Source organism: Mytilus trossulus, chromosome 9, assembly GCF_036588685.1.
Source record: "Mytilus trossulus isolate FHL-02 chromosome 9, PNRI_Mtr1.1.1.hap1, whole genome shotgun sequence".
Taxonomy (NCBI): domain Eukaryota; kingdom Metazoa; phylum Mollusca; class Bivalvia; order Mytilida; family Mytilidae; genus Mytilus; species Mytilus trossulus.
The window spans coordinates 40457717-40529805 of record NC_086381.1 but is presented as its reverse complement, the minus strand read 5'-3'; the positions used below and the strand labels follow the sequence as shown (position 1 = coordinate 40529805).

The 72089-nt window shown below is 31.3% G+C and overlaps 5 protein-coding genes across 5 annotated transcripts; 2 read left to right on the top strand and 3 right to left on the bottom strand.

Moving 5' to 3' along the window:
• Positions 1 to 2638: 2638 nt before the first annotated feature.
• LOC134683896 (sodium- and chloride-dependent glycine transporter 1-like) lies at positions 2639 to 16755 on the bottom strand. The gene is made up of 13 exons (XM_063543204.1): positions 16594 to 16755; positions 15173 to 15304; positions 13853 to 14114; positions 12558 to 12690; positions 11307 to 11441; positions 10998 to 11101; positions 10234 to 10358; positions 9264 to 9376; positions 8034 to 8162; positions 7182 to 7281; positions 6375 to 6475; positions 5661 to 5831; positions 2639 to 2904 (listed from the first exon to the last, which is right to left on the bottom strand). The coding sequence occupies exons 1-13, from the start codon at positions 16748 to 16750 to the stop codon at positions 2764 to 2766; spliced, it is 1803 nt and encodes a 600-aa protein (XP_063399274.1). The 5' UTR covers positions 16751 to 16755; the 3' UTR covers positions 2639 to 2763.
• Positions 16756 to 29176: 12421 nt separating this feature from the next.
• Positions 29177 to 37402, bottom strand: LOC134683895 (uncharacterized). The gene is made up of 9 exons (XM_063543203.1): positions 37115 to 37402; positions 36424 to 36747; positions 35175 to 35465; positions 33089 to 33181; positions 32398 to 32425; positions 31326 to 31363; positions 30534 to 30707; positions 30032 to 30090; positions 29177 to 29408 (listed from the first exon to the last, which is right to left on the bottom strand). Exons 1-9 carry the CDS (start codon positions 37347 to 37349, stop codon positions 29190 to 29192), a joined length of 1461 nt encoding a protein of 486 aa, XP_063399273.1. The 5' UTR covers positions 37350 to 37402; the 3' UTR covers positions 29177 to 29189.
• On the bottom strand, positions 37397 to 44988 carry LOC134684621 (cell adhesion molecule 4-like). The gene is made up of 6 exons (XM_063543920.1): positions 44983 to 44988; positions 42062 to 42104; positions 41591 to 41923; positions 39781 to 40059; positions 39311 to 39543; positions 37397 to 37408 (listed from the first exon to the last, which is right to left on the bottom strand). The coding sequence occupies exons 1-6, from the start codon at positions 44986 to 44988 to the stop codon at positions 37397 to 37399; spliced, it is 906 nt and encodes a 301-aa protein (XP_063399990.1).
• Positions 44989 to 48206: 3218 nt separating this feature from the next.
• LOC134683894 (uncharacterized) lies at positions 48207 to 54071 on the top strand. Its single transcript, XM_063543202.1, has 6 exons — positions 48207 to 48269; positions 48610 to 48687; positions 49721 to 50032; positions 50816 to 50928; positions 51212 to 51395; positions 51987 to 54071. Exons 2-6 carry the CDS (start codon positions 48633 to 48635, stop codon positions 52106 to 52108), a joined length of 786 nt encoding a protein of 261 aa, XP_063399272.1. The 5' UTR covers positions 48207 to 48269; positions 48610 to 48632; the 3' UTR covers positions 52109 to 54071.
• A 9082-nt stretch (positions 54072 to 63153) lies between these two features.
• Positions 63154 to 70765, top strand: LOC134683893 (uncharacterized). Its single transcript, XM_063543200.1, has 6 exons — positions 63154 to 63257; positions 63680 to 63991; positions 64827 to 64948; positions 66095 to 66272; positions 66933 to 67044; positions 70406 to 70765. Exons 1-6 carry the CDS (start codon positions 63179 to 63181, stop codon positions 70440 to 70442), a joined length of 840 nt encoding a protein of 279 aa, XP_063399270.1. The 5' UTR covers positions 63154 to 63178; the 3' UTR covers positions 70443 to 70765.
• Positions 70766 to 72089: the final 1324 nt, after the last annotated feature.

Below are 72089 nucleotides of genomic sequence, written 5' to 3'. Positions count from 1 at the left end.
GGTGCAAAACATATGTCCCGATTCAAATGCATTGATCGGCCAAAATAAAGGGGGGGTGCGCACCCCCGGAACCCCCCCTCTGGATCCGCCACTGTCAATGCAAAAGACGAAAATAGATCGACACCTCTTATATGGGCATGCTTAAACAGAAGAAAGGATGTTGTTGAAATGTTGATGAAAACCGGTGCTGACATTAATCTAGTCGATTTTACAACTCACCGCTTCAGAATGATTCAGACGGTGGTAATGTGGAAATCGCAGAAATTCTTATTTCAAAAGGTGCCCAATGTGTATTTAAGGGTCATCGTTACATTCTGCATGCAGAAATGGATACCGACATATCGTCGAGCTTATCATTAATAAAGGTGTTGATATCAACAAAAGTGACAATAGGGGAAGAACTCCTCTTTTGATAGCATGTTCGATTTTTGGCTTTGAGCGGTACGTTCCTGATGAAGGTGGGTCCAGAAAGGCGCTTCGGACGCAGAAAATTGATAGCGTGTTGTTTTCAATATTTCACATCAACATGAAGATTGTGTTATTTTTCTATTGGATAATTCTTGTGATATTAATCAAAGTGATAAAATGGGGGATAACACCTCTCTCAGCGGCTTGTCGGAGTGGAAGTAGAGTACTTGTACAGAAGCTTTTAAGTAATGGAGCAAAAGAGAACAAAGCAACTGAAAATGGATGGACCGCGCTTATGTCGGCTTGCAACCTTGGTTATAAAACAATGACTGATTTGCTTATACTGCATGGCGCAAAAAAAATTGTACTACCAACAATGGCTGGACCCCATTAATGTTTGCATGTGGTAGTGGTAATGCTTCGTTAGTACTATCACTCATAAGAAAAGGTGCCGATATATTTAAAGTTACTTCACATGGATGGTCTGCCCCTTTTATGGCTTGTGAGAAGGGGCATTACGACATTGTAACCTTACTTCTCCGCAAGAACTCAAATGCAAATCTGTCCGATAGAAAGGGATAAACACCGTTGATATTAGCATGCCGTACTGGTATTCTTAGACTTTGTTATTACTTGATTGAGAACCGAGCAATTATAAACCTTTCGACAAAGAATGCATCATTTTATCCCATAATTGCTGCCTGTGAGTACGGATATATTGCAATTATGGATGCATTTATAGTTCAAGGAGCCAATATTGAAGTGACAAATAACGAAGGATGAACACCTTTGATGTTTGGTTGCCAATATGGACATATTCACATTGTAAAACAACTTATCAGTGAATCGGTGAAGATTAATACTGCAAATAACCGCGGATAATGTGTACTAAGTTTCAAGTTGATGTAACTTTAACTTCATCAAAAACTACCTTGACCAAAAACTTTAACCTGAACTTCGCACTATAATTTTCTATGTTCAGTGGACCATGAAATTGGGGTCAAAACTATGATTTGGCATTAAAATTAGAAAGATCATATCATTGGGAACATGTGTACGAAGTTTCATGAGATTGGACTTCAACTTCTTCAAAAACTACCTTGACCAACATTTTAACCTGAAGCGAACGGACGCACAGACGGACGCACAGACGGACGAACGAACGGAGGCACAGACCAGAAAACATAATGCCCCTCTACTATCGTAGGTGGGGCATAAAAATGAAAAGGACAAACAGACAAACAATAGCACACATGACACAACATAGAAAATTAAAGAATTAACAGCACGAACCCCACCAACCAAAAACTAGGTGTGATCTCAAGTGCTTCGGAAGGTTAACAGAATCTGCTCCACATGTGGCACACATCGTGTTGCTTATGAGATAACAAATCCGGTAAATAGTCTAATTCGGTAGGTCATATTCATGAAAGGGAAGGGGATTGTAGTTACAACGTAAGGAACGTATTCGATATCATTTGTGAAACGGTTATTCCATAACGGTCAACCAACTCTTGATGGCGTCCGTAAAATTTACGAAGAGATGATTTCAACTTCACCATTTGAAATTTTTGATTTAATAAAGCTTCCTTGTGAGCAACAAGCCTCTATCAAGAAAATCATGATAGGAAATGCAAGAACAGGAATATCGTATCAATTGGGAGATGTATACACTGTATGCAAGTGTTGCTGGAATGTTGCTGCATAAAAATGGAAAGTTCACAATTGGAAAGCTGAAATCATATCTTTTGTCGTAAAGTTTTGTTTTCAATCGAACCTCATTGTCAATTGCTAGACGTCAGTCAAGATATATGATATTTAATGAAAGAACATCCTCTTCATCTTTTCAATAAGCTTTGAATTTTTGACTCGAGAATCACTTTAGAGACATTGATTGTAGAACAGTTACTGCGCATTTGGTGCAGAAAAAATAGTACCGTTTGTGTTAATATTATGAATATGTGAACATGATATATTTTATTCAGTTTTATGTTGAAATGAACCGAAAATCGGTTTTAAGGTTTAATGTCACAAGTCGGAAGTTTTAAATTGTTAAAATGTGAGTACAAGGTGTGCATAGTTTATTTATGGTAATATAGAACTTCTGGTTGCCGTTTTGATAAATTACAATGACATTTGTATATACAATAATGACTACATATAAAAATAAAGGTATACGAAAACAAGTAGATATGGTATAATGGCGAATGAAACAAATCACATACCGTAAAGTGGACTATAAAGGACCACTTAAAATCGTATAAAAAATTCAAACATGAAAACTGACTTATTTTTAACAATACAATTTACGCAAACAGATATGAGCAAATTATAATGTTGATGAAATCATGCAACTTAATGTTTGGATCCAATTAAATTAAGCTTCAGGTTATCTAAAACACTGTTTTTGCTGTCCTCTGTATACAAATATTCCTCCTGATATTCGTGACATACAGGCTTCCATGTAGTACTTGGTCTTAAGGATGATTTGATTTTCTGCAAACGAGATACTAGAACATAAACATAGAATATACATGGGAATTATGTTTGGAATTATTTTTTAATCCATTTAAACTTATAGCTATAAGCATGCATATGGTCAGTCGCAAACGATCCAGACGACTGGTTTTCATAAACTTTAATGATCATGCTGTTCGTGTCTTCTTTTATACAAAAATCACATCAATTGCAGCTTACACTATCAATCATAAAAACATGTTGCAGGTTTTTCAGTATTAACGACCTGACGTCCTAAACCACATTACTGCAACTGTTATAAATCGAAGGGCCAAATGATTACCGGAGACCTAAATTTCATCATTAACACTTCTCTGACAACTATTTTATGTTTTTCGAAAATCTTAAGTATAGTGACTCTAAATCCATCAATTGTTTACACCAGAGGGACGAAAGATACCAGAGGGACAGTCATACTCATGAACTGAAAACACAACCACAAAAGAAAAAGACAAACATACAAACAAAATTACACAAAATAGAAAACTAAAGACTAAGCAACACGAACCCCATCAAAACACTGGGGGTGATTTACGATGCTCTTACAGGGTAAGCAGATCCTGTTCCACAACCATACCATATTTTCTATATTTTATCTTATAAAAGACACTGTGATGTAAGCATATTTTGTTCTAAAGCTATTATTTAAAAAAAGTCTTGATGGAAAACGTGTTTTGTGTAGAGGAATAGTTTTTTTGACAAAAAGTCGGCATTCCCAATGGAATCATCGGTTTCACTTGCTAATTGGTTACTTTATTCAAATGGGAGTATGTTTATCTATCCCTTAACTTCACGGTCCATTAAATTGTTCAAATTGTGGTGACTATGTTGAACGCCACTTACCCGTTATACCTGGAATAAAGTATAACACAGATACGGGGATTGAATCGGTTCTTGACTTACATTCAAAACTTCAAAAATGAGGACGTTGGAGAACAAATTGTAAGGCAAACTAGATTATTTCAGCTATTAAAATATGGACTTTTATCCATCTGTAGCAACAACACTCCAGCAACGCTTGCATATGAAGTATATATTTCACAGTTGAAACGATATTTCAGATCTTGTAATACAAGTTGTACTTTTATCCTTATTTCCTCAAAGGGGGTCACTGTTCAAAATAGAGCTTTAAAAACTAAGTGGTGAAATTGAAATCATTCCTTTGAACTCATGTTTTATGAACGCAATCACAAGTTTGTTGACCTATTTTTTTCTGATATGTAAATATTTGTATAGAATTGGCGAACAACGTCTTAAATTTGTCTTCCAATCAATAGTTCTCCAATGATTTTTTTTACCTATAATGTGATATTAGATATAAAAATAAGAAGATGGTGCATAATTAACAAAGAGGAAACTATCAAAAAGAGACCAAAATGACACAGACACAGATAATTTAAAACAACTTTAGGTCACCGTATGGCCTTAACGACTTTTGGTAATGCGCTTTGGCTATGCACTGTGTATAAACATGCCTTCAAATTGGGGTTTCCTTATTGACATAGTTGTTTGTTTTATAGGGAGCAAGGTTATAACATGTTAATGGAAATATTGACTGCTGTATGCAAATATTTATGATATTTTTACAATGTTTTTATAATGTCTGCTTGTTTTTCTCCCACACATTGTTGTTAATATAATGCAAATAAATGCAAATATCATAAAAGTGATAGGCATAGCTAGCTAAAAAACTGGTTTAATCCACCTTTTTCCTACATTAGGAAACTCATGAACCAAGCCAGGAATGCGACAGTTGTTTATCGGTTCCTTTAATGTGTTTTGTTTTTTTAATTTAAGCCGTTTGATAGGGAATTTCATTTTCTAATTTTTCATTGAGTTCGACTTTCAACCAGTTTGTTACCTATTTGGAACATAAAATACATTCACATTTGTTTAAAACGCCATCATGTTAGTATTATTTTGACGTTTTTTTTTGGTTTATTTTTTTCCACCTAGAAGACCATTTTGAATGATATATACCATAAAATCTTAATCAATGACCCAATTATTATGTTTTTTTTATTTTATAACATCACAAATATCTGAATCAACAACATGAAGTGTCATAAAGAAAATCTATGGAAATTGAATTTATTTGATGATTTAAAAACATACTTAATACTTATGCCAATTATATGTTTGTTCTTTCTATAGGGGAAAATTCAGTTAAAATCTCCCTCTGACTTTAATACTAATCTATGTATGGAATTAATTTATTACCTGATTTACCTTTAGAAATTGGAAACTTTCATATAACATTCTTGAAAGTGCAAATGTAGCCCTATCTTTTGCAACAATAAAAACATAGGGTCATGCGGCATTTTAGGGCATTAACATGGCGTTGTTTACAAACAATGTAGATTCGCATTGAATTCATATTTACTTTGCAACCCTGTATTAAAAACAAATTTAGTACATTCCGCATTTTTTTTTTGTTTTTTTTTTAACTCTAGTCTTGATCCAAATATTATCTAACAATCAGAAGAGCATATGACTTCATAAATGGGCGGTCCCCGATGGCGTATATTTATTTAATGAATTTACCCCTGAAGAAAAGTTCACCCCTTTTGAAAGAATACACTCAGTTATATGTCAGATAATAAAAAGAGATAAATGCTTTGTTTTTTTAGATTGGTAGTTATAATTCATCGAGATAAAACGGTACTCAAAATAAAAAAAAAATGGAACAGATCCAATTTGTTGTAAAACTTAATTGCAGTATTAATAAATATCACCTCTTTTATTGACTGTCCCTCAGCATTCTTTACTGCTATAAAAGCAAATACGAATATAGGTACTATTGGTGTCACAGATATAATAGTTCCAAATGCTACAGCAGATTCTGGGTAAGTATAAGATCCATATGTTGGAGGTCTATAAGCTACGAAACTCGATACAATTAATCCCTGTAAATATATCAGATAGTCTCAATAGAAAGTAAAATTAGTGTTCTGACATGTACCCTCATAATAGCTAGGCAATTTGTGATCCTGACAGAAAATAAGGATCATTAATATTTCGGAACCGAAACTATATATATAAATTCGAAATAAGACACGAGATTAAATGCAATATCAAAATCTATCTTCAAATTCAATATTAGAAACTAAATATCCGGCTTATTATAATGGCGCGATAGCCAATACCATATCTGTTATCAAATTTCCCCACAAAGTTGTTTTAGTTGTCAAGTCATATTTAGAGCGAGATCTTGTTTATCTTATTTCATTGACAAGTAATATTATTAAGTTTGAATGCATTTCGTAGATGGTTTTTTTTCTTTTCTTTTTGGATATCTGATTACCTTATTTTAGTTCAATATATGAACCAACTAATAGCTGCAGTTGAAATTGAAAAAAATGTGTTATGTTTTCCTCATGAAAAGTGAATGATGTTTTAAATACCACTGTTCTTTTTAACAAAAAAAATTAAATAAATTTTAAACTTACAAGTAAAATTATAGGTGTAATAAATCCGATGCATATTCGAAAAAAGGCGGGAACTTTTCTACCAATCATTAGATATACATCGTTTGAAAATCGATCTGCACCTAGGCAAGAGTCAGGTTCAATAAATAAAGAATCATAGCAATAACATAAACCAAAGTACATATTAAACATCTATACGTCTAGTCGGAGTTGATATAATCAAAGGATCCAATGAATGGATTTCAAAGGCAGGAGCCTGTAATTCATTGGTTGTCGTTTGTTGCTGTGTTATAGATTTGTTTATTGTTTCAGTTTTCTAACATTCATTAGGCCTTAGCTTTCTCGTTTCAATTGTGTTACATTTGTGATTTCGGGGACTTTTATAGCTGACTATGCGAGATGGACTTTGCTCATTGTTAAAGGCCATACGATGACCCATAGTTGTTAATCGGCTCATTAGCAACCATACCACGTCTTACTTTTGATTGTGACAATACATAAAAAATAACATAAATCTACCAATAGTAAAAGTATATGCAAGATTTTTCGATTAATTACACACATGGAAAAATTACTTACTAAGAAATATTCACATAGGATTTTGATATCTTCTAACCTATGCTTATACGTATGTCAGCAAAAAGTATAGACTAAGGCAATTCGATAGAAATAATGAACATTTTAGATTACTATACCATTAATCACCGATGTATAGACAACCCGAGTCTGGCGTACCAAATTATAAGCCTGGTACCTTTGAAAACTATTATAGAAAGGCAGTTTGAAATGAGAATAAAACAACATCTAATCTTTCAGATTTCATTTTACCATAAATCCATCCGAAGATGATACACTCTATGAATCCAAATATTGGAAGTGAAAATGCCGCAACATACCAGTCAACAAGTTGAAATATGTATATACCTCCCTAAAATAAAAATACATACGTAAGTATATTTTTGTGTAATTTACCGTAGAAGATAACTGAAACAATGTGATGGGAAACAGACGCAAAGTCTTATTTTCTTGTCAAAATGAAAATGAAATATCTGAACAATTTATCACAAGGTTTTTGATTGTTACAAATGTATTAGTAAGCAGAACAGACAGTTTGTTAGTGGAACAATAACTGAAATATGAAATAAATCTATAATTTGAAGTTGTTATGTACATCTTCGGAAGAAATTACATGGTTGTAAGCTTACACTGATTGTTGTTCTGCTTATATAAAAGTAGCTAAAAGTTTATGTTTGTTGCAGATGTCATTTTTCGGAAAATAGAGTCCATTGGAATGTTAGTGAATTCGTGATTTCCTTTCCCAGAATTTACATTTAATGTATACGTCATACATTATGATATCATTAACAGCCTTATCAGTCTTGACAAAAACAGATTCATTCGCGAGCTATTTTAGCTAATGTTTGATCCGAGATATAGAGCTATTGTAGTTGTTGTAAGGAGTAAAATGTTCATAAATTTTTTTTAAGATAGAATATCAACTACATTGTATGTTCATTACTGAGATTTAAACATTCTCAGGATTTTTGTCAGCTTTTTCTCGCTTTATTCATTTCGTTATGCTGTATACTTTAGAACAGTACTATATGTGTGATATTTTGCTGTTGGGTGTCGTCTCGATGTGTATGCTCTCAATTTTGTGAAGTTTATGTGTACACTTACTTGAGTACAGAAAATAATTCCAAGAAGAAAACTGAACGCACAAAAGGCTATTGTGAATAATATTCGCCGGCGTCGTAATGATTGGAAACTGTCGGTAAATACAACCACAATAGATTCACACACAGCAAACTGCAAAATATGTGTTTGAAAAGTTTGCATCTTAGTCTTGATGTATAGCAATTTTAATGTAAATAACCTTAACAAAATTGCTATAATGTAATACGCAAAGAAATTGTACACTGGGTAAAGAAGATAAATTTTTGAGACAAGAATTTAAAGCGCGACATTACTGACATTTTGTATTTATTTGTTCAGTCTACGTAATAAACATAAAGTGTCTTGACTGACTCACGCAGTGCTGTGTGCTACTTAATTATGCAGTTTATGTTATAATCATGATTTGGTCTCCTGTGGAGATTTATATTATTGGCAATCATACCTCATTTACTTGTTTCATATGAACTTTCTTGTTTAACAGACTGCAAGAGCTGTCAACTCATATTGTTACGCAAGTAATGGCTTTTTTGTTGAAAAAGTTAGTTACTACAAAAAAGGAAAACCACAAAAATATTGAACTCTGATGGAAATTCGAAACAGAAAGTCCCTAATCAAATGGTAAAGTTAAAAGCGCAAACGCATCAAACGAACTTATAACAACTGTCATATTCCTGATTTGGTATATATGTATAAAATTGTGGATTAAACCTTATTTTATATCAAGCTAAAGCATCCGACTTGTATGACAGTTGCACCAAATTCAAATATAGGTAAACATTTCCAAAAATAGGGGTACAGCAGTAACCTTGTGTTTTATTGTTGATTACAAAAATTACAAAACAATTGTGACAAAAGACAATAGTGTTCAAACCGTACATCCTAAGCGTGTCAAAAATTGTTGTATGGGCGTTCTATGTCATTTTATAATGATTCGAAAACGCAAAACTAACTTTTGTACTATAGGTTATACTCCTATAATTTCTACTGTGTAACATATATTTTCATCAAATAATGTTCTTCGATGTTTTCGTTTTCTTCAGCTATATACAATGTATCATTTCAATCATGAATAAACAGTAATGTGTGAATTAGATTTATGTTTAATGCAGCTTAAATTACTGATGTATTGGTAATATTACGTTAATGAATATTTATTTTCTTCTCTTTAGAATGTCACGAAACAAATTAAGCAATTGAAAACAAATATACACACGAGCTTATAAATTTACTCACCTGACTATCAAGACCAACAGTTAACAACATCACAAAGAATAAACACGACCACACATTTTGTCCTGGTAGATTAGCAAGGGCTTCCGGGTAGGCTATAAAACCTAATCCTGGACCTGTGATGCAGAACAAATATAAATGTTCATAATATGTAATAATGATTTCTGAAGGGTACAATCTGTTTGTATTTCTAAAATTAAGAATAGAAATAGAGAATGTGTCAAAGAGACAACAAATCTATTATAAATAACTCTAACAATCTGTTTAATTTCATTCACTTCAATCTCACGTGAAATTCACGTGAATTTCACCTCAAACGTGCTTATACGTGAAACTCACATGAAATCAGTTTATGTGAGTTTCAAATGAATCTCATGCGAAATTCACGTGAATTTCACATGAAAATAACATGATTTTTTTTTACGTGAAATTCACATGAATTTTTAAAATAAAGTAATTCAAACAAAATCTAATTTTTCTAATCTAATTAAAATCACGAAAAATACCAATATAATTTTTGGAAAAGTTCACGTGAAATTCATGAGATTTTTTTTACGTGAGAATCGTGAGAATCTCAATTCAAATGAAAATTTTGACGTGAGTTTCATGTTTAAGTTCGTTTCAGGTGAATCTCACGTGATTTTTTCCCCGTGAATTTTATATGAGATTTATGTGAAATTCACGTAGGCAAATTTTGCCTGTGTACTACTTGGTCAAACGTCTCTTTTGCTTTTCAAAGGTTATTTTTGTCTTTTTCTTCTCTTTTGTCGTATGTGTGAAATTGAATATGTCCATTATTCAATTTACATGATGCAACTATAAGGTATTAAAAATATTACACAAAAAATCTTCTCTCGTTCAATTATATTCCTTATTTGCTTATCACTTCTTTTCTAGTTTATTTTCAAGCTGTTGATTTCAAAACATAATTTGAAACGTACATTGACTTATTCATGCATAACATAGTTATTACCAGATTTAACTATTTGATCTATGGGTAATGACAACTTTGCCGCCATAAATCCAAGAACTGTAAAAATAACCAGTCCAGAATGAATACTGGTACCCTCGCCTATAAATGTTAACATAATTGAATCTCTGAAAATACAACAAAATATATATAATGGAAACTTCAGAAACTGTTTTAATGAAATTTTCAGTGATAAATCATATTTATTACATTCTTAATATTTTGAAGTAAGGGAACTTTGTCAATCGTCTACAGCTCAGATTTTTTATTTTGGAGTTGATGAAAGTTTTTGATTAAAGTTTTTACATCAAGCTGGCGAGCTTCACGCAATTTTGTTTCCTAGAACTATATGTTATTGTCTTCATGAAACACATCTGATATGTTAAATTGAGACGTTGTTTGTTTTCTTTTTTCTGCAAACAAATTGCTGATAATGACAAACCTTTAGTAGACTATAGCTAGTATTTGTTAAATAAATTACACTTATATATCCGAGGATTAGAGATGAATATTCAAAGTTGATATTTTGCTGATGGGTGCCGTCTAGATGTGTACGCTCCATAATTGTCTCCAATTGTGTGATGCTTTATATTTTAATTTGAATAATAATTAAACACTGCGTTCCGTGGGTGCAGTCACTAGCGAATCGTAATAGGAACTGCGCACCTCTCTTGATCACCAGGATTTTAGTTTATATGTTATTCAATACATTAAAATAAATTGATTTGTTTTGGTGCATGTGACACTTACACGTTTTTGCAACATACCGTAATATATTGTTATCAAATTTGTTAAAACTGGCCATTGAGATGAGTGGTCCCCATCCTGGTCCTAGAGAGTAAAATACTTGCAGTGCAGCTTCTAACCACACCTGAAATGAGTTTTTACAATGTGACTAAAAGGAAAAGTGACTTATACTAATCACGCATCAATCTAACAACATAGTCAATCATATAAGTGACATTTGATACATTTGCTAATACATCAAATCGTATTAAAGTTGTTTAAATCCAGGGTTTGTTTGTCGTAGAGAATTATTCTGTAAACTCTTAAAATACAAAATAATAAAAACTTGCTTGTAACTTCAGCAGGTGCGAGAAATCTGGTCGCAGAAACATAATTACTCCGTCAACAGATCCGTCCAGAGTGAGTCCTCTTATAAGAATGATCGTCAAAATAACATATGGTAGAAGTGCCGTCACGTACACCACCTGTTAAGTAAAGTAAAAACTATATATTGCCGTTAGTTTTCTCTTTTGATGTTCAACATTTGTCTTTTTGGGGCAGTTTTAGATGACTGTGCGGTATTGGCTTTACTGGTTGTTGAAGGCTGTACGATAACCTAGTTTTTTAATTTCTGTGCCATTTGGTCTATCTGAATATTTGTCTCATTCGCAATCAACAACATCTCCCTATTATGTATGCAAACGATTCTCTTTCTAGTTTTATGTTGTCTATTCAACATAGCTGAATGCTTTATTGCTAGTCAGCCTAAATAACTATCGAATTAGTGGAAGGTATTTGTAGAAAAGTATATATAGCTGAAATAACCTCATGACAACTCATACTTGTTGTAAAACTGCACTGGTAATAAGAAATGAATGAATGAATAAACTTTCCTGCAGAACTTGCATATGTCTATATCTTCAAGTTGATACGAAACACTCAAGCTTCGATTTTAACTCATGATTTTTATGAAAGATAGTTGCTGCTATCAAACCATGAGTTCCGTAAAGTGAATTATTGATACAGGGTTTCTCTTTATAGAAAGATATTAAACTTAGAGATCAAAGGGGTGAAGTAGAAATCATCATTCGGAATATTAGATACATAAGAGTACACTAGTCGTATCATGCAGAAATATTTAATGTGAAATGGCGCATATCTTCAAAACTGTGATCGCCAGTATAAGCAGGTTATGTCAGAAACAAGCATTACGCACACATAATAGTTATCAGAGGTACCAGGATTATAATTTAGTACGCCAGACGCGTACAACTATCAAACATCTTTGTTTATAACCAGTGAACTTATACCTTGCTGGTGATCAGACAATGCGTTGATACATTTAAAATGATACATCATGTGTAAAAATTCCATTAGACAGAATTTCGAAAATTTTCTTAAGCAAATGATGCAACCCCTTTTTGTACATATTTAGGTTTGAATGTTAAACTTATATTAGTATTGGTCCTTAGCGCTTTTCGTGACATAAATCATAAACACATGAATCAAGTTATACATTGTTTATACATATGTATTGATACAAAGCTAACCTATTGTCATGTTGTATTTGTTTTGTAAATTCTTCAATGAAACAAGCTTACCTTCCCAACAGATTTGACACCCTTTATTATACATAGTCCGACAATCATCCAGGCACCGAACAATGCAAGTAATATGCGCCAGTTGATCTGACCAAGCTCGCCAACTCCAGAAGACATCTGAAGGACATTTTGCCTTCAATGAGGAAATTTTATTTAGTATTTCATCTTCACAATCAATACAAAAAGTAAAATCACAAAAATACTGAACTCGAGGAAAATCCAAATCGGAAAGTCCCTTATCAAACGGAAAAATCAAAAACTAAAACACATCAAACAAATGGATACCAAACAACAATGCCAGTTTTGGTGTATACTTGATATGCTATGAGCATTGATTAATAATACATACGACAGAAGTTTTACCCATTTTCAAAGCTCTCATAAAGCCATATATTAAAAACTTACCAATGACTATAATTTAGTACGCCAGATGCGTACCTCGTCTACATAAGACTCATCAGTGAAGCTCATATCAAAATATTTATAAAGCCCAACAAGTCGTAGTTGAAGAGCATTGAGGAGCCAAAATTCCATAAAGTTGTGCCAAATACGGCTAAGGTAATATATGCCTGGGATAAGAAAATCCTTATTTGTTTTTAAACATCTCTTGACTTGTCAATAGAGTTTTTTTTAAATTCAAAGTTTTGTAAACAGGAAATTTATAAAAATGACCACATTATTGATATTAAAAAAACTCACTACCAACAACATGATTTAGAGTTTACCATTTATTATTTTTAAATATAAGAAAAAATTATCTTATCATGTAAAAAAATATATTGATTTTAAACGGTACTACCTAATTAATAATAATCGGAGCCACCAGCAACCATCTGAACAATTTTGGCAATCTCAATTGTCTTTAAAAACAACGAAATGAAAAATCTACTTTGTAAACTACCATTACTTGTATAATGTTTATCTTCTTTTATGAGACATCCTGTGTCATTTCACCTTAAAAAGAAGTAGCACTCCCAGAGCCATTTGTTACTATGACTTTATCCTTATTGTACAGACATACCAGAACATTTATGTATTCTGTATTCAATTCTGAAGCGTTATTTTAATGTACACGCCATTTAATGCAATCCGAAACATCGCCATTTAAAGAAAAAAATTTTTTTTTTGCAGTCTCTCTACAAAATATTTGGCGACTTGGTTATTTTTGAATGGATTTAAATCTGCCTTGTGGTAATCATGCTTATCAAATTGCCATACTTCTTTATAAATCAATGTATAGTACTATAAATGATCAAACAAAAGTAACATAATCAAACTACTTCAAATATACATACTGCCAAAAATCTTCTTGAGCAGTTATCCAGGAAGAAGTTTCGTTTAAAATTGTTTGATTTGACATTTTAGTCAGCAATTTGGTGTGGTTATTCAACGAACCACTGTCTTTCACGCAATGAAGGCTATTCCAATCATTATCACATACTGTCCATGGCAAAGGGGTGATAAATGAGTTACCGATGTAATATAGTGTCCATGCAATTATCATGTTGTAGTATATATTGATGACAAACAAAGGTATCGCCATTCCATATCCAACCCCTGTAAAATTTAATGATCCTGTGTAGATAATTACTAAAAAAATAATAACTGGTAAAACGACATTCTAAATTAAAAAAAAACTAGAGGCTCTTAATAGCCTGTGTTGTTCACCTTGGTCTATATGCATATCAAACAAAGAAAACAGATCGTCGGAAGGATTCATGATAAAATTGTGTTTTGATGATGGTGATGTGTTTGGAGATCTTGCTATACTGAATATTCTTGCTACTTACAATTTTGTCTACCTATAATGAACTTAGTTCTAGAGGAAAATACTTTGTGAAAACTAATGAAAATTATAAAAAATTGAATATAAAGGGCAAATACTCCTTAAAAGGTCGATTGACTATTTTGGTCATGTTGACTTATTTGTAGATCTTACTTTGCTGAAAATTATTGCAGTTTATAGTTTATATTTATCTATAATAATATTCAAGGTAATAACCAAAAACAGCAAAATATCCTTAAATTACGAATTCAGGGGCAGCAACCCAACATCTGTTTGTCCGATTTACTTGAAAATTTCAGGGCAGATAGATTTTCCCTGATTAACAATTTTATATCACCAGCCCAGTAGTCAACACTTCGGTGTTGACATGAATATCAATAATGTGGTCATTTTTATAAATTTCCTGTTTACAAAACTTTGAATTTTTCGAAAACTAAAGGTTTTCTTATTCCAGGCATATATTACCTTAGCCGTATTTGGCACAACTTTTTGGAATTTTTGATCCTCAAATGCTCTTCAACTTTGTACTTATTTGGCTTTATAAATATTTTGATATGAGCGTCACTGATGAGTCTTATGTAGACGAAACGCGCGTCTGGCGTACTAAATTATAATCCTGGTACCTTTGATAACTAATTATCCCATGTCAGATTTTCTCTAAAGGCTTTGGTTTCAGAGTAATAAGCTAAAATCTATATTTTACCCCTATGTTCTATTTTTAGCCATGGCGGCCATCTTGGTTGGTTGGCCGGGTCACGCTACACAATTTTTAAACTAGAGTTCATTAAAATACATTATGAAATATTTTACCATGCACGTAAAGTATTACCTTTAAAAAGAGGACAGACATCCCACACATGTAATATGCCTTTCCCACTGAATTGTCCTATGGCAGTCTCCAAAAAAAATAATGGCAGTCCACAAAATACCAAGAAAAATACGAATGGTATCAAGAAGGCACCTGTAGAGAAGGAAAGATATAAACTGTGAATCATTATTGTCATATGTGTTACCATTCTATATAAACAATGGTATTACAATTATTTTCATTGAAAATATGAAAAAGATAATGGAATAAAATCTAGATATTTGTGACCGGGAATAGGTAGTTCAGGTAGTTCACAATACGCTTTTTATTATAGCTTTTGTGACGTAGACAAATAAAACACAAAACTCATATGAGACTTTGGAAATCCATTGAACACTCTCCATTCAAATAGAGTACACATTGGATATAATATTTCAAATATAATATGGACAATGCAGTTTCCTTCAAACATTAATTAAACAGTTTTGTTTGTTTAACACTGATCTTTAGGTTTTCTATTCGAATTGCTCTATCTGTCATGGCGACATATTAGTTTTGTTTGAAACATATTTGTCACCAGAATGATTCATTAAATATGAAATGAAAGGATGGGCCACACACATCCAGGAAGAAAATTAACTTTTAACAATACATGACTATAAATCCTAAAGACATAGATATTATATAAAACCCCGAGAATATATCAAGATGCTCTGAAACCATCGAGTAGCAGCTCGTGAAAATAAGGCTCTTCCATTTTGTTTGACATTAATAAAGTAATATTTTTCTATTAATTAATTGTTTTCGTCTTCCAATGGTTCATATGGGTTATCTCTTTTCTATTATTTTCCGTAGTTAACTAGAAAGCCGAGACGAAACGAAGGAGTAACTCAACCTTACATTTTTATAATCAATATTATGAGAAAATTTGAGACAAATGCAGTTGGTTTTATCTAAAATGAAAATTGGATCTTAAATACAGTAATTCTTGTTATCAAAATATCTGTAAAATTCGTCATAAAAAAATACCAAGACTAGACACAGACAATAACAGAAAAGTATAAACATAGATTAACAAATGACCGAATAATTTCATAGCCAGACGAACATTACAAACGCTGATCTAATTTCGGGACTATTACAGTATGATAATTCGACAACGCGAAAAACGTTGATATTTTAACATAAAATTGCAGAACGCTATTTTGCTCTTCATTGTTATAGTTTTGATAGAACAGTTTTTAAAAAATGAATTGAAGATATATAAAAAAAAATTACACTTATAACAATCCAGTGATATTTTTCTTTTTAGTCACTTTGTTATTGTTAACTTGTTTAATTACATGGGTACATTCGAACTTACTATAAGTAACGAATATGTAAAAACAAGTTCTACTATCTCTTTGTAAATAAATATATTATCAAAAAACAGTGTAACCTACCACCTCCATTTCTCATACAGATATAAGGAAAACGCCAGAGATTTCCCAAACCAACCGTATATCCAATCAGTGATAACAAGTATTCGACCTTTCGATTCCATTGTCCCCTTTCATTATTTCTTTCACTTGAAGAAGAACTATTAGTTGTTTTATCCATTGCTACTGAAAAAAAGTCAACAAAATAGTATAAATAAAAACTAGATATGTTTAATATCTAACATGCTTTGTAAATGTAGTTCACTATTTGTTTTCCTCAAATTGTATTGTTTTATCTCATTTGGTTATACTTATACCTGTTATTAGTTGTTCATATTATCTGTTTGGTTCTAATTTTTACAAAGATACTATTCAACTGTTTATATATTTAACTATATTAAGTTTCTTCTACTTTGTCTACTTCTCCCATTATTGTTGTTTATTTTTACGCATTACTTAAAGTCGCAGGTGTTGTAGGTATGAGCTTTGTCTCAATGTTTTTGGGCTGGAATTACCATTATACTTTTGTTATTGTCAAGTGCATTAAACAAGTTTTTTTGTAGTAAATTAATACACTATATCTCCTGATTATGCTTGAACAGAAATAAATCATCAAGCTGTCAAGATTAAAAGATTGAAAGGCACATGCTTGTTTAATCTACAAAAGACGTATCAGTGATGCCAGAATAAAAAAGATAAAATGGCAAACAAAAGTACAATTTCAAAGAGCATTGAAGACCAAAAAAGTCGGGAAGCTCTAAAACCGTTGATGCGCCATACTACAAAAATGTCTTCAAAGTGGCATAAGACTCATCATGGTTCGAGCTTCACTGATGAGTCTTTTGTAGACGAAACGTACATTATTTTATGTTTGGTAACTATGATGAACGTAAACGTGTAGATAAGACTCAACAGGGATTCTGTGTGTCCCATTGATTTCTTATCTGGTTGAGAATAGATTTGAAACACGTTTGAATATAATTAAGTTGGTATATTTGTTCACGTCTGACAAATCTTATATATATATATATATATAGACTATTCGCTCCGATAAAAAGCAACACAGAATATGTCAAAACAGTATATCTTATATAGATATTGTTGTGTACTTTAACCCATTCTTTGGCATCATTGTTTCGTAATGATCGTCAACTTAAAAATATATATATAAATACAACAAATGCCAATCTTTAAGGGAAATCCAAATCGATAAATCCTTCATCAACTGACAAAATTAGAAATTCAAGTCATTAACCAAATGAATTCTAGTTTTAATGTATACTACACTGTTCTTTATTTCAAAAATTAAGGGCTTACATTATAGCATGTGATATGCTATTTTACTATTCAAAGGCCGATAATCTATGTCAATACAGAATTATAGGAGTTTGGAGTTCTAACAAAAAGTTTAAATGCTGAGTCTTTTATAGAAACGAAAAACCTATCACAGTGCAAAAATTGTCATTTTTTACCGATAAAATTAGTTGGATAAAATAAGGTATTGTTAAATTAAAATACATGTCATAGACATTTTTTAGAGTGAATTATCTTGCATGTGTCAGGAAATTATTGCAAACAGATAAAAAATAAGTTGAAGTGATATGTTTTCTTAGTGTGCCAACATTGAGGACAGTAGCAAAACGTCGATACTGCTATAAACATATAGTATTGACCGCTTTGGCTGATAATCAGTATAATAAAAAAAATTTAATTCGAATCTAGCGTCTAGCTGATATAAAAATTGAATTTAACACAAATACTTTTTATGAAAATTGATAATATTGAATGAATGAATGAATGAATATTTTATTTGCAAAAGCATATATGACATGCTATGGCAATACATAGTATATACATACTGTGATAAAAAAAAACTGGTAACAGAGAACAATACTATTATAGTAACATACATGTTGTAGCTAACTAATATTATCAGATCTAGCTTTCCATGTGCAATCTTCAAATAGTTACAGAGCTTTATTGTTAGAGATCTTGAATGAACTTTCAACAAACAAGATAGTTTAAAAATATGAGGCCATGAACAATAATAGCGTGGCAAAAACAACATTATAATTGCCCTATCTGCTTGACATACGAATACAAAATGGAATTCATTCTCAACACATTGCATATTACAACATACACAAAGACGCATTTCTCTTGGTATATCAGAGAAGCGACCAACTTCAACATTAAGTTTCAATGTACCATTTCGTAGTTGTGTAAGAATGTTAATATTATTAATGTAGCTAAAATAATTCTCAAGACAAAAATCAAACTTTATCAAACTTTATACTTCTATACACATTTAATTTCTCACAGTCACATATATCTGCTGACCTTAAATGTAGTAATTGATTAATGTATCCGTTTTGTATCAAAACACCGTCTTCTTGTACTAAAACAGCGTCTTCTTGTACTAAAACACCGTCTTGTACCAAAAGACCATCATCTACGTTGAATGAAAGTTTATGCTATTCGAATATATAAAATATTAACAATATAAACAGAAGTGGTGGTATGATTGCCAATGAGACTACTCGCCACAAGATACCAAATGACACAGAAATTAATAAATTCGTATATAGTCGAATTACAAGTCACACACTGTTAAGTGCTCTACAAAATAATGGAAGTAATATACATTTCTCGCATCGGCACCCTTTTCTGGATTCTTATGAATTCATTTCAATAATTTTGTTTTATAAATTTTTCAAGTTTTTATCGGTCTCTCCGAACAAAAATATTTTTTGTTTAATATCTTCTTTAATATATGTTTACTGCTAATTTATGGAAGTTAAATATACTCTGCTTGATATAAAAAAATATGTCTATTCATTTAAACATATATTAAGATATAGAAATAAGAAGATGTGGTTTGAATACCAATAAATCAACTCTTCACCAGGGACTTAATGAAATAGCAGTCTTGATCCAACCAATTTCAAGTCTAGTTCACTTGTAGAGTCGAAATTGAAAGCATGGTAAATAAATAATTTATTTATTACTGTCATTACAAAATCACATTAAATACCTATTGCGTGACCAGTATAAAAAAAATTGTCAACATAATTTGTCCATTTAAATTGTATGATAGGTATTGTGAGAGCTCATCAACAGGTGGTCATTTAACTACCCTACAACAAAATATTCACTAAAAGTTAAAATTTAAATTACTGATAGCTAGATTGCTTTCCTCATGTATCATTACCAATGTCCTGAATAGACTATTTTATTTAGAGATGGGACATTGTAAGCCATTTCTTTTTGTGTCTCTTTACAGTGAGGATAATAATTCAATCAGTGAATTTAGTTTATGAAAAAGGAGATATATGTTTACTTCATTGTGTTTTAATGTGGGATATATTTTAAGTTTCTGATTCCTGATATGGAATTAAAGTGTTTGTGAAATAAAGTTTTTTGGATAGCCCATCTAATTGTGAATAATTCTACAAGATGAATTATGTGTGGATTGGTGTTTTCTAATGGGATATGATTTCATGTTATATTACGATTCCTGAAATGGAATAGCAGTGATGCTAAGTTTAATTCAATATTCAGGATCTTCTTCAATTGGAATTACTGTAAACAATTTATTTTCAATATATAAAAAAAACGTTCAAATGGCTTATTGAATAGAAATTGCAGTGCTTTATTCTTCATTATGAAAGTGGGATTCACCAGAAAGGATTAATTTGTGATTGTTAGCAAAATGTTTTTACAATAAATATCTTTATTAGAAAGAACAAATTTTGCATTAGGTGTAAAATGTCCCAGACCTAAATAGAATAGTCCGTTCAGGACATTGGACAGGAGGAAAGCAAGCTAGCTATCAGTCATTTAAATTAACCCTGTCAATTTAAACAACCAGGTAAATATACAGGTAGTTAAATGGCCACCTGTTGATAATAGCTCTAATAATACCTATCATACAATTTTAATGGACAAATTGTATTGACAATTTTTTAAACTGGTCAGGCAATAGGTAATTCACTACCACAAAGGTGATTGGGTACCCACAGCAATGTTCCTCAAAGTTGTTATCCGTCGATAAATTCAGATATGTCATAGTTGACTTAAATGCTATTAGCCTATATAGATAATTGTCAGCAAAACGGGCTGGTGCTAGATGACCCGAATCAATTAAAAAGAAACGCATGATACACCGCCCATAAAACGATATATCACGTTGATATATTTATTTAGCTGTCAAACTACGTTCTGATTCTGTACAACAATAAAATATCTCCTCCATTATTTATGAAACAAGGAAGAGTTCATGACTTGTACAAGAAAATACAAGATTAAAAAATTGTTTTTTTTACCGTTTTTTTGACATTCATATGCCCTATTTATGGGCATTATGTTTTTTGCTCTGTTCGTCCTTCCATTAGTTCGTCCGTACGTCCGGCCATTCGTTCATCTGCTCGTCCGTCCGTCCGTTCGTCAATCCGTCCTGCTTTAGATTAACGATTTTGGTCGAGGTAGTTTTTGATGAAATTGATGTCCAATCATTTTGAAACTTAGTACACATGTTCTATATGATATGATCTTTCTCATTTTAATGCCAAAAAAAAAAGAGATTTTTTTTCCATTTTCATGGTCCACTGATCATAGAAATTGATACTGTGGATGGGCATCCGTGTAATTGGAACACATTCTTGTTTATACATGTAAAACAGATGCTAATGTTAAAATTCACTAAGAATTTTCATGAAACTAATAGTGGGAGATATTATGGACATAATTGTGCAAATCGTGATGCAAGCATGAAACTTGGTATGAAGGTTGACTAAATGATACTTATAAAAAATCCGCCGCTGGCCAGAAAAAAAATTCATCGTCTCAATGTTTTTGAGCTGGGAATACCATTATACTTTTGTTATTGTCAAGTGCATTAAACAAGTTTTTTGGTAGTAAATTAATACACTATATCTCCTTATTATGCTTGAACAGAAATAAATCATCAAGCTGTCAAGATTAAAAGATTGAGGGGCACAAGCTTCTTTCGTTTACAAAAGACGCATCAGTGATGCCAGAATAAAAAAGATAAAATGACAAACAAAAGTACAATTGCAAAGAGTAGACCAAAAAACAAGCTCTAATATCGTTGATGCGCCATACTACAAAAATGTCTTCAAAGTGGCAATAAATTCATCAGGGTTCGAGCTTCACTGATGAGTCTGTTGTAGACGAAACGTACATTATTTTCTGTCTGGTAACTATGATGAATGTAAACATGTACAGAAGACTCAGCAGGGGTTCTGTGTGACAAACTGATATCATATCTGGTTGAGAATAGATTTAAAACACGTTTGAATATAATTAAGTTGGTATATTTGTTCACGTCTGACAAATCTTACATCACAATATAGACTATTCGCTCTGATAAAAAGCAACACATATTATATCAAAACTGTATATTTTATGTAGATATTGTTGTGTACATGTACTTTAACCCATTCTCTGTTTCGTAATGATCGTCGACTTGAAAACAAATTATATAAATACAAAAAATACCAATCTTTAAGGGAAATCTAAATCGATGAATCCTTCATCAACTGACAAAATTAGAAGCTCAAGTCATCAACCAAATGAATTCTAGTTTTAATGTATACTACACTGTTCTTTATTTCAAAAATGAAGGGCTTACAATATAGCATGTGATAAGCTATTTTGCTATTCAGAAGGCCGATAATCTATGTCAATACAGAATTATAGGAGTTCGGAGTTCTAACAAAAAGTTTAAATGCTGAGTGTTTTGTAGAAATGAAAAACCTATTGCAGTGAAAAAATTGTCATTTTTTACCTATGAAATTAGTTGCCACCATTGAGGCCAGTAGCAAAACGTCGATACTGCTATAAACATCTAGTATTTACCGCTTTGGCTGATTATCAGTATAATAAATAAAAAAAAATGATATGAATCTAGCGTCTAGCTCATATAAAAATTTCATTTAACTTTGAAAATTAATAATATTGAATGAATGAATGAACGAATATTTTATTTGCAAAGCATACATTATTATATAACATGCTATGGCAAAATAATGTGACAAAAAACTGGTAACAGAGAACAATACAATAATAACCTACATGCATGTTGTAGCTAACCAATAATATCAGATCTAGCTTTCCATGCAATCTTCAAATAGTTACAGAGCTTAATTGTTAGAGATCTAGAATAAGATTTCAACAAACAAGATAGTTTAAAAATTTGAGGCCATGAACAATAATAGCGTGGCAAAAACAATATTATAATAGCCCTATCTGCTCGACATACCAATACAAAATGGAATTAATTCTCAATATATTTCATATAACAACATACACAAATACGCATTTCTTTTGTTATATCAGAGAAGCGAACAATTTCAACATTAAGTTTCAATGAACCACTTCGTAGTTTTGTAAGAATGTTAATATTATTAATGTAGCTAAAATAATTTTCAAGACAAAAATCAAACTTTATACTTCTATACAACCTTAATTTCTCACAGTCACATATATCTGCTGATCTTAAACCATCTTTGTATTCTTAAAATTATCAAAACAACTTACATTAAACTCATTTGAATGATTACTAGCATATGTTGATGTAGTAATTGATTATTGTATCCGTTTTGTATCAAAACACCGTCTTCTTGTACTAAAACACCGTCTTGTACCAAAAGACCATCATCTACGTTGAATGAAAGTTAATTTTATTCGAATATATAAAATATTAACAATAAAAAAGAAGATGTGGTATGATTGCAAATGAGATAACTCTCCAAAAGCTAGAGACCAAATGACACAGACATTAATTTACTAGTATACAGTCGATTTAAAAGTCACACACTGTTAAGTGCTCTTAAAAATAATGGAAGTAATGTTCATTTCACGCATCCGCACCCTTTTTGTGGATTCTTATGAATTCATTTCAATAGTTATGTTTTATTCATTTTTCAAGTTTTTATCGCTCTCTCCGAACAAAAAGATTTTTTGTTTAATCTCTTCCTTAATATATGTTTACTGCTTATTTATGTGAGTTAAATATACTCTGCTTGATATAAAAATATGTCTATTCATTTAAAGATATATTAAGATATGGAAATAAGAAGATGTGGTTTGAATACCAATAAATCAACTCTTCATCAGAGACTTAAGGAAATAGAAATAGCAGTCTTGATCCAACCAATTTCAAGCCTAGTTCACTTGAAGAGTCGGAATTGAAAGCATGGTAAATAAATGATTTATTTATAAATGTTCCTCAAAGTTGTTATCTGTCGATAAATTCAGATATGTAATAGTTGACTTAAATGCTATTAGCCTATATAGATACTTGTCTGCAAAACAGGCTGGTGCTAGATGACCCGAATCAAATAAAAAGAAACGCATGATACACCGCCCATCAAACGATATATCACGTTGAGATATTTATTTAGCTGTCAAACTATGTTCTGTTACAACAATAAAATATCTCCTCTATTATTTATGAAACAAGGGAGAGTTCATGACTTGTACAAGAAAATACAAAATAAAAAAAAAATATTTTACCGTTTTTTTATACATTTGTATGCCCTATTTATGGGCATTATGTTTTCTGCTCTGTTCGTCCGTCCATTCGTTCGTCCGTTCGTCCGTCCATTCGTTCGTCCGTTCGTTTGTCCATTCGTTCGTCTGTTCTTCCGTCCGTCCGTCAATTCGTCAATCTGTCCTGCTTTAGGTAACAGTTTTTGGTCGAGGTAGTTTGTGATGAAATGGATGTCAAATCATTTTGAAACTTAGTACGCATGTTCCATATGATATTATCTTTCTCATTTTATTGCCAAAAAAGTGATTTTTCCACATTTCATGGTCCACTGAATATAGAAATTGATACTGTGGATGGGGCATCCATGTAATGGGAACAAATTATTGTCTCTACATGTAAAACATGTTAAAATGTTAAAATTCACCAAGAATTTTCATGAAACTAATAACACTATATCCAAATTGACGTTAATGAATAATGTATATGTTACAGTAAATAGGTGAAATTAGGAATTACACGTAATTACTAAACATTTCAGTAAATACCTGTAATTACTAGCCAATTTAGTAATTACATGTATTTACTGGTTGTTTCAGTGATTACTGTTATTCACTGATTTTTTTGGTCATTTTTACAGCTATTTACTAACTTGATATATTTGTTATAAAATTAAAGATATAATCCAAGATACCAAATAATAAAGTAAAAGTGTAGGTATTTAAGGGCTTACTTAATTTAGGATTAAGGAATATAAGACACATCAAAAGTGTATACTATTTAGTGTTTGTGAACTGAAACTGGAAAATGGTTGTTTTAACAGTTTTGTAACTCCCTAAAATTCATTTTCAACATGCAAGACAATGATATCAATCCACTGTTAAGAAATGAATTAAATTGTGAGAATTTTATAGGCAACTTTGTCACCTTCATATTCCATAATGCCAAATTTTGTTGAATACTTCAGACAGTTCTTAAATTCTCAGAATTTCTTTAAATCAAAATCTCCATCAGGCATACTTGCCCAATGACACAAGTTAAATTTCTTTACAAAATAGGTTTATTTAAGACTTCTTTTGGCATACTGTTGCGATAAAGCTGACATTCTTCACAAACAAATTTATACACTTTGATGGTGTTAAGAATCACATTTCATATTTCTGTGTTTCTCTTTTTTCATGAGTTTTTCAAGACCTCCAAACTTAAGCTTATAAACCTGCAAAAAAATTTTATCATCGTTTTTACTTGTATAAGAATCATCTTTTTGTGGATTGTATAAATCAACTAATTTGTTCATCCCTTCAGTTTTACTTTCAATGTTGTCATTCTGTTTCTTTTTGTCGAAACTGCGACTATTGTCGCAAAAAAAAGACATAGCAAACCATTCTGTCGTCAGTAGCGTCCACACATATTCACTATGTGGTTAAAGTTCTACTAAAACTGAATAATAGCTTGTTTATGATCAGAAGATAATTTTCAAGAAGTAAATTTTGGAAAAGTAAAATTTATTTTTCCGTATTTTACTTATAAATGGATTAGTTTTTATGTCAGTGAACATAACATTCACACTGTGGTTAAAGCTTTTAAAATTTTAATAATTTCTCAAAATATCCTGATTTCTACTAAGCTTGGACAGAAGCTGTATATGATCATAAGATAATAATCATAAGTAAAAAAAAATCCTTTTTCTTATATTCCTTATAAATGTACTTCGTTTTCCCCCAGTTAATATACACTCTGCAGGTTTTTTTTAAACATTGATAAGATTTCATAAACCATCCTGGATTTTAACCAAATTTGGACAGAAGCTTCTTACAGTACTTGTCAAAAGATAGTTTCTTGAGGAAAATTTTAATATTTTTTTCCCATTTTTGTTGAGCCTGCAACTAACAGCTAAAGTAGGCAAGATATTGGTTCCGCGAAACCTTACAATTTTAAATCTTAATACATCAGTAATATATCTCCAGCTAGTGGTTGAATTGTAGGTCACATGCTTACGTATTCATTTAGATCCACTTATTCACTTGCAAGTGCACCAGTACCAGATTGACTGCTAAAATATTATTTCACTTTATCATTTTCATTAATTATTTAACAAAATAAAAATCATATCTTATTTTTTGTATATATCTCGTAGCTAATGCTCCTATAGCAAAAAGGTACATTTTAGGCTAATCACTTTTTAATAAAAGTACTCACTGATGTTCTATAGTTGGTATTACCATAACTTTTGATCAGCTGACCATATTACAACATTGTTTTAACAGTTAGTAAATAGGTGTAAAAATTCATTTTAAAATTAGTAATTACTGGTAATAACTGGGCCGTTTCAGAAATTGGGGATTACATGTAATTCCTGAATTTTAGTAATTACATGTAATTCCTAATTTCACCTATTTACTGTAACATATATACAGATAGTCATGACTAAATGAAGATTAGGGAAATATGATTCTAAAATTCTAAAATATATTCAAAATATAAAGCAGTTAGTCATATTTTTATCTCTTATATATTTTAATGAATATTTTGTCATTAATCACTGTTCATTAGTAGTAATGAATCATTCGACAATATAACGTTTTTTATTCAAATTATTCAGCTTTAGATAGATTGTATGATTGTATGATTGGTCAATATCACTCTTTGATAGAGAGGCAGAAAAAAGAAACAAAGGATTCATTCCTAGTTATAAAGACATACAGTCCTTCTCGTGACATAAAAGGAAAAACGAAAAAAATAAATAAAAAAAATATGAAACAGTCTTCAAAACACAACACAGGAATAACTGACCACACTAACACTACCAAAAATCCAAGGTCTTAGAATCTTCGAAGCTACCGAAGAGAAAACAATGCCATACTATACGTGTGAAATCAAGTGTGCGCTCATATAAGTACAACATTGAACCTAAGAAGGCCATTTTCCAAGGATAGAGGATGGCATTGTGGCAACTATAATTGAAATATATCCTTCGTAATTTATGAAACACATATCGGTCAATTCACTCGTTATGGCAACTGTTAAATTTTCTAGAGGTAACTTCACTTTTTGAATCCTTTACCTTACTTTACTTTAGTAATGTCCCTGTTCCTTGGGCCTTCTGTAATCATGCTATGGAATGAAAGATCTTGAACATAGGATCAATTGAAAGATATATACTTTATATACATCCGCTGCTGGAATTATGCTACATAGAAATGGACAGTCCCAAATGATTTGCTGAAATCCTCTTTGTTTATGAGTTTGTGAATGTCTTTTTTTGTGTTTTGCTAACTGTTTGTCTTTTGATTGATTTTTTATTTTGTGTCATAGAAGTGCAAGTGTGTTATAAGTTTGTATACTTATTCGTCTCTTACGTTCTAGATTTAAGTCAAAATATTAGACATACTTAACTCTATTTTGTGAATCCTTTTTTCAAGTTCGATATTATAGTTGCGTTTGAAATAATCACTAAACGTTGAATTATTTAGAGAAAGGTAATCATCTTTATAGCAGAACATGGAGTAACAGGATAATGTTTAAGTATACCTACGAAACTTAATAAATGTTTCTTTATGTTAGAATTGGGGACATCAACAATGAGCAAACCATATAGTCAGCTATTACGGACCATAAATGACAAATACAAACCAAATCAAACGTGAAAACTAATAGCATAATTTATGTACAAATTAATGAACAGAAACAAATATGAGGCAGAGAAACAAAGCAACAATGAAAGAACACAAAAGTACAGACTCTTGACATGAGACAGGCACACACATATTGTATGTGGTAGGGTCAAACATGTTATGGAGATTGCATTTCACCCTAACTGACAGTGTTGTAACAGTACAACATAAGAACGAACTATACAAATCAGCTGAAAAGTGCTTAACTCACAAGAAGGATACAAACAAAACTACATCTAACAAAATCACCAGGTACTTGTACAGCCTTTCAACAAAAAAACACTAAGAACACAGCTGAGGGGATTAACCGTAATTGACAGCTAGCTAAAAGTCAATAACAACTCATCATACGAAATCATGCATCTAAGACTATATTATGAAATGTGTACACACCCAACAATCTATGAACTTAGTGTAAAGACCTCATAACCAGTCAAAGAAAAAGATGACAAAACATCGCCAAGATATGGTATCGACAGATTGTAGATCCATAAAAGTGCACATGGGTATACCAATGACATTTAGTTTGCTTTAACTTACTGATAACAAAATCAATATTAATACCAATAGAAACTGTATCCAAAGAACCAGTTATAGTGTTGAATTAGTAGCATTTTAGAATAAGTTTATTAAAAGAATCGATAAGTTTACCAGGTTACGGTAAAAGTAAGGATGTGCTATACCGTTTGAAATAAGTTTTCTTAAAACTACACTTCAAAACCAAATCTTTATATCATGGAAAAATTTAGTAATGTGTGTAATCCCTGTATTAATCATTTACCAGTAATACATACATAACGTGCATTAAATTATATATGAAAAAAATCACTAAAAAGGCTCGAAAGATAACAGAGGGACATTAAAACGTATAGATATAAAATAAACTGACAGAACCATGGCTAAATAACTAGAAAGACAAACAGACAAATGAAAGTAGACAAGACGCAACATAGAAAACTAAAGCGAAACGAATCCCATCAAAAACTTGGGGTGGTCTCTGTTTCACCGACAGGTCAGATCCTGCTCTACATGTGGCATCCTTCGTGCTTATGCTATAACAAAGTCGGTAAATAGTCTAACTCTGTAGGTCACATTCGTAAAAAGGCCTCAGGAATGAAACGGATATTCCGTAACGGTCAATCAAGTCGTGATGGCGTCCGTAAAATTTACGACGGGAATTTGACAATTCACAGTTTCAAGTTGATGGAGTATTATATTTCATGTTGACGACTGTTGTAATATAATTAGAAATGTAACTTCTGCTGGTTTGTTTGTATGTGTACGTGAGTAAGCATGGTTCTGTGTTTTCAAAATAAGGAGGTTAAAAAAATTGAATGATAGATCATTGAATATACTCGTATGAATAGATGGGAAGTGTTAGCAACAACACAAACTGGTATTTATTAATTTATTTGCAGATTGGAAGTATGTCTCTAATCACTTTCAACCTTAGTTTTAACCCATGATGCGACATCATCAAAATCACTAGTGTTGTCTTCACTTGATTCATCGTCTGTGTATGGTAAAGCTACAGCTTTGAGTGACAGGTCAACATCAGCGTACACAGTTTTATTATTGGATCCATGAATCACAAATCTTGGACTTTCGCTTGGACAAAAGACAATCTCAGAATAGTTAAGAACAAGGTCATCCTGAAAATGAATAGAAAACAGATTTCAATAAATACAACCATATTTGTATCTATTTAGTTATTTGTTTAATGTTTTTTTTCTTCACATTTTTACTGTATTTGTAATGTAATACTAAAATTAATAATAAAGCAGAATAGACCGTTTTTGCATGATTATATTTCTGTAAACTTACTCAACAAACCAAACATTATAAAGACTAGCTATATAGAATCATGTATATGTACATATATCAATATCATCGTTACTCTCAGGCAAAATAACAAACAAAAAGAAAAAGTATATGGCTGTTAAATTCGCATCAAAGATTCCGGCACCTTATTAATTCTTCTAAATCAACAGACGCTTCTCCCTTTAAACAAACGTTAACGATTGTGTAATTGAACAGCAGAAAAAGTTCACATTCTTCCAGCGTTTAGGAGAGGTATACAAACAACCAACTTCAAACATGGAAATACAACAACACGTTTTTTTTCCACCGGATTAGTTTCATTTATTAAATTTTCCTCCTGTACGAGAATATCTGATTTTATTGATTTCATTTTGGTTTAATACAATATTAATTAAACATGTCTTATCAATGCCAATAATAGATTGTATAATGTATGCTTATTAAAAACTCATACCTTGATTGAGATAGCATTGTTTCCTTCGTTATTCAGTAACTCCCAACTTTTGCCTGTCACTGAGAAATAAGAACCATAATTACTTATTTTAATCATCATTGATGGCGTAACTAGTTTCCCACACACATGTTATGCAAATTTAACAGTGAATAGAAGTACTTCTGATTTTGAATTTAATGTAATCACGATAGGTTTTATCCACAAAAACAATTATAGCTGGGTTTACTTGTAAACTACCTCGTCTTCAGTTATCTATTTTATGTCGTTGTTATCACGTTCTCTAATGGACTGGGATGGTATACATGGTATAATGCCTTTTAATTTTTACTTTTCTCTCTCTTTATTGTTCTCTCAGTGTTTTCAGCTACCCCTACATGTCCCTTCTTCTTTATCGTTAAAAGCGATCTTGGCTTTTGTGTGTATCATTCATGCAACCCATCGCATCTTATATATTGATCAAAATTAAGGAACAAAGCATGTATAAAAAAAGCAAATTCATTACCGTTTTCATAGTCGTCTTCGTCATCACTGTCTGAGCATTGGGCTGAATACGAAACAACAGCACCGTATGGTGGTATGGCGTCACTACGATCGATCGTGGAATATCCATCTCCGCCTCCCCCTCCTGATAAATTGATTTCCTCTTGTGATTGGTAGAGTACATTATCAACATGATCTAGATATACATTGTAATTTAGATATTAAAAGTTATTTATTTAAAAAAAGTATCCTTTAAATTATAAATATATTAATGATTTGGGAATACTTGTATAACATCTAAAGTTATGATGTCCTGAAAATATATATGTATATAAATTGATATCGTTTGAATCTAAGTATGTAAGTAAAAAACGTTTATAGCTGTTTTTGACAATGATTTCTGATCATTGATGATCAATGAACTTCTGATTTGAAATGAATTTTCGTTAATCATAATATTTATGCAGACAAACCGTGCATCTTGCGTGAAAATCTTAATTCTAATATCTGTAATTATAAGCTACAACCGTGAGCATGCATTATTCAAATTCAAAATGGAAAGTACGTAACCAAATGTCAAAATCAAATGATAAAGCACATCAAACGAATGGACAACAACTGTAATATTCTTGACTTGGTACAGGCATTTCTAAATGATGAAAATGGTTGAATGAACCCGGTTTTATTGCGATAAACCTCTCACTTGTATGACAATCGCATTCTATTCCATGATATTTAAAACGATGTAAAAACAAAACAGACATAATAGGTAAAATAGTCACAATATGGGTACGGCAGTCATCAATGTACTTACATTGATTTTCAAATGGTTGAACTACCATGCCTTCATCTCTGCAAGAAAATGTATGTGAAAACAGGAAATATTTAAGTTTTGTTTATGAAGACGTATTTTATTACTAAGGATTTTTACCCAGAGATATATAACCATAGATGTTTCTCAGTACATTAGACGTTCGGTTTTCAATGCTTTACAACATCATATGTAATTGGATCTTATTTTTTTTTATTTCAACGTCACTGATTTGTCTTTTGTAGACAAAACTGCCGTACAGAATTAGAATCTTAGTATCTTTAAGGACATATTTAACAAAATTTGAACAAATTTTCAAAATATCTTTATTTGGTTATTGTTGTTTTTCCTGCACAATCTTCAGTTTTATTTTAAGAACTGTCACGCCTGTAATTCATTCGTTCCTTGCTTTTTCTTTAATTTATGTACATGGTTGATTGTCTATATGGTCTTTTACCGATATGCGCATTGTTCTTTCAAATAATAGAGTTACGGATTTAATTTCGTTATGGGACATAATTTAAAATTGAGGACTTCCTTAAAAATTTCCTTCTAGTCGAAGCCAACGTAACGCCGTAGCGGTGAAATGACGTAAAATGTATTTGTCTATGTTTTTTTGTACAAGCGGGTGACTACTTTGGATATACAAGACACGGCCAATGACTTTATGATTCGCATGTTTCAGATGATAGGAAAATAATGGCGCAACAATTGTCAGATTTTAATGAATATGTTTGGACGAGTTAATGCATGACGTCTTTATACAAATTCGTTTAAAAATATTTTAGGTACCTAAAAGATATAAAAGCATTGATGGTTTAAATCTACTCCTCAAACTGTATGCAATATACCATCATAACATCGAAAAATTGGTACCAACATAACCGATTATGAGGATCTAAGAATCATAAGAATTGACAGAATTTAACAGTTGAAGAAATATGCCGATTTCTTATTGTTGATTTTGAAATTTCTAATCACGCTTCAACTTAAGAAACTCAAATGTAAGACATGCTCAATGTTAATGTATAATGATCGATCTTGGTGATATTACTTTATACAGACGAATACTTACTCACGATTTGAATGTCGTTTTGCTTTCCCTGAAATATATGTCAAAATATACTGTGAAATATTTAAGAAAACATGTCTGATTATCATGAAAAATCGTTGTAGGTAATTATGTTATATAGGTAAGTATTGGTCGCTGTTAGCTTTGAAAATTACTTTTATCATATTCTATTCAATGTGCCATAAAAGGTTCCTTAGTACCATATTCTTACTCTGAATGAAAATTTCAAATCATCTGTATTATGATGTACGGATTAAAGATTTAACTATTGTTGCAATACTATCTACATTAACAAATACACATCAAAGTTAATGATCTTGTTTAATTTTCTTTATTCGAATTTGGGCACGATATGATATTGGGACTTTTACGTCCTTCTTTGACGGTGTTGGTAAATTCGGTACAAATATGAAGTCTTATAAAATACTTCCTTATTAATCTTAAAATGAAAAGTTATCAATCAGTTTTTAATGTTGTACTCTTATAAAGGTTCAATACTCATGGAATATTTTTGAAATGAAGATTTAGCTTCATCGATATAGCTGCATCGATATGTACACGAATATCGGTGAATGGAGTATGTACAAAATATGTCAACACGCATTCAGTTTATAATAGAATACTAGAAACAAAACCAATAGACCTAGTCATAAAGTTAACGGAAAATAAAACTTGTCTCCATAAAATAACTTACAAATCTTGTACAAAACTCGCACGGCAACAATTACCAGTAAACAAACTGCAGACAAAGAGGTGAAAACATATGCACTGGGGAACATGAAAGTATCTGTAAAAACAAATATTCTATCGTAAAACTGAACCCATTCGAAGAAATTGAATAAATAAAGGTACGTAAAAGACCAGTATGTCGAATCTGATTATTTCCTGTCTATTAACCCCCTTTCCTCATACAAACACCAAAAGTATATTTTGAAACCTAATAGGCTTTTACGTACCATCCAACAAATTGGGATGATATGTTACTTGACGAATAAAGCAATTTTACATCTGAAAGCCTCGCTGTGAATTTTAATGACAGAAGTCAATGGATTGGCATAAAAGTTGGTTTGTGTCATGAATTCAAACCCAATAGTTTTTTTTTACGAGTAAATCGATATGATATATGAAACAATATTTTAAATACTGAGTCTAAATGAATACCGTGTATATACGTATCATCAGTACAGCAGATATAGGTACTAACCATGCGGGCGTGATAAATATTGACCTCACACGGTAACGAAAATCTTTTTTGTTCACATAATATCAATGTGTACCTCAATCTAAACATATTTGTTTTTTTAAGAAATGATTTGGTCGTAGATTGATGAAAAGTGATGTCTCGTTATTTTCCCAAAACAAGAACGACTACTATAACATGTGCAAATATTTGTCAAAGAAATTGGCACTTGTCTCATCCGATATAATTCTATATTCATTGCAACTCTTTTTCTGAAAGAAGGCCACTATGCATGTGCAATAAGTATAGTTTAATTGATAATTGGCAATGAAATCTGTCATGCATATGTTTGTTTTTCGATATTTTATTCCGAAAAGAAGCGTTGTGTACGGTGTAAAGCTGACCACATAATAACTTCTGTACGGCGAATAGTTAAGTTGCTGTACATCGTACACAAACACAAACTTTTCATACTCGTGTATTACCCAAAATGTTTCAAGGAATGAGTAATCACAGGTAGATTTATGATTGGTAACTATTACTTTTGCCCTGTCTTAGCTGTCTTTCAGGTAAAACATGTAAATGTCACGACAATAATTCTATTGTATCGAAATTGAAAGTTGGTGTTGACATTCATAACTATTTGCGCATTTACAAGTTAATTGTTCTTACTAGAATATAAAAGTTGTCTTATAAATAGGAAGGAAAAAATCGTTTGTTTTGGAGCAGGAATTTCAGATATTGATAATATGTACACTGAATGTTGATAAAACAAAACAAAGATTTTCGTAACCGTGTCAGATCAAACTCGATCATGCCTGCGTGGTTATTACCTCTATCTGCAGTACGATGATACACGGTGTGAATGAAAAATCTATCTTTTAAAAATGATATGGTTTAATGTTACGGTAAACAATGATAAACAAGGGTAACTGTGCATTGTGTTCAATGTAACTTTGAGCGTTTCTGATGAAGGTAAATCCAGAAAATCAGCGCAGTAGTGAGTGCTTCGGTACTGACATGGTTTAACAAACTTTACTAAAATGTCCATTATTATGAAACTAAGGTTTCAACTCCCTCAGGCAAAGTTTGATTTAGATGAATTTGGCTATTTATTTCATGTATTTTTTACATATAGCTCTTCAACGATTTTCGGTACTTATCTATCTTCTGATGTCAAATGTTTGGCTTTGAATGTTTCTAATGAAGGTAAATCCGGAACGCGCTTCGAACGCAAGAAACTATTAAACGTGTTGTTATCTATTTTTTAGAACATCTTGTACTTTACTGTTCTGTTTTTGAATTGAGCATCATTTAGGAGTCTTGTGTGTACGAAAGGCACGTATCGATTACTAAAATGTAGTTCTGTTGAGTATACTTTTTTTTATTCCGAAACATAAAGCATCTTATTTTCATTATGAAATCATAAATATTGAAATCTGATTTTTAATGCGATGTTTTTGAATGATTTTCGTCATTTTGGTTTTGATGACAGTTTATCGTTGACATCGCATTTGACAGTTGATTGTATAAGTTTTTTTGCCTGAAAAAATGTATGAAATTATGAGGCAAGAGATACATACAAAAACTAATGTCTTACCCAGTGTCGTTACTTTAAAAACTTCAGTCAAATTACTGGAACCAATTTTATTTGACGAGAACATTCGTACATAATATGTAACACCTGGTTTCATAGAATTAAGTGTAAACGATTGTTGCCTCTGCATTGTATCTGTTAAAGGTCCATAGTTCTTCCATTGAACCAGATCTTTCAATAACAATTGTATAAAGAATTCCTGTTGATAGCCACCATCGAAATTTCTGTTCCATCTGACAAATATCTTTGAAGCTGTTGCTGCTAAAGTCACGTTGAATGGACGCAAAGGTGAAGCTTAAGAAAATGATGTCAATGATTTAGGAGTAACTGACCTTAATATGCTCGTTTAAAAGCTGTATTAACCAATTGAGATATTCCTTGTTATGGTCTAGACGCATTCAAATCGTTTAACTTCGTTGGTATGATACTAAAACCCTAACGGGATGGATTGTTCTTGCTATTCATATGATGGAGACATAATATTTCAATTAGTTTAATTTAAATCAGGAACTGGCATGTCATGATCAGTAACTCCTAGTAGTTGTTTTGTTAATTTATGTATCATTGTCATTGTCATTTTGTTTTGTTTTCTTTTGTTACCTATATATAGCTACTATAGTATTCTGTCGTCGGACTCGGACTTCTTTTATATCGAGTTTTACTGTGAGTATTGCCGTGTGTATAGTGGAAGGTTGAGGGTTGCGACTGTCCCAAATCAGGAGCCTCTGGCCTTTGTTAGTCTTGTATGATTTTTAATTTTAGTTTCTCTTTAATATATTTCGAGGTTTAGTATGACGTCCATAGTCACTGAACATATACATATTTTTTTTAGGAGCAAGTTGAAACCGGCCTCCAGGTGTGAAATTTTGTCGCTGTATTATAGACCAATTGGTGGCCCTTGGCTGTTTTCCCATCATTGATCGGGTTGATTACTCTTTGACACATTCCCCATTTCCATTGTCAATTTTATTCAATTCGACATAGAAAATTATCCGTAATGATTAACGATGTTGGTGACGATTTTCTTTTTAATGTGTTTAGAATTATTGTTATCCAGTGTGTTTTAACTCGAAAGTAACAATTTATCATTGGTCAAATTTGCTTGTGTTTGAAACGTTGTGGGACGTTTTGATATGTTGATTTTTACTTAGTATCATTTCTGATCCATTGATCTATTAACATGATTTTGATCAATATTCAATTAAGTATTAAATTCAACATTCAAAAATGTAAAAAAGCAATACTCTCTTACTTGCTGATTTCAGGATAAAATGATAAATGCTGTTCCCAAAACGACTAAGAGCAGTCACTGTATAATTTCCAAAATCTTCTTTTGTTAAAGGTTGAGTCTTTATTTTGATGTTAAAACCTTCAACGTTAACTACAGTTCCATGTAATACAACAGACATGTTGACGTTTGTCCTTATTTGACTGCCAAAATCTCTCTGTCGATCAAATTCACCTTGTATAGTCAAATTCATTGCCTCTAAGCTGAAAACATCAAAGTTAAGTGTCGTTGCTTGTCCAAACGTTCCAAATTGTTCGGCCCGTTTCTTATTTCCAAAGATTGGATTTCCTTAAATATATATCAGTTTTCAACTTAAACTTGACCTTTTCTTAACATGGTCTAAGAAAAAATCATAACGTTTATTCAAAATAAATGTTTATATATTTGTAACATAAATGTTCAATAGATATAGCAATGCATACATTATGTATAAATGTTGATGGATTATATATGTTTTTTTATATTTGTAACATAAATGTTCAATATTCATAGCACTTAAACCATTGTAAACCGAAAACAGTTTCTTTTGACCATTCGTTATTTTCATATTTGATTTCAATTGATTAAGTGGGTATGTAAAGTCATCTTATACGCAATGAATATGCCGAATATGACGTGTCCATAGCCAACTTTGACATAAGTTAGCGTATCTTACCGTTTCGTTTTACTGTAACATGTCCTGTTTGACTTAATCTGCCTAAACTATCACTGATACCATTTTTGACGGAGCAAATATAGATTCCCGTGTCTTGTAATGTATTTGCGGATTTTGTCTCATTTAAGACCAAAGATCCATTCTGATATCCATTTAAGAATCTGATGTGTTGACCGCCTGTCGTAGTATGTTCCCATGGTTCGAAAGTAAATATACCTGGACGCCCTTGTGGCATGCAATCTAGCTTAACAATATTTGCAATTTGTGTTACTTTAATATTTACTACTGGTGGATCTAGAATATAAAAGTAAATCATATGAATTTTTATGCAATGACCTTTTTATAATGGTAAATTATAAAGGGACCAGTTTAACGAAAAAGATTAACTATAATGTGCTAGTGCATGACTACACAGAAAGGTAAGTCAAATTTACAGCAAGTACATTGTAGGTCAGATTTGTACCGTAGTAGATTACGCCTATACTGAAACCGTGTATCGGCATTTATGTTGTGAGAACTCAAGACTTAGTTCAAGGTATTCAGAAATGTAAGGTATTGTCTGACGACCACATCGAAACGACAAAATCTGATTTTGAATAAAGAAGTTCACGATAAGACTAACATGGTAAATCAGATTTCAAATTGCAAGCTCAAAACTAGACGGACAAGGTTTCTTTAGTTTAGTTTATTCTTATTGTGCTAGTTCATGGCTGTACTAAAATGATATTCGGATTGGCAAATTACTTATTGAAGAAATTTACACGTGCTATTTGAACACTGCACATACATGGTCATTCTTTGTTTTATACTTGATTATGCCAAGACTAATCCGGTTTATAACAGAATAGCTAAAAACTACACCCACATCATAATATAATTTGGAAAGTTCTTCTTGATAGCGACACACTTCAACTGGAACTCGAATTTTGTAGTAATAGCTAACGAGTTGAATGACATGATGGTTATCTGGATCATTAAAAACTCATTTGAAGACAGAAAGAGTTAATTTGATTGCAATTGTAATTTAATGCGACTCTAATACAAGCCACAAGGGAGAAAAGTGTTTTTAATAATTGAGCATACCCTCTTGAAATAAAGATGATAATTATAAGTGAGTGGTTTAGCTAGCTATAAAACCAGATTTAATAAGAAGTACATAAGAAAATGGCTGCACCAAGTCAGAAATTTGACAGTTGTTTTTCATTCGTTTGATACATTTGAGCTTTTGATTTTCCCCTTTAATTAAGGACTTTCCGTTTGAAACTGTCCTCGAAGTTTTGTGATTTTATGCTTGCTCCACTATATTGATTTATTAAATGATTCTTTTCATGCAATAGCTCTTGACTATACCGACACGTGCTAGTTCATTACTAGAGGGTGCACTTTGTAAATAAAGCTGTTTCTCAAACCCCGCCTCTTTTAGGGAGATATACACTATTCATAGATATGTTAATTTGTTAGCGTACTAGTTCCCATTTATGATGCCCGTGTTTCATCTCATAAATACATTACTAGGGAATGTAACCAGTATAGAAAACATAGTTGCGCCAAAATTTTAATTCCTAAGAGGTCCAAATATGAAGGTATGAGTATATAGAATTTTAGGATAAGTTCAGGGCAAATAAATGTTGCAAAGCCCTATTAGATTTTTACCTTTGAAAAAAATAGCAGTGCATATATACTTTCCGTTCTGGGATATTACTTTTCACGCAACTTCATAGTAAAAATATCACAGTTAAAGCCGCAAAAGGGAGTTCCTATGGAAAATTGCATTGTTTATATTTACAGAATCATAGTAGTTCTGGTTTATGTTGTGGGCTAGCTCCGATCGAAATTACTCACGGTATATCGGATTTGCATTGTGATTGGTCATGACTAGGAATACAGTGGTTAGTAAAAAGACCGACACGGTAAATCAGACTTGTGACGAAGGGCTTACAAATAGACTGATAAAAAACTTGTGTTGCTATGTCCTATTCCAAAAAGAGTCATTGATGTAAGGCAAAAATACGAAACCTTTTTTTTGGCATTTTCGATACTTCAAAAATCGTATTTTAACTACAAATTCAAAATCGATATAAGAACTTAAAACTTTTAACTTAAACAAGGTCTGCTTAGATATTTTTTACTAAAAATGACATTAATAATATGCTTACACTGAACTGTTATGTTGATTTTGGCATATCCAGCTCCTACCTCATTTGTTACTTTACAAATAAATGCACCAGAGTGGGTTGTCCTCACTTGGGATATCTCTAACCTTCTTGTACTTCCGTATTTGGTATTCATTTCATCCACTATATAACTCATATGTTTCCATTCTAGGCTGCGTAGATCAGGATAACAAGAAAAATTACATGTCAAAACTAAATTATCTCCTTCTTTAACAATTAGCCGTGAACCCTCTTCGATATGTACAGTTGGTTTATCTACAACGAAATGTTCTGGTTGTTATTGACTTACTGCTATGTGATTTTTGTAGAAAGGTTTTAATCAATACTATAGTTTGTTTTCTATATATCTTTTTAAAAAGACTACATTCCAGAATAAGTAACAAAAACAAGTTTCGTAATCAAGTATGAAGGCAAAAAAGTAACCTAATTAATTTTTACTTGATAGTCAAATACATTTACACATCAAAAATATATATATTTTTTTGTACATACATTTGATAAGTAGTTGAATTTGTGAAACCAGTGGAACAACCAGTTGATCGCTTTTTGCTTCGCAAGTGAAACTGGTACCATTCATTGGCCTATTTAGAACTAACGAATGATTGATGTGTCCATGACTCCCTTCTTTAGCTAATCCGTTGGTTGATTGAAGATATAATGTTTCTGGTGGAACGCCGCTGTCAACTAAGCAGCTTATTGTAACGTTATGTCCTTCCGTTCCAGCAATAAAACCTCTGTTGTTGTTCAAAAATTTTAGATTGGAAGGAGGTCCTGTAAGTTATTGCAATTGTTTAATCACGTGACAAGAATCTCGGTAGCATGCATTTTTTAAAAGGCCTGAAAGCTGAATTCTTTTAAATAATACACAGATTGAATGACGTTAATTTAAGCGTTTGTTTGTGTTGCAGTTCAGTGATTCTTTTATTCCTTTGTTTTCCTCTTATAATTGATGTGTCTTTCTCGGTTTTAGTAACCCGGATTTGTTTTCTCTTAAGTAGTTTATGACTTTTGAACATCGGTATTCTACTTTTGCTTGTTATTCAATTTGAAAATAGGTAACAAATATTTTTTTTAAATTGTACCGTTTTTTCAATTGACGGAAAACAATTGCATGTTTTAAATCTTTAAAATACTTTTCCAACAAAATCAATTTTACGACAGGTATCTATAACGAGTACATTTACTAATTATATGTTATTGGTAAAACAGGAAATCCGTTTAGAATAGTTCGGTATTATTACTGCATGATTATAACAGAGACAAACATTATTATCAAAGAAGCCTTTATAACTATTTTGATCTGAGCGTCACTGATGAGTCTTATGTAGACGAAACGCGCGTCTGGCGTATACAATTATAATCCTGGTACCTAAGATAACTATTTACACCACTGGGTTGATGCCACTGCTAGTGGACGTTTCGTCTCCGATGGTATCATAAGCCCATTAAATAGCAATACGGTGTTGACATGAATATCAATTATATGGTCATTTTCATTAATTCCTGTTACAAAACTTTTTCTAAAAACTAAAGTTTTTCTTATCCCAGGAAAAGATTACCTTAGCCGTATTTTGCACAATTTTTTGGAATTTTGAATCCTAAACGCTCTTCAACCTTGTACTTTTGTGGATTTATTACTATTTTGATCGGAACGCCACTGATGAGTCTTATGTAGACGAAACATGCGTCTGGCGTATTAAATTATAATCCTGGTACCTTTGGTAACTATTTACACCACTGGGTCGATGCCACTGCTGGTGGACGTGTCTTACCCTATACATTAGCCGTATTTTACACAAACTTTTGGAATTTTGGATCTTCAATGCTCTTCAACTTTGAACTTATTTGACTTTATCACTATTTTGATCTGATCGACACTGATCAGTTTTATGTAGACAAAATGCGCATCTGGCGTATTAGATTATAATCCTGGTACCTTTGATAACTATTGTACTTGTAAATGAAATAATTTTTAAAGAAATGTGAATCAACTAATTTCCGTAACTGTACTTTTAGTTCCGTCTTTTTTCTTTTTTTAAAGTTTTAAATTTTTCTGTTATGTAATGATGAAGTTCCACATTTTGTTTGTTCTTCAAACCTATTGCACGAATTATAACCTGATGAAATAACCCATTATGGGATAATAATTATGTCTTTGATAACCGATATTGTTTTGTTCACAACAAATCATTCTGAATATTTATATGAGCTTAACTTTACAAAGTAATGATAAACCATTTAATATGTCTTTCATAGATAATAACCTTTGATTGTAAATTATTAAAACAAAATATAAACGTACTTGTTATTTTCAATGAAACATAATATTCATGAACAACTGTACCAAGTAGATAACTGCAGCTGTATTTTCCTTCGTCAGTTTCTGAAACTTTTAATATTTTTAACTGATATATTCCTCTTCTTTGATCGTAAATGATCCGAATGCGCTCCTTGTTTCTGATATGTGGATTGATAGTAGTTCCATCTGTGTATAATATGTAAGATGTATTATGATCCCGATTTGGCTGTCGCGACCATCTGCTTCCATTCACTGCTACTTTTGAACAATCTAAGGTAACTGCAGCTCCAGTTGTTGCATAAACCTTGTCTATCTGCAGATCTCCCAAACATTTGTCTGTTGAATACAATTCAATGTGTCATTGCATTTTTCATACCAGTATTTGATTCCTCGTGAGCATAGCATTTAACATAAACATAACATTTTTGACGCGAACGTAAATATTTCCTATAAGGAATATAACAACATACTTACAATTAAATAATCCCAAATAGAACAAAACAACTTTATTTGGAATCTAAAAAAAGGAACTTATAAGATTACTATATGTTAGTTTATTACAAGTATCAAATATTCCCATCAGATAATTGTTCTATAACATGATAATTAATAATAAAATAAATAATTAGAAACTGCTTTCCTCGGCAAATAAACAAATGAAGAAAATGTTTCAATTTATAATTATTATCATTAGAACAGATTCAACCTACCATCGTTGTGTTAATTAGAAATGTTTTGATTCATATCAATTTCCATTCGTTTTTCATATGAATTTTTAAATTGTTTCCCTATTCGTCAACACTTCCCGCATATTGAAGAGGTTGGTGACGTTCAGTGCAGCCAACATCACAAACAATACTGTGACCGATGAACTTTCAAGAACATTAATAGGAAATAAAACATTGTTGCAGGAGTTGAATTGACATGAATTAATATATGTTCAAGTATTTCCGGTGCGTTTTGGCAATAGCGGTCACGAACTATTTATGTTAGTTGGTTGTTTTATAGACTTGGACTTAAAACTAGATTGATTCTGTTTTGGTAGAAATTTAACCTTGTTAAATAGACAAAACTGTCTTATCAAAAAAAGTTTTATTTTAAATAAAAATCACAAAAATACTGAGTTTCATGGAAATTTCATAACGGAAAGTGCCTAATCAAATGATAAAACACATCAAACGAATGTACAACAACTGGTCCGAGAACACAATTAATTCGTAGTGCATTTCTTTTAGAACATAAATGAAAATAAAAAAAAACCCACCTGCGCTTTCTCAAAGAAACTTTTACAGTGTGTTGTACTACTTTTAGGACAAATTATATCAAAATTATAGAAAACTTCATCGCCTCTAACTCAAAATATGGACAATTTTATGTTTAGGGCGTCTTGAAATCTTTTGACAGCTTCCGAAGTGCTCATTTTCAACCTTTTTCAGCTGGGCCAAATCACTACTTTCCTTTAAAATTCTGGACCCAATTTTTTTTACAGTGTAATTTTATCCCCCTACTTGCAATTTGAGGCATTAAACATGGATAAATAAATTTGGAAGAGATATAAAAATTAATGGCAAGTAACCCACTGTCAACACTAGGGACTATATTTGTGAACAACGAAAATAAAAGGGACGACAATGGTGGTCTCGGACCTAAAAGGGTATAAAGAGTTGACAAATCTTAAAAAGACTTGGTATGACCAAAGCTTAATGAATTATAACACTGCTTACAAAGTTTCATGAGAATAGGATGTATATTATAGACATTAAGTAAAATTCTATACTCCTCTTTGCGTGTAAAATTTTGACGTTAAAATTGAAAAATTTCAACTATCAACATTTGGGGCTATAAAAATTCAAATATTGCAAAAAAATACTTTTTAAATGACTTAATATATAACTTATCATGTACTTTAAGCAATAGAGTACTCATTTGATTTATAAGACTTGGCATAATTATTCAAAAGTCAAATTTATATGAGCCTGTGCCTAAAAATTGAGTTTTTTCAATGAAGGGGGGCCTTACATGAAGATGTAATATATTCCACCAATTTTAAATTTGTGAAGCTTTTTGGTTATAAATAATCCTTACATATGTATTGAAAGTACTTTAAATGGAAAGAAAAGTTACAAATAACATATCATTATAGTTTAAAAGGTCATGGGCCAACTAAGAGTGTAAAAAATTTAGGGTCAATTTAGGCCGTGCCACATATTTACATTAAAAAATGCATATTGAGACTATAAGAAATAAAAAATTGTGTCTTTTTTATCATTTCGATACTCATGTGACATGATACAACAAATCTGAGCACAAAAAGACTCTTGCAATTAACTTTTCTTACAAGCAGTATGGGCTGATACAAAGATTTTTGCCTTTTTAGGGAAAAACTTGCATGCAATTTATTCTCAACAGGCTTATATTTAAACCACTTGCTATCCTACAGAAGAAAAGAAAGATATTATGTGAAATGGAACAGGTACAATAGACATTGTAAAGTGCATTTGATACAAATTTAGTGAGGTCTTCAATATAGACATCAAATTTTATATACCAAGCTCCCCACTATTGACTTCATCTAAACAAGGCGTTAGACAAGGGTCATTTATATAACACATTTTGCACATTTTGTCTGAGATAAACTTCTTTTCTGTAGATTCAGAGTTCATAAATAAGTAAAAGAAGTAGATAAAGGCATAGAAACACAAATATTGACACATGAAAACCTGCCAGATAGACAGTCAGGATGCCATTATGCATCAATATTGAAAAAGTTATAAAATGCCTATTTTGACCATAAAATGCCAAAATTGGCCATTTTTGCAGAAATTCTATAAAATAAAAGTTTAAATCCTTTAGTTTTATGCTATTTGACAAGTTGACACCATCAAATAATTTAGGGAAGTTGCCAGAGTACAAATTCTATATTTACAGATTTCACCTCTTAGGTCCGAGAACACAATTAATTCGTAGTGCATTTCTTTTAGAACATAAATGAAAATAAAAAAAATCCCACCTGCGCTTTCTCAAAGAAACTTTTACAGTGTGTTGTACTACTTTTGGGACAAATTATATCAAAATTATAGAAAACTTCATCGCCTCTAACTCAAAATATGGACAATTTTATGTTTAGGGCGTCTTGAAATCTTTTGACAGCTTCCGAAGTGCTCATTTTCAACCTTTTTCAGCTGGGCCAAATCACTACTTTCCTTTAAAATTCTGGACCCAAATTTTTTTACAGTGTAATTTTATCCCCCTACTTGCAATTTGAGGCATTAAACATGGATAAATAAATTTGGAAGAGATATAAAAATTAATGGCAAGTAACCCACTGTCAACACTAGGGACTATATTTGTGAACAACGATAATCAAGGGACGACAATGGTGGTCTCGGACAAACTGTCATATTTCTGACTTGGTAAAGACATTTTCAATGCAGAAAATGGTATATTAATTTTCTAGCGCTAAACATCTCATTTGTATGACATCAAATTGCATTATATTTACAACGATGCGTGATTAAATCAGACATAATAGGTAAAATTGTCAAAATAGTGTTAGAGCAGTCATCAACTTGTAACAATCTCAATCAGAACAAATTCAAACAAATATTTAACAAAACTATCATAAACTTTTTAGAGATTGTTCGACCATTTTCGTGGTTAAACAGAATACTAACTATTCTAACTAAATGAGGTATTTCTATTTTGTGGAAATTAGGTATTGCTAACAGTTAGTTTCATTTACCATCCTTAAACTAAAAGATCAGTTTGTACAAGTCTGGAACGCTTAGCTTGAAAACGCATCAAAACCAGTTATTACAAACTTTTAACGTTTTTTGAAGGAGATGATTTTAAAATTCTTGGCCACAAACTATGTATCAGTTTGGAAGAATGAGAACCACAAATCACAAACTTCCTATTGAACATGACTGGTAAAATATGTCTTCTGGAGACAAGCAGTAGGCTAAGCAATTAAGGCATGTCGAGTCATTTGAGCTCGCCGATATTTTTTTGAAATGACGCAAATTAGCAGGTATGCCATCCAGTGGTGAGTGAACTCTTTATAAATAAATTTAAGGGCAAGTCGTTTCAACATTCAGCATACATTGTCAACTTCTTGGTGAAATTAGAAATAATTCGCTTCTAATGCTTCAAATAAGTCGGGGCATAATGTTGCTTCTCAAAAACTAATATAAAGTCTCCATGATGAAGAAAGAAAGAAAGACACATTTTGTTGTCGAACATAGTTTGCCAGTTACATGTGTTTACAGATCTTTCATGTTGCTGTTTACGATCGTTCAAAATTTCAAATTATTTCTATCTTAAGAATTTCAGCCTCACTGGTGCATATTGCTGGTTAGTATATTACAATTATTTCCAAATAGATAAGGATTACAAGAGTACAACAGTTATTGGGCTTTGGCCAATGACAGCTTTAAAACCAGATCATAAACAATAAAAAAATGTATGGTATGATTGCCAGTAAGATAAATCCCCGCAAGAGACCAAATACATTTACAACTATATGTCACCGTATAGCCTATAACAATTAACAAAACCCTTACCGCCTAATCATCAATAAAAGGTCCCGAATTATTAATAAATATAAAACAATTCAAACGAGGAAAACAACGGCCTAACTAATGTACAAAATAATAAGGAAACAACATGAAAATGTCACACAGTAACAATGACAACCACTGCATACCCCGGTAATAGGCTCCTGACTTTGGATAGGCACATACAGAATGTGGCGGGGATAAACATGTAAGCGGGCGTCCAACTCTCCCTTAACGTGGGCAGTGGTTTATATAAAAAAAAGTTTTGACACATGGAATGCTTTGAAGGGACAATAAAGTTTATTCAAATGGTGGTAGAACTAAATTGTTCTTCAAGTCATTGAATGCAGATCAATTAGATTTAGAGATTGTAAGAAACTTATTTGTGCACCTGGAAATAAACAAGAGTTGATAAGATTTTTAGATAACTATCGCACAACAATGGTTTGCAAAAACGTGACAAAATATTTTTTGCAGGAATTTTGAAAAATCTATAGACTGTGAAGCAATTGAAGTGTAGTGTCTGTGAGTGACCTAAGAGGCAGATATAAGACTTAATATGCAGCCTCTGTTTGCCAATGAGCCGATATTGACAAGTACTTATTCCAAAGGTTGCATCATATTTAAATCAAGTCATTTATGTTGTTATAAGGTATTTCTCTCAGATGTCAAATTGTGATTTCAAACTTGAGGCGTTTTTCAATCAAAGCTATAAGACACATCTTACCTTTTCACGGCATATCAACTGGTTTTGTTTAGGTTATTGGACTCCTGATGTCTGATAAACCAATAGCAGCTCGCGCCATTTTCAATTGGTCGGAAAAATATGCATGTATAAAAATTTGCCAATCTAGCTGATTCTCATATTGAAACATCTGTTGCATTGAAAAACTATTTAAAGCGGATCAAAATGACCCCAGAAGCTATGGTCAATCAGTAAATTATGATTTGAATAAACTTATGAGTATTGTGGTCGCCATATAATGGCATCCACTTTTTTTCTAGTATTGAGTAGGTTTTCAAATTAATGTGCATCTTGATGTCGTGTTAGTGTAATATTATTATACCTAGACAGCTTCTTTTGAAGGGTAACATATCTGTGAAGCGTATTTATTTGTAGTTAATACATAGCTTTCGAGTCTGCTTTGTACTAAATTTTTTTTAAAAGAAATAAGAATATATTATATGAGTGCCAATGAGACAACTCTCCATCCAGGTCATAATTTGTGAAAGTTAATAGTAATAGGTATGGTCTTCAGCACGGAGCGTTGGCTTCAACCTAACATAAAGGTATAAAGGACCCCCAAAATTGACTAGTTGAAAACCATTCAACTGGAAAAACCAATGACTGCAACATTCTAATCTACATAAAAAACTAGAAAAGAGAAACATTATTGCATACCTAAATCTTAATTTTGAATATATTTTGTCCATAATTTCCGTAGATAAAGATATTTTTTTCTTTTTCTTACATGTGGCAATCAGACATAAGTATGATTAGCTGTATTCGTGGAGCATTCCTAGAGCATAATACCATAGAAATGTGTTTTCAGTTAACATGAAAGACTACAAAGATATTGTCGAAAATGTCTAAAAATTGCGATTTTTAAAAATCCACTCTTTTGACCTTACTGTTTTAAAAAATCTGCACTAATTTGGCACTCTTCGACATGCCTTAATTAAAGGGTATTATATTCATCTAAAAAATAAGACCAAAATAAGCCGTGAAGTATCTCGGTCCATTATATTATCGATTTTACCTTATTTGTCACCGTACTATAAGTTCGTAATAATAATTGTATTGTTTGTTCAGTTTTTTTTTCAAAATATTGTTCATAAATGTTTCCTCTATACCTATGAAATGACTGATTGAGAATAAAAGAAATATCATAGGTTTTGCCGTACATATTAATGATGAACCTCATGTCTGTGGCTAAACAGGATAATTACCATTATTTAAAATACTTTAATCAACAAAAATAAATTGAAAGGCATTTATCAAGTTTTTCAACCACTATCATATACATATAAATATTTACCCGATATCTCAACGCGTTTACACACTTTAATAACCTTGACACAATGTTATGATATGTTTATTGACAATGGAGCTATCTAATGTTGAGGTAAACATGTTTTTATTTATATATTACTTCCTTATAAATGTCGCAGTTTAACACATATGCAAGTATTTTGGTTTCATTGGTATTAACGTAATCAAAATCTAAATATTCAATTGATGTGCCATGTTAATAATAAATAATGCTTCCATAGAAATATTCTTCCTGATTGTACTGGATTTTACCATTGGTCCTACAGAATGATTTATATTCGTTTTACCTGTATGTTTAAATGACATGTTCATTGTAGTACACGACTTAGCAGTTAATGTTACCTCTTCGGTTTTATTTACCACAAAAATGAGCTAAAGAGAAAAAAAGACAATTTTTTCTCTTCTCTCAACAGGATACCAAGAATGAAGAATCATTATGCATTTGACCATTTCAATTCTAGTGTTTTTGGCGGAACTGCAAATTGGAAAAGGTAAAATCAGACATTTTATAATATGATAAAAAAAAGTCATTGATGATGAATTACAGGAGGTACTACACACTTCGAATAAATCGTATAATGTAATTCACCTATGTATGAAACTGAATATGAAAAGACGATATCAGTAAGTTGAGATTAGAAAAACAAGGATGATAATAGAAAAAATATATAGTTCACAATACTTTTTAAGAAAATACCCTTCAGAAAATGAGTTAGGACCTTCTTCGTATGCAAACGCCATGTTCAAGTTGACCTATCACTAAAGCACTAAAAAAAATCAGATTTCTGAAAATCAAGTGTAAACAGGCCCGTTGCCAAGAATTTCCCCAAAAAGGGGGAGGTTTTTGGACTCGCAAAGTCAACTTTAACAGTCACAATTCAAACAAAACGATGACTTTAACAGTGCTAATTTCTTTTCATGACTACGGCATGGTTAAATACATTCGAAATTGAATGTATTATGGTTTCTTAAGGAATGTTATGTGTAAGTTCTAACAAAATTAATTGCATTATTAAAATAAATGTAAACATATAGATCCACACACGCAGATTTTGATTGCTTATGTTTCGAACATTTAAGAATTATATTATATTTTCACCTCGCCAAAAGTTAAATGACATCTTATATTTTTTTATATTTTTTTCAGAATTGTTTGATGAAACTTGCAGGGAAAATCCTTGTATCTAGCTTAGGAAAACCGTTTTTTTAAAGATACCTAGAAACAAAATCTATACCTGAATTCTTTCCTTTCGATTAACAATAGAATAACGAAATATAAAGAAACAAAACAGCATCAAATTTGAATTTAAAACAAAAAATAGAAACAATTCATAAGGTGTTGCTTAACTCTTGGCGATGTGTATAAATATGCATGAATGGACTATCACATCGACTTAAGGTCTATAGCACAATGATTAAGATTGGTATAACAGAAAGATAATTGAAATATTGAGTTCATACAATGAAAATAATGATTTTAAATGACAGATCATTCAAAAATGATGTTAATTTAATATTTTGCAGGGAAAATATCATGGAAACTGTTGACCGAACGTGTAATTTTCGGACGTGATGTTCAACTTCATTGTTATTTGCCACATAAAACGTGCTGTCCAACTAGGACATGGATAGGTGGTCATGATTATAAAACTTTGACTCTCAATGAATGGTCATCAAATTATACAAAATATGAAGAGCATTTGATAAACAAAAATAGAACATCAATATTAACTATAAAGTCATTTTCGGAAGACGACGTGGACATCATTTACCAATGTACTTATGGATTTTCCAGTTATGAAGCCGTTTTGGAGCTGACGAAGCACAGATATGAGTGTATGTTTCTGTTTGTAATTATACATAATGATATATTCATAACGAAATGTTGTCTGAATTGATGCATGGATAATTTAATAAATATGTCATAAAATAAATACACTCACTCAAAAAAACCAATATTTTGATGATAGCAATATATCGCTTTATTTGCATTTTTTTTTTGTAGTTTTGTTAAAATAAAGCTACCCAATGAAAAATCCGAATTAAAATGAAAAACAAATAACTAGAAATGGTATTGGTAATTGTTTGAAACACGTTTACAAACATACAGAACTCTGATGTATATTTAATTTGGGGAATACAATATTAAGTACTAGTCGACCAACCAAACAAAAAAACAATTGGAAAACAACTGAATCTAATTTGATCCAGACATTTTCTAAACAAAACACCGGACTTATAAATTTAAGTAACCATGCAAATTAATCCAACTTAGACTTGAATAAACGGATGGTTACGCTTCAAAATGGTTCAAAGTAAGCAGCAAATGTTATTATATCACTACTTTCCTCCTGATTATTTGTTATTCTTTCATCTATATCAATACAAAGATGCCTTTGTCTATAAAAAGGTTGACCATAGATTAATTTTACTCATTTGCATTTTTACCTAATGCTTCAAACCGTTTCATAGTTATATTGTTTCATCCCATACCTAATCTAAAATGTACGTGATAAAAATGATTCATATCGTTAGCATAGTGTACACTGATATTATAGACTGGACTATAATATAGTTATGACATTTGGACGATTATTGACATCAAGTTTATTCGTTTAGATCACCCGGTCATATTGGTTCCTGTTACTTTGAGCTTCAACACGTCGTGTATACATACAACAATAACATTAGAAAAGGTTTTCCCCGAACCTCTGTGCAGTGCCTATGCTGATGTGAGTAAAACTTTCATTTAAATAAAAGGAACCTTCCGTGTTATGTTTTGTTGTTATGCACTTGTGTTTACATAAATGTCATAATTCTTTAAAGCATATAACATGATACCAAACGTAAACTTGCATCCGACTTTTAGCAGCATTAATTAATGCATATTCTGAGAATTCGGGTTAATTATTTTTTTACATATACAACATAGATATAATTATTTTTCCTACATTTATTAAAAGCACATCGAACTATCTAAAACGCAGGTCTTTTTTTGTTTGTTTTGTTTTACAGGAAAAGGCTATTACAAAGGAAGCTCTGAAAGTAATCTCAAAACATGACGGGATCTTTTACAAATCAAAGATTGACTTCGAGTATATTGTCGATTCACAGCATTGCGTTGGTTTGGTAACCATTACTTGTACCATTGGAAGTTCAAACATAATTATTGCAAAAAAGAAGTTATCGTGTCAAAATAGTAAGTCAGTATAAAAGAGATATGAACCGTTTTGTGTTACAAAATGAGATGTATTTGAAGTTCGTACATTGATCTATTCTTTTAGATCATAACAGAGAAAACATGAGGGGTTTATACAAAAGTTTTGTAGATATTTCTTAATATTGGTAATTATGAGAAAATTTAAGTGTCTTGAACAGAGAAGCGGAACAAACCACTCTGTTCATGGCGTGTTGAATGCCGTACATTGACCTATAACTGTTTACTTTTATAAATTGTTATGTGGATGGAGATTCATTTGATTGACACTCACACCACATCTTCCTATATCTATTAGAATTAGGAAATAATTGGTTTGCATTGATTTGTTTCGATTATTGATATCCTAAATGACAAAATGCAGGATAACGACTTGTTGTCCAACACCAAGAACTATTACAACAAAATGTAAAGTAAATCCCCGGCAGTTATAACAGAAATTATTATCTAGTGATACATATCTTCTTACCTACACACCTACTTGTATTCGTGTTTGACAAATAAAGGAACATACTATAAAGAGATAAATAACTTGATATTTTTCATGTGTTTTTTTTAAATTTTATTTTATAGGTTATTCAAACCAAAGCCGTCACCTTGCTCGAACAGGTTTCATTGCCTCAAGCTCATTTCAGGAAGAACCATCGATTGTTTCAACACTTTTGATTGTACCACTTTTCCATTTTATCAAGTAATTAAGTTCTGTACATTTTAATGTATGAAAACACCAAAAACATTATATCAAATGTCTTTGTAATGGTTTTTTATATAACATGTTGAGTATCATTAAGTGTACCAGGTTAACCTCTTTATCCTATTTCAAATATAAAGAAAACCATTTAAATTTTCAGAAAATATAACTATATCTTCTATTTATATCCTATACAACATAACATTTATATGTTAATTACTGATAGAAATAGTTAATTAGTTTTACAGGTCTCTGTTTTCGTTTAACAAAAATGGCTTATTATCGACGCCAGTCAAATAATCGTAACATTATCTTATATAGATTTCAAAGTTGCAGAATGACATAATTAAACAATATAAAGTATCAACGCAATGATCTAACGTAGTTTTCTCAGGAGAAAATGCTTCATGACATGAATGTTTATCAAATATAGGTACAAAAATGATATTACAAATAAGAGTTGTCAAGTAATGCTAGACTGTTTAACTTTGTGTATTAAACAGAAAAGAATATTTCTTGACATACAAGTATAAACATGTTTTGATAATTTAAATGCTTCATAGTAGCATGCCTTAATCGTTTCCAACTCGGTTCTTAATAGATGACCTGCCATTGGGGGCATAAAATTTTCGAGCATGATTATCTGAGGGATACATTCATAATGTGAAAATGTTAAAACAAGTCGTTGAGCAGACAGTAAACATCTCCGCGAAATTTCATAAAAGTCAACGAAAGAACGAGATCCCACAAGTCAAATCTCTTTTTTCCACAAAAAAGTATGTTCCTTTAGGATAAGGGGATCTGTCCCATTTCTTTTTGATTTTTATACAGTGCCATACAAAAACATTGCATATTCATGCATGGCAATGGTGTAGTTTATTGTAAAGGATATACCATTTGTTTTTTTAGGGGTAGTGTTATAGACTTTATACACATTTTTCTTTCATTTTCAATGAAAATCTCCATCAAAGACCAAAAGTATTAAATATGAACAGTTATAGGTCATAGTAAAACCTTCAACATGGAACCTTGGGTCAAACTGCTTCGAGTGTCAATGAGACAATTAGTTGTTTGTCACAATGTGTATTTCACAAATATCTTTTCCATGGCCTAAATATTACTTATTAATCCACTGCACTGAACGTTGCGATTGCCTTGTGCGATGTGTCCTATGGCAAATGTATCAATAATATAAATATATTTTGATCGTGTTTGTTTTAAAGATAATATAGTAATTTCGTTAAAAAAATCATATTTAAAAAAAAATAGAAAAGAATAAATAAACAGGGCACTTTAAAGTACTGATTATCATTGTGTATGTAGTTTTAAAACAACACAAATAAGAAAACAACTATGTAAATTATTATCTTAAGTTCAGAAGTAAAAACAAATAATGACAGTCGAATAAAACATTCATTTTCCTTGACTGCGGGAGATATGAAGACAAGTTCACCCCGAAAGTCATATGCCCTCGTGATATATGATTTTTCTTGGGTGAAAAAAATCGTCATATCTCCCTCAAGCACGGAAAATATATGCATACTATTCTACCCCCAGGATGAAGAACCTTTCTTTCTAGTTAATCTTTAATCCCATTGTCCACACCCAAAAAAAACATAAGTCCAAATATCTGAAAAATTTTGCCAGCACGGCTCCTAGAAAAAAGGGTTTCAATATATTACGACACAAAGGCCAAAAAGAAAGAAAGTATACCTAGAAGTGAGGGCAGTTCCCCTTATCCTAAAGGAACATACTTCTATGCAAAGAGATAGCTTCCATAAATTCATGAAACAAATAATTCCTTTTGTTTATTGACTTACGTGAAAGACTAACCCTCCCTTGTGTATGCAAGGTATAATTAAATAAGTGTAGTGTACACAAAAGTTATCAATACAGTGGAGGAAGATACAAAGATGGTAACTGAAACATACTTGGAAAATACATTGAAAGGACTTCATATAATAAATGCTTACATATTAGAAACCAATCTCTTGACAATTTATTCATTTTTATGTCTATTCATGTAAAATTAGTGTGTCAGTCGTGTGTGTACATCACTTATTACTTTAGGCACACACACAAAAGCGGGGGTATGGTCTGTCATATGCTATGTTTTGGGGTCTAAGACATCGATTATTGATCAATGGTTATATTCAAAACAAGCATAATGTTGAATTCTATCAATTTCAAGTATTCATTTGAACAAATGAAAGTTGCTCTTATTATCCGTTCAACATTGAACTGTGAGTGCGGTCTTCCGCAGGCCTTTATCCATTTGACTTATTTTATTTATTATGTCTGTTTAGTTTACGCATCATTGCAAATATAACGGAATTTGATGAAACTGTCATTGAAGTGAGAGGTTTAGCGCTATAAAACCATGTTTAATCCACCATTTTCAACATTTGAACATTTGGAAATGCCTGAACCAAGTCAGGTATACGACAGTTCTTATCCACTCGTTGTTGATTTGTTTTGTTATTTGATTTTACCATGTGATTATGGACTTTCCGATTGGATTTTCCTCAAAGTTCAGTGTTTTTGTGATTTTACTTTTTTCTTCCTATTTCGACTCTTTGAAATGAAAGAGTCTATCCTTAATTGAGGTAATTTATATGGCTTTCCAAATACTGTTTCGATCCCTAACATAACTAAATAGACATTAGTTGTCGACATCCGGATATGGTGTACAATTTTTTGCACCTCGTCTTTGTGGTATACCATCTAGCTGCAAGTTTAATGGTTTTTGTTTGATATTAAATTAATATGAGGATCCATTTTGTTACATCAATTGATTTGTCAATCGGCAATGGCAGTCGGCATGGATTAAGAACATCAGTTGTTCGGCCTGTTAGTCAAATGTGTTTTGGTCAAATAGGCTTTTTTACTTTTTTTGGTACCCCTCTTTAACGAAATTTGTCTTTTTACATGCACATGTATAAAAAATGCTGTTTTTATCCAATGAATCATGGTTTTGAACGTTGTTTTCAATTTTAACTGGTTTATGTTTTATTTTTTATACATAGTATAGTCATGTGCTAATAGAAAATATGTTTCCATTTGGTAGTATTACTCATCGAAAGAAACAATTTTAAGGTAGATCACTCAGCAGTGTGACGATATTTTATCACTTTTGAAAACTGCATAGTACAGGAAAAATAATACTGTTATGAACAAGGGAACAACATCAATCATCAAGAACTGATTTCTTTGAGAACATTATTTGTCGAATAAAACACACAAACACAACAAACAATTTAACACAGTTAGTCTATAGCCTGGTATTGTTCCGTCTATTTTGACCATTTTACATCAAACTATTTCATAATTAAAACCCGGCACAGTGCAGCCACCAAACAAATGTGCTCTACTTTGATCAAAGAAATAAAATCGTCCACATAATTTCGAAAAAGAGTTTAAATGGATTTGCTACAACAATAAACAAGCTAATACAATAACTATGACTACTGGTTCGATACTTTCAATACAAGAGAACAATACAAAAAAAGAAACAAGCGGTTTACAGAGGTCTCGTTAGAAAATTTAATAGTATTTTGTAGCAATTCTGACCAAGCATTTGAAATCTCCATCGTCAGACGAAAGAGCCACTTTAATTTAATAGCTGAGGTTATCACTCCTGTAGTGCTTGCTTCTAGGCGAAGCATGCACGTTATTTCGATCACGGTAGTGTTTAAGTTCTATTTAGGACATTATAGAATAAATGGTAAGGTAAGATATACCTTTGTTTACGTGAAACATTATGGCTACAGACCCCATTATCTTGAAATATCCTGTACTTAGATAAGAATATGACAATTGTTATCAAATAGTTCGTTTCTAAGTATATTGTCATCTGTTTCCTTCAGTTTTACTGTGTAACCCGGATGTGTTTTCTCTTAGTCGATTTATGACTTTTGAACACCGGATGTCTCTTATTAAAGAGGGTAATAAAAAAAAAAGTTCTGCATTTAATAGAAAATTTAAATCGGAAAGTCCCTTATAAAATGACTTAGACAAAATTTCCAAATCATCCTATTTCTGACTTTGTACAGGCATTTCCTCGCGTAAAAATGGTGAATTAAACCTTTATTTATCTAGCTAAACCTCTCAAGTTTATGCCACTCTCAAAAAAAATCCATATGCAAAACACTGGCAATGTGATATTTGTTAACAAGGAGATAGAATATCTCATAATTTCAATGTTTATTACATTTCTTTTATTTTTTTTCAAATTGTCGACCCTAATATAATTAGAATAGACTACTCTTACTCTGGTACCTATGAGTCGTTTCTTTTGAATTTTTATTTAAAACACGAGATGTCAGTTTTCCCCCAGTTTAACAGAGGGTAATTTAACTTTCTTATGCCAAACTAAGTTCAATATAAGCACCACCATCCTAATCAACACCACCATCTCAACTCTTTTGAACAAAGTGTTACGCTTAACAGTAAAATGACATTTAATAGAAGTAAACAGTTTAAAAAAAAATGAAAGCTGCCAGCAGCAACTAGAAAAAATAGTTCTTTAATACAAAAACAAAAGTAGATTTAAGCAAACCGTAATATGCAAAACGGGATAAAGGTGAAGAAAAAATAATAAAACCACAAAGTGAGTCTTAATCAACTGACATTTACAACGGCTGATGATAAGACACAGACAACTAAAATAAAATAAAAACCACAAGTGACTAGAAAAAAAACGTGTTAGGGAAAAGACAAGTGTAGCTACAGTGATTGTTCGACAAAAAATAATGTGTATGACATCAGGAACAGACAACTTCATACATTATTTTTTTATTTTGTTTTTCATTAATTGTCGAGATCTTTGACTCATCTGATTTTTTACAAGTGTGGACTTCCCTTTACGCATTAACTCTTGATGCTTAATGCAGATAAGTCTTTGTATCCTTAATCCATTTTTATCTTGGATATTCTTTATAGTTTAACGTGTGGAATTGTTTTATATATACTTCTCTTTATGGCACTCCTTTTTATCTTAGGCCAAGTTTGGGTGGAACTCGAGTTCTGACTAGAGTTCCATTTGAACGGTCAATAATTTTTAAGAGTAAGGTCTCTAGATTACCGGAAGTACAAGGCCCCTACTCTGAATATGTTTACATTAAATTTGATTGGATCGACTTCATTATATCCGGGATATCGAGTCAATCTCTATGAACCCTGCCACAACACAGGTGTTATATATGACCATGTCAATCCCATCTACTCTAGATATCCACCCGAACTTGTCCTAAAAACCAAACTTTACCTGGTGCACTTCAGTCAATGTCAACTTGAAAACATTAATTGAATTCCAATATGTATTATTTTGTTGTCTGTGTTGGTTTTTTTTTCCTTTTTATTTTATATGCAACATAGCTATTGTGTATATGCAACATGCCCTCCTGGAACCATAATTTAGTGAATACAAATAGTATATTCCATAATATTTTATAATCTTACACCAGTATACAAGTTAAAATAACAAGGACAATAAAACGTTTTTGCCAAACCACTTTTTATACTTTCCTACGACAGCAAAAATGTCCCTTCTCTTGTCTCAAATCAGTAAAAGTAATCGCTATAAAGCATAACACAACCGACAGACATCACAAATATCGTTACGTATAAGTAGCATAAACGGTACTGTAGTTACCTCGAACAGAGGAGCTAATTGTTATGGCAACTGGCTCTTCCTCCTGAAACCCCAGATAGTTAATCATAAATGTCAAATTCGCCCACTAATGCGCAGTCCGAAAATATAAATAATGTAAAAGTTAAATCCTTTTAAATAATAACTCCCATGGACAATGTAACAAATGAAATTGATCTTATATCTTTATTCTCACAAACCGAATTACAAAGGTATAAAGGGTCTGCTTTTGTTGATCTGAAGTACGTCGACATGCAACACAGGTCTTCTTGTTAAGTTCATGAGCTATATTTAACTTTTTAGAATGGTAATTTGTATTGCACTTTATTAAAGATTAAGGCATGATTAATACAAACATGTCAATATATTATACTTCGGAGTCACGCAAACATTTGTGTATTAATCATGCGCTAATCTTCAATGTTGTGCAATACAAATTATATTTTTAAAAAGTTGAATATTGTATACTATAACTTAACGTACGGAGGTAAACTTACAATTATTTTGCATTATGCATATATCATGCATCTCTTTATAAATACTTAAAATAAATGGTCTTATTAATGTTCACATTGAATTTTGTACTATATTTCAGATCTTTAAAAAATGCGCGCGAACATTTTATCTCTTTTATAATAGCCTATTGGAAGTGAAATATCAATCGACCCAAACAGATTATACCGTTTACAATATTAGAGTGTGACTTTGCCAAGCAAAATAGTCGATGACATCAGTATTGTTCAATGAAAAATATGCATGAAAAGAGTACGGGAAAGATGATTATGAAACTATTTACCGGAGTAATAGTATTTGAAACTATTTACTGGCAAAAATTCTGTGGACTGAAATAGCACAACTATTCCATTATTTTTTATAAAGAAAAAACAAACTGAGTTATATAAATCCAATATATCACAATTCTGCCAATAATATGGGTATGCAACGTTTAAACCAAAATGTAAACCATCAAACAAAAATATAGAGATTGATTTCCAATGAGATACCTATATACTACAGACTAAAGAATACCAGAGCGCAAATGCTGAAATGTCTCTTCTGCTTTACTTGGGATAGTATATTTGTTGAATGTCTGTAATATTTAGGGTTTGACAAGAAGCGTCAAATACGCTTACATTTGTCAATGGTAAATAAAAAGGTCAAATGAACCATGCCATACAGCACCGGTTCCTACAGATCTCTACAAACATCCCGTACACCAAACACAGGTGTTCCGATCCTTACAGTACCTTAGAAACTGACAAATGGAAAAGTTATGTTTGGCCAATTAATTTGGAACATAAGGTCGAAAGTATAAGAAACCTGACCGATAGCCAGACTTAACATCTTACTATCATTCAATAAATCAAATTCATTTGACGTCATATATGAAATATGCAGACAGACATGTACACAATACACCAAATACCGTGGCGCTATAGCATACAGGTATATAAGCAAAAGGCCAAACAACATAAAACGAACATTGCAAAATGAGGCATGATAATGAGGTCAATGTTAGTTGAAACCTTGCAGAGGTCGAAAATGTACATCTTACATTCATAACAATAGACAGTTATCCTATAGCTAAACGAATCCGCGATACGGACTTGACCGCAAAACTAAACCTCGCGGGTATAAAAATTTCAGAAAAAAAATTAACTTTTTTTTGGGTTAAAATGTTTAGTTATTCTTTTATAAGTTGTTTATTTATTATATGGTACAAAAATCATTAAACAATCAATTCTTTTTGGCCCTAGATGACTTTAAAAATGTATCTATCATTAAAAAAGCTCCAAATTATCTCCCTTTGATGCAAACATGTCATTTTTTGAACTCATCGGTGACCTATACTTTTATCATTATTTCAAACAAGAAGTACTTAAACTAAACTATTGTAAAATTTGGGTGATTTCTGTAGTGAAGTTTTTTTTTTATTACGATACTACCTTTATTCCTCCTATTAGTTCAACAGAAAAAAGGACCTTTACAAAAATGTATGCTTCTTTCGGAGTCAGATTGTGAGCTTAAATGAACGGTGACCCCACTTTTTTATTATATTTTTTTTATAAAGTATAAGATAAAGTTCATTTATGGAAAAATATAGCGAAATACTATATTAGAAAAATAAATTGATTTATACGTACGTGCACCCTTAACAGCAGTAGTATTGCATATGATTTTGATAAATGTGTGAATTGTGCGTAATAAATGCATTGTTTTAAGTTATCTAAAAGTTATTGAAAATTATAGGCATACTGAAATTTTGTACTGTTTTCCTGTCATGTAGTGTTGCCATGTTAGCGGTATTCTTAATAGAACTACCTTTGTATTATACGGTCAACTTTGGCTAAAGATGATTATAAAATTTACGTAACCTTTAAACTGAAAAGACTGAACTACTTGCAGTGACGACTGGGGCGAGGTCGATTAATACTTGATCCGACAAAAATGTGATAAACAAAAAAACATGATTATTTGAAAACCCAACAAAATAGCGATATAGGTGAAATAATATTTATGGAGTAAAACACTTGATGACATAAAAACACATTAATAATATTGTTTTACACATCATCAACACTCATCGATTCTGCACTGCATTATGGGCATACAGTCATATAGTCACCGCCGCCAGTGTCTAAAACATGATTATGTAGACCATGACAGCATTTATATTTCTGGTGAAATTCTTTCTGTTTTTAATAGTTACCCATCTCAATAAATCGGAAAATGTTTCTAGACAGATAGGACTCTCTGTATTTTTTTTATCTTTTCAGTACATGTACCAGCAGCACAAGACACACACATTTGTTCATTTGCTGCGTTATCCATGATGTACATATACCTTATTACAAATAGTTTTTTCTTATAAGGTTTTGCAAATACATTGATGGTAAGTGAAGTTATTCTTGTTCCTGTAAATTTCTTCTACACATGATGTAAGCACTCAATTAAAAAACACGTATTTGAAAATACAGAAAACTACCCTTTCAGGGGCAAACAATTGTAAAATCCAAATGATAATCTCCTTGATTCAAGTTATATAGCTGGATATTTTAAACGTTAAAAAATTGTTACATAAATAACTTATCGTTGATAAATACCAACAACTCGGACTTGTTTTTAAATATTGTGGTTACACAATGCGTCTATTCGATAGTATGAACAAAAATTTGGGTATGACATTTTTGTCGATTTTCAGATAGGGTGGAGTATATATTCACAATTAGAACACTGAGAAATGAATACAGAGAAAATAAAATCTTTTATAAAGTAATTAATAGCATTTTTGAGAGATAATTTTTGAGAGATGATTTTAAGCTTTTTCAGTGATAGAAACATTTTGAAAGTAATCTGGGGCCAAATTGTATATTTATTTTGTGTTTGATTTTTGTACCATATCATAGAGTTTCAACTAATAGTGCAATAATAAAATGTGTAAGGAAAATAAATGATATTTTTTGGCTGAAATTTTTGTAACTGAGAACCTCCTTAAGTGTTAACTGTGTTCTTCAACGACGAACAGAAGAGTCCATCTGCTATTATTAATATTGTTCCTATCTATACATGTACATATTCAATTCTCAATTTGTCACCAAATGTTTACTATCTACTTTTTGATATAACAATTGAAAGGCAAATAGTCACGCAGTTTATTGTTTATAGTAAACAACGAAAAAGAAATTATGACGATGTATGTTAGATTTGAATCAGAAGATGTATCAAGTACCGTAGCGTGTTGTTTATATCGTATAATTGGATATGTCCACCTTACAAGTTTGTATGTACTGTAATTCCTCTTTCTTTTTTTATATATCTTTATTCTCAATAAACCATATACATAGGTATAGAGAAGACATGCAATTATGTTCTAAAAAACAGTTATATACATCAATACTGTACAGTCGTTGGAATTTATTGCTATATATTCCTATGAGTCATTATTAAATTTCTTTATTTAATAAATACACCTGATATGTCTCAGGATGTATTATAAATCAAATGACATTTAAAAATAATTGTTATCTTATCTGATAAGATTCACAATTATTGGTGACTGTCAAATGAAAATAATATAATCTGTATTCTTAGTTTCAGTAAAAAAAAAAAACAGTTTAAACTTAGATATTAAACCTAAAGTAAATCCAGAAACAGAAATGATATAATTTGTATACAGTTGAAATGCAACACATGTCTTCCTGTTGAGATCATGAATTATATTTAACTTTTCACATTTTTTAAAGATTAGACACAAATGTAAATGTATTATAATGCTGAGTCACGCAAACATTTTTGTATTTAATCTTGCGCTCATCTTCAACGCTGTGCAATAGAAATAACTATTTTAAATAGTTAAATATTTCATACTTTAACTTATTGTAAGGAGGAAAACTTACAAGTAGTATCCATTCTCAATTTCGTTATGCATATATCATACATCTCTTTCTTAATACTTAAAATAAATTGTCTTATTAATGTTTGTTCACGTTGAATTTTGAATGTTTTGTAAATATTCGCCATTTGTATGTCATGTATATTATCTGTATATATGTATAACAATTCTATATTTTAACTTTAAACCAATAAATTAATGAACTTCAACTTTGTTCTTTATTTTGCCTTTTTAACATTTTTTAAGTCCTTTGTAGACGAAACCCGCGTCTGGTGTAAATATAACATTGTAATCCTGGTATCTATGATGAGTTTTTTTAAACAGTTAAATCTCGTACGTTTTCATGTTATAAATAGATTTTCTGGTTATTGGAGTACTTTTAAATAGCTATATGTGTTATTTCCAAATAGCTATTTTTAAATGAGATTTACAAGACTGTAAAAAAGTAAATATAAATTCAAATTTCAATTTTACTTAGAAAATGTATCAATTTTTTAACATATTGGAGCCATCAAAAAATCCCAATAAAAAAAGATGATCACAGTAAATAGAGCAACTACTTTAAATTTTTTACTTTATGTGATTACATGCTTGTTATGAGCTCTATGATTAGGAAATAAAATATCTTTATCTTTATCTTTATAACACTACCTTTATTTTGACATTAGACATTTTGAAGTATAGAGCCTTATTCTCTTCGAAAAGATCTATCTACAATACATTTTGTTTTACTATAAACATGTGTATCTCTATTATTATGTTTTTAATTTTGAGATGACCCTTGTTTTTTTTGTCAACTGTAATCGTAAGTCTACGTGAAATCCTAGGTAATGACCTTGTTTCTGCAAATGTATATTAATAGTTAACAAGTTTCTAGTATTTGAGACAGAAATAGCTATACATATTACGTAAATTTTTCCCAATGGCTATTTTTATATAGTATATATACGCAAACAATCATTTTGTCATTAGTCATTTTAAAATAAAGAGGCTTATTCTCAACAATACCACCGAAACAAAAATTACAAACTATGTGTGTATATAATTCCTTTGTGTTAATGTATTTGTGTTTGTCTTTAATACAAGCAACGACCGACGGATCATCAGGAGGTAATGTTATACATGTATACGTATATCATTTAGATTTTAATGTGTTTATGAACTTTGTTGTATTTGCTCGTGCATGTTAAAATTGTATTATCGTAGTTTTATTGTAATACTTCAATTAACAATTGAACCATGGATTTCTATACTTTAATAATTTTAAAACACTGAAAAAAACGACAAAATCTCATTAAAGTTTCATTTTTAAAAGGTAAAATCACAAAAAAAAAAAAAAAAAAACGAAATCAATTCGGAAAATCCATAATCACATAGCAAAATTAAATAAAAAAACACATGAAAAACTAATGGACACGAACTGTCATATTCCTGACTTGGTACAGGTATTTTCATAGTAGAAAATGGTGGATTATATCTAAACAGAGAACTGCTCAAAATCAAATGTTCGTATATAATTCTTTTTATTTCAGTTTTGATAGATGTACAAGAAGACCGGCTGGTATTCGGTCAGACCGTTGAGATAGTTTGTCATCTGAAAGGCTCTTTACACCTAAAGGATGGCAGAAGTAGACAGTGGTCAGGAGGAGCTTTCGACAAAGTTCTTAGTTTGAACGGATATTCTTCTGATATCAACAAATATCAAGAAGTTGTAAAATCTAACACAGAATTTCGTCTTCAAGTATTGAACTTTAATGAATCCGACGCCAACCAGTTTTACAAATGTGTGTATGGATTTAAATATAATGAGACAAAATTGGATCTAACAAAGAAACCGTATGAATGTAAGTGCTACTATATATATATAGTAATTTTTAGATATTTTTATACTGTGATGTCATGGTTAGTCATTCTTTTCTTTTTTGCTTATTCATGGTGTATCTTTTTATGTTCATATGAAAATAATTTGCAATTTTTCGGAATACTGAGTACTTGTTCTCCGCGTATTTTTGTTGTGTAACAAGCCATTCAATTACGAGTATAACAAAACAACACGCTATCAATAATTGTTTTCGTCTTCAAAACTTAACTCTTTCAAGTAAAGGGAAAATCTGGATCCAGAATATATTATTTTGTCATCTGCTTGACAACAATATTTTTCTTTATGGAAAAAACCATATACCCCCTTTTTTAAGATTAATGGTCGTTCCCTTATACATCCCCACTCACACAACAAAATTAGGTGTATATAGATATGAATCACCCGGTATTGTATGTCCATCAATCGATCCCTAAATATTTGAGGGTAACTACTCTAAAACGCCTGGGTGAAATTCTATACAGTTTTGAAGGTATATATAACATGTATAACTTCGCAACCAACTGACAGACAAGGCTTTATGTCAATAGAAATTAACCAAGATGTGTTTGTTCTTCTGTAAATAAGAAAAAACACTGGGAAGACCTCAACATCTCAGCTCACAGAACAAGATTTTGAACTGTATGATGGAGATTATTTTATTTTTGATAAATTGGAGGACAGTTTAATTTTTTCAAAAAAATCATAAAAAAATCAAATGGTCTGTAAAGTTTGATGGAAATTTTTGAGTTCGTCTGCTTTTAAACATGATACTCTTCATTTAAACATATCTTTTTTATATTCATTACTCTCTATTTTAGATATACCAGGTGAAAGTGAAATTGACACACGGTTTATTGTTAACAACGAAAGTGAAATTGTAACAACGCATGTACGATTTCAGAAAATGTATCCAGTACCACAGTGTATTGTGTATGCCGAAGTAAGTGTGTATTAGTTGGAATGTACTGTAGTTCCTGTTTCTAACAAATGCATTTTAATTGGTCATCACAATTCTCAGAACAATGTGGGAATTCATTTCTATATATTACTATTAGTCATTACTTCCTCGTCTGATAATATATTTAAAAAGTATACCTAATATATCTCGGGATGTATTCATTACTAATCAGATGACTCCCAAAAATAATTGTTATCGAACTGATAAGTTTCACAGTTAGTGTTAGCTATCAAAAATACTATTAGACACTAAAAAAACCCAGATACCTTGATCGAGAAAATTATTGATATTTTACAGTAACAGATAAAACCTAAAGTAGATCTAGAAATAATAATATATTCTAGATACAGTTTGGTTTCAATAATTGTATATGATCTCTTCGTTGTTCATGCATAATACTAAGTCAATCTTTGCAAAGAAGCTTGAGTCATGTCCATAATTTGATAATGTTATTTAAACCCAGTTATTAACTATACTAATGATACATTGTATTTCCTTTTTAAAGAAAATATAATAATTTTGTTCCTGTGCAATAATACATTAGTAAAACAACCTGTCAACCACTAATACCCATTGGAAAATATTTGCAAAACTTTCTTATTAACGTCTTCAGTTGATTTAAAAACATTTGAAACCTTCCCGGACTATTTAAATTTAAAAAAAGAAATATTTGATATAGGTTACTTTAACCAATAAACGTAAGCGATGTACCCGAAATAGAGGTCTTAAACTGAGTTCAGAATCTGATCTTTTTTTTATATATATATAACGTTTATGTTATTGAACAATAAACAAATGTCACACAAGTTGGAGGTATAAATAGCTACAAAGGTTTAGACCAACATTTTCTTCGACAAATTAAATGCCGAGTCAGGAATATGACATTTGTTTTCCGTTCGTTTCGTTGGTTAATATAGATTATCGTTTTGGTTTTGACAGTTTTTTTTAGACACCCCCTTCTTAAATTTCCCTTCAGGTCGGTATTTTTGTTAAGAATTTTTACGTAAAACATTATTTCTATATGTGTTTATGTGATTCAAGGCGGACGATACTTTTGACAGGTGTTGTTTGCAGATTAATAGTTGATGAGATAATATTCATTAGTGTGGGATTTTTTTTTCTTTTTAGCAGAAATCTTTGGTAAATATGACAATTGAAAGTAAGAGAACTATTGGTTTGTTTCTAAATGTTTCACTCAATTCAGAAATGAAGACAGCAGAATGTTGCGGAAGAGAAATTACAATGATATGTTCAATAGGAACACGTAAAATTGTTAGCAGAACAACGAAGATTCCGGATTGTGACGGTATTTAAAGCATTTAAAGATATCTCAGTTTCATATGGTATATGCATGTGCCAGTTTCATAACTTTATCAAATTAAGTGTGACAATGTATTTAGTTGTTGTTTCTGCAATTAATATATCTCACCTCATTTTCGAATACTAGTTTATTATACTGAAATGTAAGAGGGTTACGATGAGTGTGTGTAAAATTGCATCAAAAACTTTGCTCTGATGTGTATGTGCATGTGTCATATTAGTTAAAAGGGACTAAAAATACCCAAAACAAATAAAAAAATACGATTGGGTTGATAAACCAAGGACGTATCGTATTATATCTTAACTAACAAAATACCAGGATACATTAGATTAAAACTTATTCAGTCATTGGACTTATAAGCAGAATCTAGTGACTCTTTAAATTGAAATATGATACTGCCATTACATTTTCCTTGAAATAAGAAACAGGTCTTTTTAAAAATATCTCGTGTTCAATTATCCAAAAATATGAGCATTTGTTAGTACACAGAAATTAATTTTTAACTAAATGTCTTCAATTGTCAACTTTTGTAATTTAGCTTTTGCTATTACTTGAAGCGGTCCCTATCCTTTATATTTTAAAGACAAATACGGCCTATTAATTCTTTTTCTCATTTTGACATTTGTGTTTTCTGCTTTGTTTTAGACCGTGTTGAGTTAGTCACGCTGCCAGGGATAACAGTGATTGTTTTACCAATTGTGTCCATAGTATTGGTCTGTTTAGTTAGTTTGGTACTGGTGTACAAAAGAAAACACAAGTAAGATTCACAATTTATATCAATAGAAAATGAGATGCTGATTTGAGTATATATACTAGTATATACGTTACAAAAATAATAATAAAACTCGACAATACAGGTTTATCAAAATAGACAGGTATAGATGACCAATGATAGACAGTTGTTATTTCTGTGTAACACCACCTACATTGTAGTCATGGTACGTCAAATATGGTTGCATACAAAAATAGGTCCTTTTAAAAATATGTTCCTTTGAATTTGACAGTTATAGGTAATTAGTCATTCACTTTATTGCAATAAAACATTTCTGGGTAATAAACATACATCTTTGGTTTTTCAAAGCACCTTTATCTTTTTTTATTTGGGGTTTCTGTTAGAATATTTTGGAAACTTGAGGGTATATGGTTACTAAAGCTTGCACACCGGTAAAAAAGAGGCATTTGATTGTTTGACTGAATCTGTTCTGTAAATGTTCTATACTAATACATTTGATGGGTAAACTTCCATTGATAGTTATTTTCTTATATGCAATGAGATGTTATGTGCACTTTTTTCTATGGTACCGGATAGAATAAAACTTTACTCATGCTAATTTCTTTATTTGAAACAAAGATAAATTCTTTACTTTTTTATACGACCCCAAAAATTAACACTTTTTTGGGCGTATATTGATATGACGTTGGCGTCGTCGTCGTCAGGTCCGAAGACATTTGGTTTTTGCACTATAATTTTAGTATAAGTAAAAAGGAATCTATGAAATTTAAACATAAGGTTTATGATCATAAAAGGAAAGTTGGGATTGATTTCGGTAGTTTTGGTCCCAACAGTTTATGAATAAGGGACCAAAAAGATTTTTTCTTGATTTTCGCACAATAAATTTAGTATAAGCAAACAGAAATATATGAAATTTCAACATTAGGTTTATGACCCAAAAAGGACGGTTAAGATTGATTTTGGGAGTTTTGGTCCAAACAGATTAGGAATTAGGGGCCAAAAAGGCCCCAAATTAGCATTTTTCTTTGTTTTTGCACAATAACTTTAGTATAAGTAAAATAGAAATCTATGAAATTTTAACATGAGGTTTATGACCACTTAAGGAAGGCTTGGATTAATTTTGGGAGTTTTGGTTCCAGCAGTTGAGGAATTCAGGGCCAAAAGGGTTCAAACTAAACTTTGTTTGATGTCATAAAAAATTTTTTTATTGGGTTCTTTGATATGCCAAATCTAACCATGTATTTCTTAAATGTTGGTCCTGTTTTCAAATTGTTTTACATTAAGGTCCAAAGGGTCCAAAATTAAACTTATTTTGATTTTAACAAAAATTGAATTCTTGGAGTTATTTGATATTGTCATTTCAATAATATATTTTACATTGCCATTAAAGTGCGAGGTTTGGCATGCCACAAAACCAGGTTCAACCCATCATGTTTTCCTTTAAAATGCCCTGTACTAAGTCAAATATGACCATTGTTATATTATTGTTCGTTTCTGTGTGTGTTACATTTTAACGTTGCGTCGTTGGTTTTCTCTTATTTTTTTGTGTAAATTCACATTGCTATAAGACGTGTCACGGTACTTGTCTATCCCAAATTCATGTATTTGGTTTTGATGTTATATTTGTTATTCTCGTGGGATTTTGTCTTATGCTTGGTCCGTTTCTATGTGTGTTACATTTCAGTGTTGTGTCGTTGTTCTCCTCTTATATTTAATGCGTTTCCCTCGGTTTTAGTTTGTTACCTCGATTTTGTTCATGGATTTATAAGTTTTGAACAGCGGTATACTACTGCTGCCTTTATTTATATGCTGAATCTAAACAATTTCTTAGATATTTTATTAAGGCTCAGTTTTCAAGTTGGTCAAAATCGGATCCAAAATTAAACTTTGTTTGATTTCCACAAAAAAATAATATATGGGATTCTTCAATATGCTGAATCTAACCATGTATTTAGATTTTTAATATTTGGGCCCGGTTATCAACTTGGTCCACATTGAGGTCTAAAGGTTCTAAAATTGTTCTTATATGATTAATCATAATCCAAACTCAGAACTGTATCAAGCTTTAATGTTGTGTCCATACTTGCCCCAACTGTTCAGGGTTTACCTCTGCTGTCGTATAAAGCTGTGTCCTGTGGAGCATCTGGTTTTGGAAAGTGTAAATTTAACAAAGACTAATAAGGGAAAATCAATGACGACATCACACCCATCTTTGCTAGCCAAGGGTTACGATTCACTTCTGTTCTTCGTTAGACAAGGGTTACGATTCACTCCCGTTCTCTTCGCTAGTCAAGGGTTACGATCCACTCCCGTTCTCTTCAGAACGGGAGTGAATCGTAACCCTTGTCTAGTGAAGATGCATTATACCTAACATAAAGGAAAGCTCTAAATAGTCCATGTTGATAACGTAATTCAAATAGTCGATGGCAAACATATAACACACAAACCAAGTTTTCAGTGGAAGACCACCGACGAATTTCCTGATCTCGATAACGCAAATGGTAATAAAGCCTATCCCCCGCAAACTTAGTCACTTCTTTCGATACCTATAACAAAAGGTACAATCAAAATCACGTGATGGATATACACACACCGGAAGTTAAAGTCGAACTCGCCGTTTGAAATGTTAGTAGATGCATTTTCTTGTTTATATTAATTAAATTTTGATTTATAAGTTGGCACACCGAATGTCGGATAGTATGCAGTTTTAAAAAATACTCAATTGTTTTTTTGCTAGAAAGCGTGTAGTTATTGCAAACACTTCGACACAGTTATCCGGTGAAAATTTTGAACTGTGTCGAAATGTAAGCATTAACTGCACGCTTTCCAGCAAGGATAATTGTGTATTTCAAAACTAGATAGTATCCGACATTCGGGCACTACCTTATTTATTAAATTTTATTGATATAAACAAGTCAATACGACTACTTACCTTTCAAGCGGTCTGCTCGACTGTTACTTCCGGTGTGCGTATATCCATCACGTGATTTTGATTGTACCCCTTGTATAATAATCGGTGGATTTCAGTGTGATATATACTTGCGATATAACATAACCCTAAATAGAATCATGGGGTTAAAAAATGATTTTAAAAACAAATAACATTTTTACATTTCAGTATTATCATTTGAAAATGACAAGATGTCAACGAGGCAATTCTCCACCAGAGATTTAATGGCATAGAAAAAATATTAAAAAATAGATCACCGTTTGGCCCTCTATACACTAGGTATTAGTATAGAAAATTTACAGAACAGATTTAGTCAACCAATCGATAATCTTCGTCCGTGATGAAATATACAACAATACATTTGTACATCATAAAATTGTAATAAGAAACAATGAAAATATTTTGATTGTATGTTTATTATATATTTCCTTATAGGCCTGATTATTCCAAATCTCGTACAAGCGAATGCTGAGAAATCGCTCAAGAAATTCTATACAGCACAGATGTCCGATGGAAGACTTTCCGGTAGTCGCATGAAAGTAATCAGCGAAGGATAAATAGCTATGAAGCACAGTGTTAAAACTCATAACTGTTAACACAAGGTTCGAGGAAGCACGAAAACTGTTTCTGTTAATGTCTCTCTTATCAAATACCATGCTTCGATCTGCTGCTTGAATACAAGTGCAGCTCTAGAACTATTAGATTATAAAACAATGATTGTCCCTTATACATGCACTTTGTTTGATTGTTTTGCTTTTTCATTTTTAGTCTATTAATATTTAAGGTATACCATGAATAACTATTTATTTTTCCATTTATGTTATTTTTATATTATTTTTACGATTGTTATTCCATTAAAAATGTTTGAAAACTTCAAATGAGTTTTGATTCATAAAAAAACGTGAACTATTTGACATTATGAGCATCATCAGTATCAGGACGTTGACTCGTAAACATATCATTAACATAAGAATAAGAAGATGTGGTGCAATTGTCACAAGTTCTATACCGGACAAAATTGGCTATTTCCAATACAAAGAATTAATAATTGAAAGTGGTGTTAAACTTACTTTTCATGAAAAATAATTTTTGATGTCAAAAGTATTAATTAAGCTAATCAACAAATTAATGTAATTAAAACATTTGAAAACCTTAAAAGATTATTCACGTTCGCAAAGATAAAATTTGCTCTTTCTGTTAGCTCTCCATTGTGAATGAAAATTAATGTCCCTCATAAAGGAGACAACTAAACAAGAGGCTCTGAAGAGCCTGTGTCGCTTACTTAGTCTATGTGAATATTAAAACATAGGACACAGATGGATTCATGACAAAATTAATGTTTTAATGATGGTGATGTGTTTTTAGATCTTTACTGAACATTTTTGCTGCTTATAATTATCTCTATCTATAATGCACTTGGTCAAGTAGATAACAGTTGAACATAATTTGTAAAATCTACAAAATTTATGAAAATTGTTAAAAATTGGCTATAAAGGGCTATGACTCCTAAAGGGATCAACTGACCATTTTTGTTATCGTGACTTATTTGTAGATCTTACTTTGCTGAACATTATTGCTTTTGACAGTTTATCTCACTTCAAACCATTAAAGTATGAAATGGCCTATATCCATGACATCTGTACTCGACTGTACTGATTTTTACTCGACCAGTCTGAATAGGTCTGACTTTTACTTCACATCACTCGACCAATGTCTGAACCACACTCGACTGTACTGAATCGTACTTGACCCTGTTGAAAATAGTCTGAAAAAGTCTGGACCTATTCTTGACCTATACTCAACCTATTTTTTCAATATAAACCATACTTAACCAAAGGTCTGAACAATACTCGACCAGTCATAACAATACTAGACCAAATAACCTCTACTTTTTTTTACTGTAAGAATAAATTTCTTTTTTAACTGACATATAAAACAACAGCCAACAAAATTTATAAATGGGTTAACCTTTAATTAGAAATATATATTTTTTATTTTATTTAGGATAAACAAAAATTATTATACATGTATTTTATATATATAAAAAAATATTATTTATTATATTTATCAAAAAGAGGTAACATTAAATAAATGGTGGAATATAGATTATTTATTACCT

Excerpts from the sequence above, each read along its gene's own strand:
- LOC134683896 (XM_063543204.1), bottom strand. The coding sequence starts at position 16,750 with ATGGATAAAACAACTAATAGTTCTTCTTCAAGTGAAAGAAATAATGAA. Across the intron at positions 12,691-13,852 it reads GCTCAAGAAGATTTTTGGCA|GCAAAATGTCCTTCAGATGT; the intron begins GTATGTATATTT and ends TCCTCATTGAAG. Across the intron at positions 11,442-12,557 it reads GTGTCAAATCTGTTGGGAAG|GTGGTGTACGTGACGGCACT; the intron begins GTAAGCTTGTTT and ends TTTACTTAACAG.
- LOC134683895 (XM_063543203.1), bottom strand. The coding sequence starts at position 37,349 with ATGCCACAAGGGCGTCCAGGTATATTTACTTTCGAACCATGGGAACAT. Across the intron at positions 36,748-37,114 it reads TGTTACAGTAAAACGAAACG|GAAATCCAATCTTTGGAAAT; the intron begins GTAAGATACGCT and ends TATATATTTAAG. Across the intron at positions 31,364-32,397 it reads AAACGACATTCAAATCGTGA|AGATGAAGGCATGGTAGTTC; the intron begins GTAAGTATTCGT and ends ATTTTCTTGCAG.
- LOC134684621 (XM_063543920.1), bottom strand. Across the intron at positions 41,924-42,061 it reads CTATTTGGGATTATTTAATT|ACAAATGTTTGGGAGATCTG; the intron begins GTAAGTATGTTG and ends TGTATTCAACAG. Across the intron at positions 40,060-41,590 it reads TGTTTCATTGAAAATAACAA|GACCTCCTTCCAATCTAAAA; the intron begins GTACGTTTATAT and ends AATAACTTACAG.
- LOC134683894 (XM_063543202.1), top strand. The coding sequence starts at position 48,633 with ATGCATTTGACCATTTCAATTCTAGTGTTTTTGGCGGAACTGCAAATT. Across the intron at positions 50,033-50,815 it reads GACGAAGCACAGATATGAGT|ATCACCCGGTCATATTGGTT; the intron begins GTATGTTTCTGT and ends TTATTCGTTTAG. Across the intron at positions 51,396-51,986 it reads GAAGTTATCGTGTCAAAATA|GTTATTCAAACCAAAGCCGT; the intron begins GTAAGTCAGTAT and ends TTTATTTTATAG.
- LOC134683893 (XM_063543200.1), top strand. The coding sequence starts at position 63,179 with ATGTGTGTATATAATTCCTTTGTGTTAATGTATTTGTGTTTGTCTTTA. Across the intron at positions 63,258-63,679 it reads GACCGACGGATCATCAGGAG|TTTTGATAGATGTACAAGAA; the intron begins GTAATGTTATAC and ends TTTTTATTTCAG. Across the intron at positions 64,949-66,094 it reads AGTGTATTGTGTATGCCGAA|CAGAAATCTTTGGTAAATAT; the intron begins GTAAGTGTGTAT and ends TTTTCTTTTTAG.